Source organism: Pseudophryne corroboree, chromosome 3 (assembly GCF_028390025.1).
Source record: "Pseudophryne corroboree isolate aPseCor3 chromosome 3, aPseCor3.hap2, whole genome shotgun sequence".
In the NCBI taxonomy this organism is placed as follows: Eukaryota; Metazoa; Chordata; class Amphibia; order Anura; family Myobatrachidae; genus Pseudophryne; species Pseudophryne corroboree.
Window position 1 is genome coordinate 699,161,022 of NC_086446.1, and position 72,089 is coordinate 699,233,110.

A 72,089-nucleotide genomic window follows, 5' to 3' on the forward strand; every position below is an offset into this window, starting at 1 on the left:
ACTGCCGGGCACTGAGCCCCAACCCATGATGCCACCTATTAAAATATTTTGGCATAAGTTGTGCATTCATTTATTTAAGGCTATGGGGGGTATTCAATTGTAGTCGAAACTGCAGTCTTGTCGGAAAGATGGCAGTTGCCAACTTTTTTAGGTCGGAAACTGTTCCAACCAATTCAATTCCCCTGCCGTTTATCCGACAAAACGGCAATTCCAACTTCTCAGAAAACACGTGGACCGGCAGAATAGCCGCGGATCAACGTGTTTTGTCGGAAGCGCAGCCATATCCAACAGGTTTTAGCCCCGTTTCTGACAATATCAATCCAACTTTAAAAAAGGTCAGATTGGCATTGTTGGGAACAGAATACTGAGGTGTCAGATCCATTCCGTCGGGAAGGATCCGACATCAATTGAACATACCCCTATGCTTTTAATTCTTGTGACAGAGATGTCCCTACATTTGTCTGCACGTCTCATAATTTCCATTATTACTTTCCTGCAAGTTACCCACCTATTCAGCAATTGGGAACACAGAGGGGATTTAGGGGGTAATTCAGAGTTGATCGCAGCAGCAAATTTGTTAGCAGTTGGGCAAAACCATGTGCACTTCAGGTGTGGCAGATATAACATGTGCAGAGAGAGTTAGATTTGGGTGGGTTATATTGTTTCTCTGCAGGGTAAATACAGGCTGCTTTATTTTTACACTGCAATTTAGATTGCAGCTTTAACACATCCAACCCAAATCTAATTATCTCTGCAAATGTTATATCTGCCACACCTGCAGTGCACATAGGGGGTCATTCCGACCCGTTCGCACGCTGCAGTCTTCCGCAGTGGTGCAAATGGGTCGGTACTGCGCATGCGCAGCGGCCGCAATGCGCAGGCGCGTCATTACCCAGTGACGACCATCGCTGGGCAACGACAAAAAGAACAAAGAAAGCGATCGCTGCCACGATCGCAAGAAGATTGACAAGAGGAAGGCGTTCCGGGGCGTCAACTGACCATTTTCTGGGAGTGGTGCAGCGAAAGCAGGCGTGTCCAGGCATTTGCATGGCGGGTGTCTGACGTCAATTCCGGGACCTGAATATCGCTCATAGGTTCATAGTGAATATCTAATAATATAATCAGAGCCGGTAATTAGATAGAATAAGAAATTTATTGAATATTCTGCTAAAAATGACATCAATGGGTAATGTAACCAGTAGATAATTACTACATCCTATATATTAGGCTAAATAGTTACTTGCTGGCCAGCTGTTTTTAAATGGCAAGGAAAAATATTAAAAACTTCTCTTATGAGAAATCAGTGCACTGAATGAGTTCTGCTGTTCTTTGACAGTGTGTTGTTACTTAGTATCAGTCAATAAATTAACTGTAGCGCACTGAAGAATAAGGAGATGTAACGGCTCTAAGTACTTGTTACAAGTGTCCATTTACCTCCTAGATAGAGACAGCGGTGTGGTCCTGCCCCCCAGTACCGAGCGTCCTCGGATCAAAGTTGTATGTCCACAGGGGTTGCCTTTTCCGTCACCAGCTGTAGATATCAGATTATTCCACAGAAGGAAAGGTAGAGGAACACTTGGTGCTGACGCTTCATCCAGCGTGTGTAAATCAGCTTGCGGCGGGATGGACGAGTAGCAAAGTCCGATGGTACTCCTGCTCTGCCTAGCCGTACACCTCCGTCTTTGCCAATGACACTGCTGCAGCTACGGTTGAGTGCCCGGAGACTGACGCGTTTCGTCACGGAACCACGTGACTTTTTCAAGTCTGGATGAAGCGTCAGCACCAAGTGTTCCTCTACATTTCCTTCTGTGGAATAATCTGATATCTACAGCTGGTGACGGAAAAGGCAACCCCCGTGGACATACAACTTTGATCCGAGGACGCTCGGTACTGAGGGCAGGACCACACCGCTGTCTCTATCTAGGAGGTAAATGGACACTTGTAACAAGTACTTAGAGCCGTTACATCTCCATATTCTTCAGTGCACTACAGTTAATTTATTGACTGATACTAAGTAACAACACGCTGTCAAAGAACAGCAGAACTCATTCAGTGCACTGATTTCTCATAAGAGAAGTTTTTAATATTTTTCCTTGCCATTTAAAAACAGTTGGCCAGCAAGTAACTATTTAGCCTAATATATAGGATGTATTAATTACAGGGCCAGTGCAAGGATCCTCAGCTCCCTAGGCAAATCTTCGGGGACACCACCCCCCCCACCCCCCATCCTAAATACACAGTCCCTTAGGTGAAACAATGTGGGAGCGCCATCTTATAGGTTCCACAGCCACCGCCTGATAAAGAAGCAGCACTGCAAACTATCATTTTGCACCCTCCCTTAACTCATAAAGGGACAGCGTGCTGCAAAAAAGGGGGTGTGGTCTCACAAGGAAGGGGCAGAGCAGCGACGCTGAGGGGGAGTTAGAGGAAGGGTGAAGGCAGGGATGCTGAGGGGGAGTTAGAGGGAAGGTGAGGGCGGGGATGCTGAGGGGGGGGTTAGAGGGGGGGTGAGGGCAGGAGCGAGGACAGGGAGTTAGAGGGAGGGTGAGGATAGGAACGCTGAGGGGGATTAGAGGGAGGGTGACGGTAGGGAGGCTGAGGGGGGTTAAAGGGAGGGTGAGGTCAGGGAGGCTGAGGGGGAGTTAGTGGGAGGGTGAGGGCAGGGACGCTGAGGGGGGTTAGAGGGAGGGTGAGGGTAGGAACACTGAGGGGGTTAGATGGAAGGTGAGGGCAGGGACGCTGAGGGGAAGACAGTGGGAGGGTGAGGGTAGGGACACTGAGGGGGGTTAGAGGGACGGTGAGGGTAGGGACACTGAGGGGGGTTAGAGGGAGGGTGAGGGTAGGGACACTGAGGGGGGTTAGAGGGAGGGTGAGGGCAGGGACGCTGAGGGGGAGTTAGAGGGGGGGTGTGGGTAGGGACGCTAACGGGGGTTAGAGGGAGGGTGAGGAATGGGACGCTGAGGGGGATTAGAGGGAGGGTGAGGGCAGGGACACTGAGGGGGGTTAGAGGTCCGGTGAGGGTAGGGACACTGAGGGGGGTTAGAGGGAGGGTGGGGGTAGGGACACTGAGGGGGGTTAGAGGGAGTGTGAGGGCAGGGACGCTGAGGGGGAGTTAGAGGGGGTGTGTGGGTAGGGACGCTAACGGGGGTTAGAGAGAGGGTGAGGATAGGGACGCAGAGGGTGGTTAGAGGGAGGGTGATGATAGGGACGCTGAGGGGGATTAGAAGGAGGGTGAGGGTAGGGACGCTGAGGGGGGTTAGAGGGAGGGTGAGGGCACGGATGCTGAGGGGGAGACGGAGGGTGAGGGTAGGGACACTGAGGGGGGTTAGAGGGAAGGTGAGGGTAGGGATGCTGATGGGGGTTAGAGGGAGGGTGAGGGCAGGGACGCTGATGGTGGTTAGAGGGAGGGAGATGATAGGGACGCTGAGGGGGATTAGAAGGAGGGTGAGGGCAGGGACGCTGAGGGGGGTTAGAGGGAGGGTGAGGGTAGGGACGCTGAGGGGGGTTAGAGGGAGGGTGAGGGCACGGATGCTGAGGGGGAGACGGAGGGTGAGGGTAGGGACACTGAGGGGGGTTAGAGGGAAGGTGAGGGTAGGGGCGATGACAGGGAGTTAGAGGGAGGGTGAGGGTAGGGACGCTGATGGGGTTAGAGGGACGGTGAGGGTCGGGACGCTGACTGGGAGTCAATGGGAGGGTGGGGGCATGTGTACATAGGATGCAGTAATCTGTGTACCTAAGATATACTTTTCCTGACATATGCCTTCTGTGGAATTTTATTTAAAATTATGTGTATATAAATATATGTGTGTATGTGTAACATTAAAAAAATATAGCTCTATTAGAATAAACAAATGCTTTAAATCTATGTGTGGGATTTCTGAAAATGAAACTTAATATGTAGTCTATATGCTACGCAGAGAGCCCCCGACTGTCACTTACCTGATAAAGGCTGAAGCAGTGCCTCCTCTCCACTTAAGGGACAGGCAGCTGTCACACGTGGGTCTCTATTTCTGATGTCTCTCTTCTCCACCTCCTAGTTATTGCGTGCCGCTCTTCCACGGTTAGTCTTTGCAGGGGGAGGGTCAGGCTTTGCTCTTGGTGTGACATCATCATGTCACACCAAGCAGCTACCCGTGGACTTAAAGCAGCGCAATGGGGAGGCGGAGCTCGGGACGGGACTCAGAGCTGCTAGTCTCCTCCTGGATTTGACAGGGCGGGCGGTGACAGCGGAAATATATTTAAAATTTTTGTGATATGGCCAATGGGTGGTCCCAGCCCGGTGCACACCTGGACCCCCTTTAGTTTTGCCGGGCACTGTCATCGAGAGGGGGAGAGGCAGGACGCGCTCTTCATGCTGCTGGTGCCGCTACCCACTGCCTGACATTCAGTGAAGGGCGGAGGCTGCGGCAGCTACAGTGCACATCAGCAAGGTAGCAGAACAGGGAGAGCACCTCCCTGCTTTGCAGACCTTGCTGAGCGATCAGCCGGTGGTTGGAGAAGTACTGTCCGCTGCTGTAAATCTTGCCATCCCGGGTGAAGGTGCTGCCCCCGTCCTCTATCAGCTCTTCTCCTTACACAACTTGTCAGCAAGGGCGTCAGAACATTTATAGGTTTGGGGGGGGGGGGAGTCAGAGCCTGAGTTTGGTGCCCCTGGGGGCGGAGCCACCAGAAGAAGGAGGCAGAACTACGGGGACAAATTGAGGCGGCACCACGGTCGGGGAAGAGTGTCAAGGATAGAAATAGGGAGAAAGACATGTGTCAGGGAGAGAGGGAAACAGTATCAGGGAGAGAGAGAGGGAAACAGTGTCAGGGAGAAGAGAGAGAGGGAGACCGTGTCAGGGAGAGAGAAAGGAAGACAGTGTCAGGGAGAGAGAGAGAGGGAGACAGTGTCAGGGAGAGAGAGAGAGGGAAACAGTGCCAGGGGGAGAGAAAGGAAGACAGTGTCAGGGAGAGAGAGAGAGGGAGACAGTGTCAGGGAGAGAGAGAGAGAGGGAAACAGTGCCAGGGGGAGAGGGAGAGTGTCAGGGAGAGGAAGACTTTGTCAGGGAGAGAGAGACTTTGTCAGGGAGAGATAAAGAGTGTCAGGGAGAGGGAGAGGAGCAAGTGGGAGAGACAGAGACACTACCCGATTACACAGCACAGCCACACAGGTCTCCTATGGAGGCGGGCACTCCTTGGCATATAGATGGTGTCCCCAAAGAAAAGCAGTTTGTGGCGGGGATAGGTAGTAGGAGATGGAGTTGGATTGAGGGTGACAGCAGGGAAATGTAGAGGGTGACAGGCAGTGGGTGACACTGTGGAGAGGTAAAGGGGGACAGCCGTGAGTCAGTGGGAGACATGACGAGGGTGACGCTGCAGACAGGCAATGGGTGACAGTGAGAAGTGGAAGGTGACACTGAGAGGTAGAAGGTGACAAGGAGAGGGTAAAAAAAGAGAGAAAGGGTGATGGGGAGATGGTGATGGGTGAAAGTCAGTGGGTGACCGGGAGAGGGTAACTGGTAGAGGGCAAGAGTCACTGGGTAACAGGGAAAGGGTGACAGAAGAGAGGTGAGAATAGTGGAGATAGTGAGAGTCAGTAGGTGACAGGAGAGAGAGGTGACGGGGAGATGGTGCGAGTAAGTGGGTAACAGTGAGAGGGTAAGAGTCAGTGGGTGACAGGGAAAGGGTGAGAATCAGTGGGTGACAGAGGAGAAAGTGATGGGGAGATGGTGAGAGTCAGTGGGTGAAAGGGAGAGTGACAGGAGGAGGGTGACAGCCGGGGAGAGGCAGCAGGAGATGATGGCCAGAGGGTGGCACTGCGGAGAGGCTGTGAGTGAGAGGCTGTGGAAAACAATAAAGATATGTAAGCTTACCTCACAATCACTTGACTCCAACCGGACAACGAGTGAAGGTCCTCACCGTGATACAATACCTACAATGCACAACATAATATGTTTATGACTGGGAGAGGCAGTGGAAGACGGATAGAGGGTGATGCCAGAGAAAGGCAGTGGGTGGCATGGAGAGAGTGACAGGGACGAGAGGTGGTTTGGAGAGGGTGAGAGTCAGTGGGTGACAGGTAGAAGGTGATGGGGAGATGGTGAAAGTCAGTGGGTGACAGGAGAGAGAGGTGATGGCCACTAAAAGGGTGACAGGGACATAGTGAGAGTCAGCGGGTGACAGGTAGAGAGGGTGACGGTCTGTGGGTGACAGGAGAGAGAGGTGATGGGTAGAGGGGGAGAGTCAGTGGGTTACAGGGAAAGGGTGAGAGTCAGTGGGTGAAAGTAGAGAGGTGACGGGGAGAGGGTGATGGCTGGGGAGAGGCAGCGGGAGATGGCGGGCAGAGGGTGACGCTGCGGAGAAGCAGTGGGTGACAGACAGTGGGAAACAGCATTAAAAAATTTAAGTTTACCTCACTTGACTCCAATCGGACAGCCAGAGAAGGTCCTCACCGTGCGACAATACCTACAATGGACAAAATCATATGTTTATATTATAATTAATGATTGCAATAATCATAATTAATATAATATTATAATTCATATTTTAAATTAAATCTACACATATACAGATTTAGCCACACTCATCGTGGCTACATCCTGGCGGGACATGCACCCCTGGTGCGGCTAGGCGCGCCCACACCTAGCCGCGCCGGACTGCGACTTTTGCCGCCTCATTCACTGTGAATGGGGTGAGTGCACATCTAAATCTAAGATGCGCACGCGGTCGTGGCAAACGAGGCACAAATGCACCTAGATATAGCCACAACGTGCGTGATTACATCTGTACCCCACTTCACCTCACCTCACCCATTACGATTTTCTATAACCCAAATTGTTTTAAATATTCCCTTATTAAATAGCTACAAACATTTGCAATTAAAAAAAACTTACCTTTTTTCTGCAGCAGTGTGCTACTTCTGCCTTTTCCACTCCTGTTCTTGATGGCCCTCCTCTTTCTGCATAGGTTCCTCTTCTGCTGGATGCCATTACGCGCCACTCCTGTGAGGGGAGAGAAGAAAAAGAGGGGGGGGCAGTGCTGAAGACTGCAGTGGCTTTAGAGAGAAGGGAAGAAGAGGGGGTGGTGCTGCTGCTGCCTATCTGTCAACTAGTTTGACAGGGCAGGAGGGAGGAGAAATTAAGTAAGGAAAGGGAGGGGGTGTTTGGCCATGCGGGGCCCTGCCTGCGTCTGTCGCAGGGAGAGAAGGCCTGTTCATGCTGCCAGTGCCGCTGCCTGTAATACACTGTGACAGGCAGTGACTGAAAAAAGAAAGTGTTTCCTAACTGCGCTTCTGATTAATGCAGCTGATAACCTGATCGGGTTACACCTCTACCCGCAATCAAAGCAGCATGAACGAACAAATGGTTCAGGTTATCTGCGCTATAGTGTACTACTTAAAGTGTATTGTTACCACTTTTAGTGATAATAAACATTTATGGGAAATAAAGGAAAAAAGGAATATCGCCCTTCTTTTTAATATAGTGTGGTCTCCAATTTCTAGAGATACCATTCAATGTAGTAACACACTCCCGTTATAACACAGTAGCAATTTTGTGACCACACAGGTGTTACAATGTTTCTCCTTTCTGTCTAGGGCTGACTGCTAATGTTGAAAAACTGTTCTCCTTTAGCTTGGCTGATGGGCCGACACTTACTTTAGTGTTCTCACCCGCAGTCATCAAAAGGTATCTTTATCGTACATACACATATCACTGCAAGCTATGCTGAACAATGATTCTGACTTACATTAGAATTCGGTCTCGCGTGTCCCAAAAGGTATCTTTATGGTCCCTCACTTCGTGTCAGAGAAAGACGTGTAGTATAAATCCAAAAAGAAACGGTTTATTCAACCAAAACATCAGTTAAAATACAGGTATGCTGAAAAACGTCACTTGTGGGGAGATGCAATGCAAAGCGTCCTTCCCGGTCTCTGTTCGTGCTGCAGCTCACGATCAGTGCCGGGCGGAAAGATGTCAAGCAGCGGCTTTGCCTTCCCACGGGTGATATTGTCAGCTCCAGATATGTAGACGGCCTCAACGCGTTTCGGATAGTTCTCTATCCTTCCTCGAGATGCCGCCATGTCCTGTTCTCCGGGTATTTATTCCCTGAGGATTCTAGTCACGTGATTCAACGGATCCAATCCGCATCACCTATACCCGGCTTCACTCATTCAAAAATTAAAAACGGGCTATCATCACCTCCCTATTGTCGTCATTTCCATCTACATTCAATGTATTAAAATCTTACTTTTACATACGTTAAAACAATGCAGTTCATCTATTGAGCGTTATACATAAAAGATTTAAAACAGGATGATGGTCCTATCTAATATCTATACATTGTAATTTCTACAGTTGTAACGAGTTGGTTATACATTCTCAAGTTTATTAGAAGCCGGGTATATGAGTGAATGTCCGTGTAAATAAAAAAGAACAGAGAGGGGATACATGTTAGTTGTTATACAATAGTCCATGACATCATTCATTGTAGCATTTTTCATATATTATAGGAACCATTTTGATTCAAAATCGATGTTTAATCCATTCGGTGTCAGAGTTTTCATCTCATATATGGTGCGCATTTCCAGTCTAGCTAGTGCAGATTCCATATCTTTAGTGCGCCAATTACTTTTACCTAATTTGATCCCACAAAATTATTTTAGTTCTTTAATTTCACATTTATGGCTGTCTTTAAAGTGCATGGATACACTATGGTTCTCAAAACCTTTTTTAATATTTCGTACATGTTCTGATAGGCGCTCTTTCAGCATTCTGCTTGTTCTACCGATATACTGGATCCCACACATACATTCCAGGAGATATGTAACATTATTACTGTTGCAAGTGATGAAATCCCTGATCGAATATTCTACCTTGGTTATGTTAGATTCATATTTTTCTACCTTATTCGGAGTTCTACAATTTTTGCACATACTGCACTGGCCACATCTATAGAAGCCTTTTGAGATAATTCTAGTGGTCATTTTCTGTACAGGCAGAGCACTTCTAACCAATTTGGAGCCTAGGTTTTCAGCTTTTTTATATACAAATCTGGGATAATCCTTGATAGCATTTCTAAGAAGAGGGTCTCTTTTAAGAATGGGCCAGTGTTTTTTGATGATTTTTTCTACCTGTCGATATTGTGTAGTATAGGAGGTGATGAATAGAACCTCCTTATTGAAGTCCTGGGTATTATTTTTCTTATTTATGCCCTGTAGCATTATACGTCTATCCATCTTTCTACATTTCTGTCTTGCACCTTGAATTATCTCTGGTTTGAACCCTTTTTCTAAAAATCGTTTTTCCATAACAACTTCTTTTGGTATGAAAGAGACTTCTACATGCAGACGTCCGGGACAGCGATGGGCACTAGGCTGGCACCCAGTTACGCTAATTTATTCATGGCCCATTGGGAGGACCAACAGGTATGGGCAGAACATCCATGGAGTGCCAGCCTAGTGTCCTGGTTCCGTTATGTGGATGATATGTTTATATGGGGAGGCACGGAGGGGGCTCTACAAGATTTCTGTTCCTTCTTGAACTCAAATGATAAACATATACAATTAACCTTTGAGATAAGTAAGTCGGAGAGTAATTTTTTGGACTTGACAATATATCCGGAGGGCACTAAATTAATCACTCAAAATTACACTAAACCAACAGACTGCAATTCGTATGTTGATTTCAAAAGTAATCACCACGAAAATTGGATCAAAAGCATACCTAACAGTCAGTTCCAAAGACTTAGGAGGAACTGCTCTATGTTAGAAACATATGAAGAACAAGCAGATGTTATGGAAAAACGATTTTTAGATAAAGGGTTCAAACCAGAGATAATTCAAGGTGCAAGACAGAAATGTAGAAAGATGGATTGACGTATAATGCTACAGGGCATAAATAAGAAAAATAATACCCAGGACTTCAATAAGGAGGTTCTATTCATCACCTCCTATACTACATAATATCGACAGGTAGAAAAAATCATCAAAAAACACTGGCACATTCTTAAAAGAGACCCTCTTCTTAGAAATGCTATCAAGGATTATCCCAGATTTGTATATAAAAAAGCTGAAAACCTAGGCTCCAAATTGGTTAGAAGTGCTCTGCCTGTACAGAAAATGACCACTAGAATTATCTCAAAAGGCTTCTATAGATGTGGCCAGTGCAGTATGTGCAAAAATTGTAGAACTCCGAATAAGGTAGAAAAATATGAATCTAACATAACCAAGGTAGAATATTCGATCAGGGATTTCATCACTTGCAACAGTAAAAATGTTATATATCTCCTGGAATGTATGTGTGGGATCCAGTATATCGGTAGAACAAGCAGAATGCTGAAAGAGCGCCTATCAGAACATGTACGAAATATTAAAAAAGGTTTTGAGAACCATAGTGTATCCATAAACTTTAAAGACCGCCATAAATGTGAAATTAAAGAACTAAAATCATTTTGTGGGATCAAATTAGGTAAAAGTAATTGGCGCACTAAAGATATGGAATCTGCACTAGCTAGACTGGAAATGCGCACCATATATGAGATGAAAACTCTGACACCGAATGGATTAAACATCGATTTTGAATCAAAATGGTTCCTATAATATATGAAAAATGCTACATTGAATGATGTCATGGACTATTGTATAACAACTAACATGTATCCCCTCTCTGTTCTTTTTTATTTACACGGACATTCACTCATATACCCGGCTTCTAATAAACTTGAGAATGTATAACCAACTCGTTACAACTGTAGAAATTACAATGTATAGATATTAGATAGGACCATCATCCTGTTTTAAATCTTTTATGTATAACGCTCAATAGATGAACTGCATTGTTTTAACGTATGTAAAAGTAAGATTTTAATACATTGAATGTAGATGGAAATGACGACAATAGGGAGGTGATGATAGCCCGTTTTTAATTTTTGAATGAGTGAAGCCGGGTATAGGTGATGCGGATTGGATCCGTTGAATCACGTGACTAGAATCCTCAGGGGATAAATACCCGGAGAACTGGACATGGCGGCATCTCTTGAGGAAGGATAGAGAACTATCCGAAACGCGTTGAGGCCGTCTACATATCTGGAGCTGGCAATATCACCCGTGGGAAGGCAAAGCCGCTGCTTGACATCTTTCCGCCCGGCACCGATCGTGAACTGCAGCACGAACAGAGACCGGGAAGGACGCTTTGCATTGCATCTCCCCACAAGTGACGTTTTTCAGCATACCTGTATTTTAACTGATGTTTTGGTTGAATAAACCGTTTCTTTTTGGATTTATACTACACGTCTTTCTCTGACACGAAGTGAGGGACCATAAAGATACCTTTTGGGACACGCGAGACCGAATTCTAATGTAAGTCAGAATCATTGTTCAGCATAGTTTGCAGTGATATGTGGATGTACGATAAAGATACCTTTTGATGACTGCGGGTGAGAACACTAAAGTAAGTGTCGGCCCATCAGCCAAGCTAAAGGAGAACAGTTTTTCAACATTAGCAGTCAGCCCTAGACAGAAAGGAGAAACATTGTAACACCTGTGTGGTCACAAAATTGCTACTGTGTTATAACGGGAGTGTGTTACTACATTGAATGGTATCTCTAGAAATTGGAGACCACACTATATTAAAAAGAAGGGCGATATTCCTTTTTTCCTTTATTTCCCATAAATGTTTATTATCACTAAAAGTGGTAACAATACACTATAAGTAGTACACTATAGCGCAGATAACCTGAACCATTTGTTCGTTCAGGCAGTGACTGAGGCAGCCGGCAGCAGCAGTTAGGACAGGAGCCATAGACTAGAGGCAGGCAGGGCCGGTGCAAGGTTTCTCGGCACCATAGGCAAAACTTCTGCCTTCTGCCCCTTCCCCCTACCCACCCTTCAGATGAAAGGCATGCTGCTCTCACCCCCTCCCCCCTACTCTGTTAAATGTCTGCTGTTCTATCCCCCCCAAAATCTGTGTTCATGCTGCTGCTCATCCCCCCAGACTGTGCGCATGCCTGCTCCTTATGTCCCCCCCCCCACCCACCCACCCCCTCACCACACCGCTGCTCTCGCTTTCTTTCCTTATCAATGCAGAGAATGCACTGTGCAGTCACCTTACCTGCAGGCTGCAGTGCACAGTTGGAACTGAGTAGTCTGTGAAAGAGCCTGGAATGAAGAGCAGTGCTCCATGCCACCCCCAGCCAGGACTCCAGGAGCTGTCAAAGTTAATGCCTGTGCCGGGTGGAGGTGTAGCTGGAAGCTGCAATACGGGAGCTTAGCAGTCACGGCTACTGTAAAATACGCATTCTGGGGGATTGCAGTGGCTGGGAAAGGTAGGACTATGCTACCTTTTTAGGCAGCTGTAGCAGGCTGCCCCCTCAGGTCCCGGCGCCCCTAGGCAGCTGCCTAAAGCTGCCTAGTGGAAGCTCCGGCCCTGGGCCTGGGACTGACAACATAGGCAGGGCCTCCCTCACCACAAAAAAACACCCTGACACCATATTATGCTCTGACAGTTATGCCCCTGACACCAAAGGTGTGTGCACGGGGGGTGCCTGGTGCGCACAGGCACCCCCTAATGGCTGGCACCCCCCACACGCCACGCCTGCAGCACCGTGATCAGCGGTGGCCGCACTGGGTGCATTGAAAGAGAAATTTTCTTCTCTCTCCGCCTCACGATGTGACGCGCACCCGCCAGAGCTCTCTCTCCCTCCTACAGCCTTTGCTCTCCCGGACGCTAGCCTTGCTGCTGATTCCTGTGCCCTGGCTCCGAATGCTGCACCCGCCTCTTGGTCAGATAATACTTTACTAGCCGGCAGATGTTCACCATATTGTGCCCCCACAGTAATGCCCCAGTCACCATACTATGCCCCCACAGTTATGCCCCATCATCAAATTATGCCCCAGTACCTGTGTCACAACTGAGGGCCTGAGCTGATGGGAGGCAGCCTCAGTTGTAGGGGCTGAGATGTAACGGAACCTGGGAGGTTGTATCAGACCCCTAGACATGTAAGTAACATGTAGAATAACTGCCCGAAGGCGTGACCACGACAACCAGGATAAAAGTCAATGATGTTTATTATGACAAACTCCGTAACACAGCAGCAGTAAAAGGAAACATAAAAGTCAACAGAGGATAAATACAATTCCTGGGTACTACAGGGTGGCAAGGGCCACAGGCACTGGTAGTGTGAGACAGTTCTTATACTCTTCTAGTTGGAAAGTCCTTACCAGGCCTGACTGTAGCAATGGAGAGAACCCAGGATCGTACCAGCTGATGTTCCAGGAAAGGCTGGGCTGCTGAAGGTAAAACGGCTGCTGTGGATACTGGCTGGAACCAGACTGTTGTTGGTACGGAGTGGATACTGGCTGGAACCAGTTAAATAATAAACGAACTTGAGAGCGATGAAATAATAATGAAGTTTGGAGTTTGAGAGCGGTGAAATAATAATACCGGTGGAGAGTGGTAAACTGCAGAAAAGGACACCGGCCCTTTAAGAGAAGCTATACACTGCTGGAAGCTGGGCTGGAAGCAGGTGATTGTTTGAGAGCGGTGAAATAATAATACCGGTGGAGAGTGGTAAACTGCAGAAAAGGACACCGGCCCTTTAAGAGAAGCTATACACTGCTGGAAGCTGGGCTGGAAGCAGGTGATTGTTTGAGAGCGGTGAAATAGGTGAGTCCAGAATGGATCGGAGAGTCAGGCTACACCGCAGATGGAATGCTGGTGCGGGTCTCTATAGCAGAAGTCTGGAGACAGGAGCTGGAACCTGGAAGACAACCACAGGAGAGAGACAAACTGGAACTAGGTTAGACAACCAAAGCACTGACGACTTCCTTGCTCAGGCACAGCTTACTTATACCTGCAGCAAGGAAGGGGTTGGCTAGGCAATTATGCAAATCAACAATACAGACAGCAGATTGGTGGAAATGATCAGATGACAAAATCCAAGATGGCTGCGCCCATGCAGACACTTGGAGGGAAGTTTGGTTTGGAATCCATGTGAGAATTGAAACAGTAATGGCGACGCCGGCCACAGGAGACGCCAGACTGACAAGCGCACATTTAACCACGCGGGCACAGCGGAGGCAGCGGCTGATGAAATCACCACTCTGACATTCTGCATGTGGAAACTCAGGAACAGCGGGATCCGGTCCTGGAACGCTGAGCCAGCCTTAGGAGGCATCTGAAGGGTAAGTAATGGCGTCCAGATACCCGGATCGTGACAGCACCCCCCCCTTTAGGAGTGGCCCCAGGACACTTCTTAGGCTTTAAAGGAAACTTTGCGTGGAAATTTCGGACCAAGGCAGGAGCATGGACGTCTGAGGCATTGGTCCAAGAGCGTTCTTCAGGACCATAGCCCTTCCAGTCAATGAGGTATTGTAACTGACCGTAACGGAAACGTGAGTCCAAAATCTTGGCCACCTCGTACTCGACTCCCCGTTGAGTCTGAACTTTGGGAGCTGGAGGAAGTGCGGAATGAAACCGATTCAGGATCAGCGGTTTCAACAAAGAAACATGAAATGTCCTGGGTATTTTTAAGAAGGATGGTAACTGTAACCTGTAGGCAACAGGATTGATGACTTGTTCAATCTTGAAGGGTTCGATGTAGCGAGGTGCAAATTTCATGCTGGGAACTCTCAACCTCAAATTCTTCGTGGACAGCCACACACGATCACCCACCTTGAGAGCAGGAACCGCTCTACGCTTCCTATCGGCAAACTTCTTATACCTGAATGAGGCTTTAAGCAGGGCTGCGCGGACGTTCCTCCAGTTATTTGAAAACTGACGCAAGGTGACATCCACTGCTGGAACAGAAGTTGCGGGAAGCGGTTGGAATTCTGGGACTTTAGGGTGGAATCCATGATTAATGAAGAATGGTGTAGAAGAAGATGAGGAATGGTATTGATTGTTGTGGCTGAACTCGGCCCAAGGAAGAAGTTGAACCCAGTCATCTTGAGAGGAAGACACATATATACGGAGGAAGGCCTCCAAGTCCTGATTCACCCTCTCGGTTTGACCATTGGTCTGAGGATGGTAAGCCGTGGAAAACTTTAACTTGACTTGGAGGGCTTGACACAAACTTCGCCAAAATTTGGCTACAAATTGTACTCCACGATCCGAGATGATCTCTTCAGGAAGACCGTGAAGTCGGAAGATCTCTTGTATAAACACTTGAGCCAACTTGGAAGCTGACGGAAGACCGGTGAGAGGGATGAAATGTGCCATCTTGGTGAACCGGTCAACTACCACCCAGATGGTATTAAACTTGTTGCAGATAGGTAGATCGGAAACAAAGTCCATCGACAAATGGGTCCAAGGTCGACGGGGAACAGATAATGGAACCAGTTGCCCCGCAGGCGACTGGCGGGAGACTTTGTGTTGGGCACACTTTGGGCAGGAGGCAATAAATTCCATAACGTCCTTCTTCAGAGTTGGCCACCAGTAGGACCTAGAAATAAATTCAAGGGTTTTCTGAATGCCTGTATGTCCAGCAAAACGGGAAGCATGGGCCCAATGCATGAGCTTCTTCCTTAGAACTGGCTTAACAAAACTTTTCCCTGGTGGAGGCGTAGAGTCCATCCCTACCGTGGAGAATGCCAACGGATTAATAATAGGATGCTTGTCTGCAGACTCGGACTCATTTTCTTGCTCCCATGAGCGGGAAAGGGCATCGGCCTTACGATTCTGAGAACCCGGACAGAACTGGAGTTTAAAGTCAAACCTAGAGAAGAAAAGTGCCCATCTGGCCTGACGAGGATTCAGACATTGTGCGCCTTTGAGATATAAAAGATTTTTGTGGTCGGTAAGTATGGTGATTGAGTGGGAAGCTCCCTCCAACAGGTATCTCCACTCCTCCAGAGCGAGCTTGATGGCTAGCAACTCCTGATCGCCAATGGCATAGTTGCGCTCAGCTGGGGAGAACTTCCGGGAGAAGAAACTGCAAGGATGTAGATGTCCATCTTTGGCCCTCTGGGATAACATTGCTCCTACTCCAACGGAGGAGGCATCTACCTCTAAGATAAAAGGAGAGTCGGTGTCGGGCTGTTTCAGAACTGGTGCAGAGATGAACCGTTGCTTCAGAAGGTGAAAGGCTTGTGTAGCTTCCTCGGACCACTTGGACGGATTAGCACCTTTCTTGGTTAATGCAGTGATAGGCGCCACAATGGTGGAAAAGTCTCGTATAAATTTTCTATAATAATTGGCAAACCCTAAGAACCTCTGGACCCCTTTGAGGCTTAAGGGTATTGGCCAATTCTGGATTGCTTGGAGTTTCTCAGGATCCATCTCTAGTCCGGAACCGGACACAATGTAACCTAGAAACGGAATGGTTTTAACTTCAAACACACACTTCTCCAATTTACAATAGAGGTGATTGACACGGAGACGTGAAAGAACCTCTTTTACCCAGAAACGATGATCTTCGAGATTATTAGCAAAGATGAGGATGTCGTCTAGATAAACCACGACATGGCGGTACAAGATGTCCCTGAAAATCTCATTCACGAAGTGCTGGAAGACTGCTGGAGCGTTGCTCAATCCGAAGGGCATGACGAGGTACTCATAATGTCCGTCACGGGTGTTAAAGGCGGTCTTCCACTCGTCACCCTCACGGATTCGGATGAGATTGTAGGCACCCCTCAAGTCCAGCTTTGTGAAAATAGTTGCACCACTAACTCTATCAAAGAGCTCGGTAATCAGGGGTAAAGGGTATCGGTTCTTGACGGTAATGTCGTTCAGACCTCTGTAGTCGATGCACGGACGCAGACCACCGTCTTTCTTCTTAACGAAGAAGAAGCCTGCGCCGGCTGGAGAAGAAGATGGTCGGATGAAACCCTTCGCCAGGTTCTCTTTGATGTACTCTTCCATGGAGTGTGTCTCAGGCAGAGACAACGGATAAGTTCGGCCTCGCGGTGGAACCTTCCCTGGAATGAGGTCGATTGGGCAGTCCCATTCTCTATGAGGAGGAAGGATATCAGCAGAGGCTTTACTGAACACGTCCGTGAAGTCTTGATATGGAGGAGGCGGAACATCAGATGACCTGGGGAAGGAAGAACAAACAGGAAGAACTTTGGCTAAACAAGTCTCAGCACAGGAGGGACCCCATGCCAGTATTTGCGTAGTCGTCCAGTCAATTGATGGGTTGTGGAGACGGAGCCATGGAAGGCCTAAAACCACTGGATGTGTGGCTCTTGGAATCACTAAAAAAGAAATATACTCAGAATGAAGAACTCCCACTCTCAGACGAACTGGAAGAGTCCTTAAGGAAATTACTGCGTCAAAAATCTTGCTGCCATCCACGGCAGTCAAAGAGATGGACGAGGACAGTCTCTCGGTGGGTAGGGACCACCGTTTAACATAAGCTTCGGTTATGAAATTCCCAGCTGCTCCGGAATCAAGGAGGGCAATGACGTTCCTGTAACGTTGAGCAATTTGGAGCGACACTGGGAGGTTACAGTCATGAGGAGATGGAGAGGAGATCATTACTCCTAGCCGGCCCTCTCCTTGGCGAGCTAGGATCTGGAGTTTCCCGGACGTTTGGGACAGGCATTGATAGTGTGCGACGGAGCTGCACAGTAGAGACAGAGAGACTCAGAGAGACGTCTTCGGCGCTCAGCGGGAGATAGACGGGAACGACTAATTTGCATAGGCTCATCCTTGGATGGAGATGGTTGACGAGGAGGAGGAGCAGAAGATTTAGGAGTAGATGATCTTCCTCGCTCGGTTGCTCTCTCTCTGAAACGTAGATCAACCTTCGTGCAAAGAGAAATTAGCTCATCCAACTTAGAGGGCAAGTCTCTGGTAGCTAACTCATCCTTGATGCATTCTGATAAGCCATGCCAGAATGCAGCATACAGGGCCTCGTCGTTCCATGCCAGTTCGGATGCCAGGATTTTAAACTGTATAAGATACTGTCCCACAGTACGTGTTCCCTGGCGTAAACGGAGAATCTCAGATGAAGCAGATGTTATCCGGCCTGGCTCGTCGAAGATGCGCCTGAATGTAGCTACAAAGTCAGTATAGGAGGATAGCAGGGGATCAGACTTCTCCCATAAAGGTGATGCCCAGTCAAGGGCTGAGCCACTGAGAAGGGAGATGATATAGGCAATTTTGGTACGGTCACTGAAGAAATTGCCAGGAAGAAGCTCAAAGTGGATTTCACATTGATTGAGAAATCCCCTGCAGAACCTTGGAGATCCATCAAATTTTGCTGGCGTTGGAAGATGAAGATGTGGACTGGAAATGGGTAAGGAGGGTGGGGTTACAGCTGGTGTCACTGTAGTGGACGCACCGGACGTGCCAGGTCCACGGAGGGTCGTTTGAATCCCATCCAGCCGTGTAGAGAGATCCTGGAGACAGCGGATGATGTGGCCCTGTGCAGCCTCCTGATGTTCAAGTCGGGCTGCCAGTTCTTGCATCGGCCTGGCCGCTTGATCCTGGTCTCCGGCTGGATTCATTAGGTCAGTGCTTACTGTCACAACTGAGGGCCTGAGCTGACGGGAGGCAGCCTCAGTTGTAGGGGCTGAGATGTAACGGAACCTGGGAGGTTGTATCAGACCCCTAGACATGTAAGTAACATGTAGAATAACTGCCCGAAGGCGTGACCACGACAACCAGGATAAAAGTCAATGATGTTTATTATGACAAACTCCGTAACACAGCAGCAGTAAAAGGAAACATAAAAGTCAACAGAGGATAAATACAATTCCTGGGTACTACAGGGTGGCAAGGGCCACAGGCACTGGTAGTGTGAGACAGTTCTTATACTCTTCTAGTTGGAAAGTCCTTACCAGGCCTGACTGTAGCAATGGAGAGAACCCAGGATCGTACCAGTTGATGTTCCAGGAAAGGCTGGGCTGCTGAAGGTAAAACGGCTGCTGTGGATACTGGCTGGAACCAGACTGTTGTTGGTACGGAGTGGATACTGGCTGGAACCAGTTAAATAATAAACGAACTTGAGAGCGATGAAATAATAATGAAGTTTGGAGTTTGAGAGCGGTGAAATAATAATACCGGTGGAGAGTGGTAAACTGCAGAAAAGGACACCGGCCCTTTAAGAGAAGCTATACACTGCTGGAAGCTGGGCTGGAAGCAGGTGATTGTTTGAGAGCGGTGAAATAATAATACCGGTGGAGAGTGGTAAACTGCAGAAAAGGACACCGGCCCTTTAAGAGAAGCTATACACTGCTGGAAGCTGGGCTGGAAGCAGGTGATTGTTTGAGAGCGGTGAAATAGGTGAGTCCAGAATGGATCGGAGAGTCAGGCTACACCGCAGATGGAATGCTGGTGCGGGTCTCTATAGCAGAAGTCTGGAGACAGGAGCTGGAACCTGGAAGACAACCACAGGAGAGAGACAAACTGGAACTAGGTTAGACAACCAAAGCACTGACGACTTCCTTGCTCAGGCACAGCTTACTTATACCTGCAGCAAGGAAGGGGTTGGCTAGGCAATTATGCAAATCAACAATACAGACAGCAGATTGGTGGAAATGATCAGATGACAAAATCCAAGATGGCTGCGCCCATGCAGACACTTGGAGGGAAGTTTGGTTTGTAATCCATGTGAGAATTGAAACAGTAATGGCGACGCCGGCCACAGGAGACAGGAGACGCCAGACTGACAAGCGCACATTTAACCACGCGGGCACAGCGGAGGCCGCGGCTGATGAAATCACCACTCTGACATTCTGCATGTGGAAACTCAGGAACAGCGGGATCCGGTCCTGGAACGCTGAACCAGCCTTAGGAGGCATCTGAAGGGTAAGTAATGGCGTCCAGATACCCGGATCGTGACAACCTGCTCTCAGGGGTTCTGCTCATTGCCAGGGGTTTTGCTCGTTGTCAGGGGAAATCCCCCGGTGGCCACTGCTGCCACCACATTGGGTCTGCAGTCCCAGCGGGGACCACTGTTTGCAACTGCCCTTTCAACTGTTTTAAAAATGTCCCTCCCAAAATGGGCACCGCTTCCTCTAGCATTTAAAATAACTGTCTCCTCTGAGGCGGTGCCCATTTTACGAGTGACATTTTCAATAGAGTAGGGGCCCTCTCAGTAACTCCTTCTGCAGCAACATGACAACCATATTCATCATAATTAAACCCTTTATAATCATTAATGCCCTCATTCACATCATTAATTATCCACCACGTCGTCAATTAATTCCATTCATGTTCATTAACCCCCTAACTTCCTATATCAGTCATATTAAATGAACCCCTTCATATTAATTAACTCCATTAAGATCAATAAACTCTTCACCCTTATAATCAAACCCTAAACATGGGAAAGTGTTAATTACTGTATATGGACAGCCGCAGCAAGTTCTGGTATTTCTGCCCTTGGTGGTTCTGCCAAGTCCCGCCGCCCTAAGTGGCAGCCTCATAAGCAAAATAAAAAAAATGGGGATACGGTCGTTAGGTCGACACACCTTAAACAGTCATTAGGTCGACATGGTCATTAGGTCAACAGGTCAAAAGGCCAACATGAGTTTTTCAAATTTTTTTCATTTTTTGGATATTTTCATACTTAAAGATCCACGTGGACTACGATTGAAATGGTAACCTGTGCTGAGTGAAGCGGTAGCGGAGCGAGGCACCTTTCCTGAAGCATGGCGAGCAAAGTGAGCTAACACGGTGCACTAATTGGGGTTCCCTGTCACTTTACGAAGAAAACAACGCCAAAAACAGTCAAAAACCCATGTCGATCTTTTGACCTGTCGACCTAGTACATGTCGACCTAATGACCACATCAACCTATTATCCCTGTCGACCTAATGCATGTCGACCTTCCATGGTCGACCTAATGACTGTCGACCTAAGTTGTGTCTATCCAACGACCCATACCCAAAACATTGTAACCTTCAAAATGTAAACTAAGCGAAACAAATGTATATTTTGGAGAGACTACAATAATAACATATTTTTCCACTTACTTGATATTTTAAACAGTTGACTTTAATGACTTAACTTTGTGTAATTGTCTTTGAACCACATTTTTGGAATGATGCTGGAATGTGATTAATATAACTTTTCATAAAAATTGATTTTGTATCACAGATTTTGATAGTGTATACCTTTTTAGATTATATTAATGTCTACAGTAAAATATTGAAATTCCAAGATCAAAAAGACATTTTGGTATTCTGCCTGGTATTCTGCCTGGCTCTATTATACTAATTAATGTAAGAAAGTCAGAAAATAAAACAAATAACACTTGTTTATTGTTTCCTATTACTTACTAGCCAAGGCCGTCTTAACAGCAGTGTAGGCCCCTGGGCACAGAAATGCACTGGGCCCCCTACCCATCCTTCAGCGGTAGGGGTGGGGGTGCTATCAGCGGCAGATTTGATGTCCCGCAGGCAGTAGGGGGTGTTCTATCTTCCGCTCAGCATGTAGGACCTGGAGCAGTAATTTCTGCTAATTACTCCTTTACTGTACAGATGGGGCTAAACTGTAGAAGGGGGCATTGGGCTGAATGAAGAAGCCCTGGTACATGACTTCCAGGGTGGTATGGGGTGTTTAATACGTATGGGAGGGGTGGATAGTGGAGTGGGATTAATATTCATCATTTTTCAGTGTGGGGGGGGGCAGCTAACTTGACTGAAGATATCTCAAGTTTCTGAAAATATATTTCTTAGCTTTGAATGGGATACAAAACTATAAAGTCCCACCTTTCAGGAGGTGCTGGGGACTTGGGGATCAGAGTTCAGAAGCCAGAGCAATTTACCAACGAAAATATAAAACTGCATATTAGGCGTGTGGAGCTGGAGCAGGGACTAGCAACTTGAAGGCTGATATCTCTGGTTCTGGGCATAGTAGAGACAAGCTGCCAGTGTCCACCGAAAGAAGAGAGTCCCAACTTTTGGATTATACACTCAGAAAAACAAAACCCGAGATATCTGACTGGGAATAGCAATTAACAGGCTAGGATGGGGACCACTGCTTTCAAGTCGGATATCTCCGGTTCCCCAGGGCCGATTTTCAAAAATTTGGTACCCCTGGAAAGAGGGGACCCTCAGCTATCAGCATAGGGCCCTTATACTCTTGGGGCCCTTGGGCAAGAGCCCATTGAGCCCATACGAAAAGACGGCCCTGTTACTAGCACTGTTACATTAGAGAATATTTCCTGATGTCTATTTAAATGTAGATAATATTGTCCAGAATGACCGATTACATTGCGTTACATGTTATTGTCAGTGTGGAGAACATTTGTACCCTTTCTTCTCCACTTACATTGCAGTTGTGAGTATTGTAAAACTAGAGTAGCCTGAATGTGGCTTGTTTGCCAGACAAATGCAATTTGTTGGCCGCTGTGAGGATCTCTTTCCATATAAATCTCAATTTCTGTTAAAACCGAATCTCTGTTTTTATGTCATTCTCAATCACAAACATGTGGGGACGGCACTGTTTATAACCGTATATAAAACCTAAGCACCTTAATGTAAACATTGGTTTGATTAAAATCATAAACAGTATAGTATGAAACAAACCACCTATTTTATGGCAATAAGGACCACGCTGTTTTAACAGAGCAAATAAAAGCTGCCTCAGCTGGAAGCTTTGGTATAGATCTTGGTCTTTGGTCATTCTGATCCTGTAGTATGAGGGCTGGAGTTGCTGGCTGCAGAGTATGTGCACTTTAATAATAATAATAATTTTAAAAAGAGTGAATAAAATATATATTTAGCCCTGTGCATGTGTGTTCACATTTTAGTGTGTCTTCACACTTTATACAAGTTTGTTATACATATTTATCAAGCCCTGGAGTGTGATAAATTGCATGGTGATAAAGTACCAGCCAACCAGCTACTAACTGCCTGTTACAGGCTGTGTTTTAAAAAAATGACAGTTAGGAGCTGATTGTTTGGTACTTTATCACCGTGCAAATTATCACTGTCCAAGGCTTGATAAATCTGGGCCATTATTTCATCATGGAAGGTACAGTAAAACACTGATCAACACTGCAATAAAACTTATGTAAAAGACTGGCACTTCTCCAATGCCATCGGTCATACCTTAGGTACCAATAGGAATACATTTATAGTAAGTGCCAGTGCATTCTTAGATGTTCATTGTCAGCAGCACTTGTTTTGTGCTGTTTTTCTGTGCACACAGTTTTTAAGTGTACCTCATTGTGGGGGGATTTTTCAGTTTTTACGCAATAAGCACTTGAACTGTACATGTATGTTGCGTTTAAAAAAAAAAAAAGACGCAATTTGCAAGCCATGGTACGTTGGCAAAATGACCAGAGGCGGACAGCTTTTCATGGGTAATATATGTGCCTTTACGACGTCATCATAACTTGCACCAGAGGTCTCCGGACGGTGAACTTCAAACGTGGTGGGTAATCACAAACAGTCATAGAGGTACAAAGGCCCTGCTCGCAAGCTTACAATCTATAGGGAAACTGGCATGGATACACAAGGATAGGTGCTATCTATTGCATAGTTGTGCACCAGATTGCAATGGTTCTTGGTGGGCTGCATGATATTACATCACTGCAATGATGAACCAGGGTCAGGAGGAAGGTAAAGTGAAGAAAGAGAAAATATGTGAGGATATGTGCGGACTGTACAGTTGGGATATAAGTGGATAGGAAAGCTTATGAAGGTTATGTGAACGGTTCTGGAATTTAATAAGCTTGTCTGAATAGGTGAGTTTTCAGGGAACGCTTGAAGGTTTGGAGACTAGAGGAGAGTCTTATTGCACGTGCTAGGGCATTCCACAGAGTGGGAGCAGCCCGAAAAAAGTCTTGCAGTCGTGCATGGGAGTAATGAGTGTGGATGAGAGACACAATCTTGTGAAGCATGAAGAGGCTGGGTTGGGAGATATTTTGAGATAAGAGATGTATGTTGGTTTAGTATGGTCAAAAGCCTTGTGTGTGAGTAAAAGTATTTTATTTTGACCAGTGGAGGGACTGACATAGTGGGTCTGCAGACGATGAACATCTTGCTAGGAAGATTAGCATTGCAGCTGCATTCAGAATGGATTGTAATGGCGAGAGTCTCTTCTTAGTAAGACCAGTAAGAAGACTATTGCAATAATCAATGTGGGAGATAATGAGAGCATGGATTAGAGTTTGTGCAGCGTCTTGTGTAAGGTGTAGTCGTATTTTGGACATGTTTTTTAGATACATGTAACATGATTTTGAGACAGTTTAAATATGGGGAACAAAGGACCGTTCAGAGTCAAGGTTATCACCTAGTCAGCGAGCTTGTGGTGTAGGGTTGATTGTCGAGTTCTCAACAGTGATAGAAATATCAGATTGGTAACTACCATTGGCCAGCGGAAATATAATTACCTCTGTTTTGTAAATATTAAGTTTGAGGTGGCGAGATGACATCCAAGATGAAACAGCAGAGAGGTATTCAGTGAAACGGCCCAATACGGATAGAGACAAATCAGGGGCGGATAGGTACATTTTAGTATCATCTGCGTACGGATATACTGAAATCTAAAAGAGCTGATTAGTTTACCAAGAGATGTGGTATAGATTGAGAAAAGCAGAGGATCTAAGACTGAGCCTTGCAGTACTCCAACTGAAAGAGGTAGCAAAGAGGAGGTGGATTCAGAGAAATGGACACTGAAAGAGCGATTAGATAGGTAGATAGGAACCAAGAAAGGGCTGTGTCCTAAAGACCTAGGGATTGTAGTGTTTGTATGAGAAGAGAGTGGTCAACAGTGTCAAAAGCAGCAGAAAGATCTAGAAGAATAAGAAGTGAGTAATAACCTTTAGACCAGATCAATCACTACTTTAGTTAGTGCTGTCTCTGTGGAGTGTTGGGAACAAAAGCCTGACTGATTTGGGTCCAATAAGTTGTATGAGTTAAGAAGGCGTGTGAGGCGAGTGTAGGAAAGTTTCCCAAGTAGCTTGGAGAGGCAAGGGAGCTAAGAGATGGGACAGTAGTTTGAGAGAGAGTTAGGGTCAGAATTTAGTTTTTTTCAGAATGGGAGTGATCACTGCATGCTTGAACAGTGAAGGAAAGATACCAGTAGAGAGAGAGATTACAAATGTTAGTTAAGGTTGGGATGAGCAGAGGAGACAGAGATTTACGTATTTGTGAGGGTATAGGATCAAGAGGAGAGGTAGTAGAGTAGCAGGATGAGAAAAGTGTTGATACTTTATCTTCATTTGTGTGATCAAATGAAGAGAAAGTACCAGAGGGTTCAGGTAGTGAATTGAATATGTCATTGGTTGAGGAAGAGCATACTGTTTCATCTTGGATCTTATCAATCTTGTCCTTGAAGTAGGAAGCAAGATCTTGAGCCTTGATAGTGTCTGGTGGGTTGGCTGAAGGAGGGTTGAGAAGTGATTTAAATGTATTAAAAAATCGTTTGGGGTTAAAAGCTTGAACAGAGATGAGAGTTTGGAAATATGTTTGTTTGGCAGTGTCCAGGACATTACAATAAGAGTGGTAGACAGTCTTATATGTGAGGAATTCCCTTGGAATATGAGATTTACGCCACTGGCGCTCAACTTTACGTGACAGTTTTTGTAGGTGTCTTGTTAATTTAGAGTGCCACGGTTGACATCTAGGCCTATGTGGAGTGTGATGGGTAGCTGGTGCCACTTCATCAAGGGCTATCTCTAGAGTCTGGTTCAGATGGGATAGAGTTATCTCAGGAGAAGTGAAAGCAGAAATAGGTGAAAGCAGTCGGAGTGAGGTGGGAAGTTCTTGAAGATTAAATGCATTAATATTTCTGCGGGTTTGAGGAGGACTGGAAGACTTCAGTGACACTGAGTTTGAAGTAATGGAGTAGAGCATGCAGGTGATAGGGTTATGATCTGAGAGAGGGAATGGGGTGTTAGTTAATTCAGAAACTGAGCAGGTAAACACTAGATCAAGGCAGTGGCCCTCCTGATGAGTAGAGGAGTCAGTCTATTGGGGAAAGGCCGAGAGAGTAGTTTGGAGGCATGAGCAGCAGATTTTGGACTGTCAATAGCAATATTGAAAGTCAGAGGATGGGAAGTGAGGGAACCAGGCAGAAAAATCTTCTAGAAATTGTTTGGGTTGCCCAGATGGGTGATAGATAGCTGCAACACCAGAGAGAAAGGAGTGTAAATTCTGATAGAATGTACTTCAAATTATGTAAATATGAGTGATGGAACCTGTTGTAGAACTGTGTATGCGAAAGATTGGGATAGTAAAAATCCAACCCCACCACCTTTACTTTTACCAGGCCTGATGGAAGTGTGAAGTGGAGACCACCGTGTGACAGTGCAGGGAATGAGGGAGTCCATTGATTCAGTGAGTTTACTGCCACTGGGGAATCTGTTACCACTGGGGAGGGGGTAATGTGAGTAGAAGTTGCCACTGGGAAGGTGAGGAATAATACTACAATGTGAAATATCGACACTGGGGAAGGGTCTGCTAGATACCCCTAGGGTTACTTTCTTTTTACTAAAATAATTAAATATGTTTATTAAAGTACTACACACCCAAGTCAGCATGTTCACTTCCTTCACAAATTTTTTTATGGAGCTCAACAGCAGCCAATGGAGATCCAGGTCTGCGACAGCATAAGGAAGGTCTGCAACAGCATATGAATTTTGACTGACTGCGAGCTGCTTTTGTGGAGGAAGCACCATTCCGAACCACTGTGTTTAAGTGGTTTGCAGAATTTCAGCATGGGAGATGGTATCTGGAAGATTAATAGTGCTGCAGCCGACCTGTGTCCGCCATCCCTGAGGTCATTACTGCCATGTTGGCCTTAGTGTAGGTGGACGCCAAGGTGACTGTGTCCCAGTTAGAGATGGAGAAAGGCATCTCATTGGGATCCATCTGCTTGATATTCCACAAAAAGCTTGGCCTGAGCAAGGTTTCTGCATGCTGGGTGCACCATCAGCTGACTCAAGAGCAGAAGAGGCTCGGGTGACTTGGTGCTAAAACATGCTGGCCAGGTTTGATGGTGGGCACACAAACTCTGCGAAATCAGTGGCGTGGACTCCTGGATCTACAGTTTCAACCCCGATACTAAACAACAGTAGGCCCAGTGGACCCTAGTTGGAGGTGCGCTACCACAGAAGTACTGAGATGAGCACAGATGGTGGCTGTTTTTGTGGCCAAGATTGGTCACGTAGCTATAGTATCACTTGTGCAGCAGTCACTCTGGACTGGTATGCCAACCAGTGTCTGACGCAAGTGCTGGAAGCCATTTCTAGGCACTCGCACTCGTGATGCCCTTCTTCATCACAACAATGCACCTGTCCACAAGTCCATGAAAGTGGTGGATTTTCTGGCCCCATGAACGCATCCATGAGCTTGGTCCACCATCCAGTCCCGTCTTGGTCCCCTGTGACTTCTTTGTATTCCCAGAAATCAACCACAAGATGTGTGGGATTTGTTTTGAGTCTCCGGAAGCTGCATCCAGCATGTAGAACATAAACCTGTTTTGGACTGGTCTAGCTGCTTCACCATGTGGTAGGAGCGCATGCAACTTTGCATAGATTTCTCTAGCAAATACTTTGAAAAAATTTAATGTTCACTGTGTAAATATAATACTTTTTGTGCATCTGGAAACTTATTGCACACCCCTCGTATGTTGCAGCAGGGCTGCAGTGCATCCTGTACCAGCCCCACCCCCCTGAGCATGATGTTGCACAGAAGGGGAGGGGCCACCAGCACTGGGAAGTGCAGCACTGCCCAAATTACTACATATGAACAGATGCTGTACTTGTCAGTGCTGTCATTACAAGCCTGTATGGTAGATGCAGGGTAGGTGTGTGCAGCTATAAAGTACTATATAAATACATGAACCTTATAATAAGCAGTCCAATATGTTTTGGCAAAATAAGAGCACAAAGACCAATAAAAGTGCTACATTGGCTGTTGCCAACCCAATTATTATTTGCAGCTTTTCCTCGTTTTATTGGAAGCTTTTGATTGCTTTTCTGTTTACAGGAGATATTCATTGCTTTATAAAACAGTGCATTATTCACTATGATAAGGATAATTAAATTGAGATAGCTTCTATAAACCCCAAACAAACACATGTACTGCCAATGGGTGATCTATTAAGTTAATTTAGTGGAAGATTTTATTTGTGGTGTGGAAATCAATATCCTGTTGTTTTTAAACAGGAAATGCAATGGAAATCCTATGAACGTTTTGTCCCCTGCGTGGAGTCAGACCTGATAGTGTGTATGTGTGTTGGTGGATATAATAAAGAGATAGAATTGTTTCCAAGGATCCAGCTCAGTTTGTATCACAGGGGCTCAGATAAACCTGCAGACAGTAAGATAAGTGACAAGTTATTCATATTGATCTGAATGTTCGGGAGCAGAAATGTGGACGCCACTTAGAAGTGGGTAATCGATGCATTGTAACAAGCTAGTGATTGTACAAACTAGTGACTCTGTATTATCTGTCTACATGATGTCTATATAACACTGCCCTCGTCTGGCGTCTGCAGTAATTACAGCCTTATCTCCCCACTTACTGCATTTATCTGCAAGGAGCAATAAGAAATCCATTTACCTTGAGAGATTAAGTAGAAAACATTAGAGCTCCCCAGATATAGGGCACTAGTTAATCTTTAAGTCATTATTGTGTATATTCAAAACTATGTCCTAATTCATTATATTACATGATAAGAATGATATCTGTGTCAGCTTTCTAATAACATGTTTGCCTATAGCACGTCTCGTGGCTTATGTTAGATTGTATTTATTTATTTGGTATACTTGTATAAGGTGTCAGCAAATTACCTCTGATTTACTTTTTAAATGCTGTATGTTTTACGTATAAAACATTTGCAGAGAGAGTTAAATTTGGATGGGTTATATTGTTTCTGTGCAGGGTAAATATTGTCTGCTTTCGTTTTACACTGCAATTTAGATTTCAGTTTGAACACACCCCACCCAAATCTAACTCTCTCTGCACATGTTATCTCTGCCTCCCCTGCAGTGCAAATGGTTTTGCCCATTAGCTAACAATTTTGATACTGCGATTGGGTCTGAATTAGGCCCATTGTTAGTTATAAAAATCGGTACTGATCTGTGATTGAGAATTTAAAGTTGGCCCTGGAAAAATTTCCCAAAGTGTCCCTATGTAGGCATTGGGAAAAGCAAACGTTGGTAGCAGACCATTAGCTCTAGAGCTGACAGCATCCCAGTAAATGACATATAGCTTTCCTCCCAACTTTCTGCTAGTGGAGAGTGTGACTTTTGCACGTGGAAAAGGGGTGTGGACTCATGTGAAAGGCCATGCCCACCGTTTCTGTTCCATTGGGGGCATGTCCAGAACTCCAGGAGCTTCTGGGCATGCCCCCGAGTCCCTCTTTCCAATGAATTGACACTGAGTGCATGTGCATGACATATATACTCCATTTGCTCTGCTAGGTAGAGTAACGAGTGATAGGATACCTCCCAACCTCCCATCCACCACGGGAGGAGCTCTGTCTCGCAAGATAAGGATATACTCAGCTGGGAATTGCATTACTTCTGGCAGGGCTGGTTCTAGACCAAGTAGAGCCCAGGTTGAAAAGTCCAGTAATACATACAGGAGATTACATTTTGCTGGTAAATCCTGAAACATCCTGTCATGGACTTGGGATTCAGATGCGAGTCAGGACCCATGGGCTGGTCTGACGAGGAATGCAGGAAACAAGGTGCACATTCAAGGATTAGCCAATAGCATATGAAGTGACCTAGTGTCATCAGAGAGGACGGCAATAACTGAGAAACCCCAAGACTGCTCTTGAAAGCAGTTGAGGGGAGCTCAGCCCCAGGCCAGAACCTCAGGACTGTGAATCTGGAACCAGTACTTGAGAACACAGGAGCAGAACAGGTGGTAAAACATATAATCAATAGTCCACCTGTAATCCACTGGTAATGGCTCAACACCCAGGTACCAGAGCTGGGTGTCTGGAACCTAAACCCATAGATCCAGAACCCAAAATCAACCACTCCACTATAGACTCAGGACAACCACCAACACTTCAGAAGAGGACCTTCAGGACACAACCACCATCAAAGGTCACACCGAAGGTACAATGAGTAGAGAGTCCGAAATACAGTCTTGGAGATTTGGTGCTGAGAATATGATGTAGACTTTATTGAGCAGCAAACAGACTAAAGTGCAGATAACCATAGACAGTCCACTTGAACCTGCAATGGGTAGGTGAGTTGTCATTCAAAAGATTTGCTAGAAGTCACTCACTGAAATTAGACTGGAGACTTGGCACTTGAAAGCACTATAACAGTCAATGATATAATCAGGATACCTCAGGATAAAGGCAGTAATCAGGCTTGGACTGGACTGGAGCTGAAGTGTAGGTAGCAGGCTAGAATTGGACTGTAACCGGAATGTATGACGCAGGTTGAAGTTATGCAGGCTTGAAACAGACTGGAACCGGAGGAGATAGCAGGCTGGATCAGATAATGGGATAGGAGGAGTACAGTAGGCTTGACTAGGACTGGGACCGGAGGAGTACAAGAGGCTTGAATTGAAATGGGACCAGAGGAGTACAGTGGGCTTGAACCAGAATGGAACTGGAGGAGTACAGTAGGCTTGAACCGAAATGGGACCAGAGGAGTGTAGTGGGCTTGAACTAGTCTGGGACCGGAGGAGTACAGTAGGCTTGAACTGAAATGGGACCGGAGGAGTACAATGGGCTTGAACCAGACTGGGACCGGAGGAGTACAGTAGGCTTGAACCGAAATGGGACTGGAGGAGTACAATGGGACCGAAGGAGTGAAGGGTCAGGTAGTGGATCGGAGTCAGGAGATACACAGCGCAGAGAGAGCATACAAAGTGAGGACACAGAGGAACAATGGGGGTAATTCAGAGTTGATTGCAGCAGCAAATAAGTTAGCAGTTGAGCAAAACCATGTGCACTGCAGTTATATATATGCAGGCAGATATAACATTTGCAGAGAGAGTTAGATTTGGGTGGGTTATATTGTTTCTGTGCAGGTTAAACACTGGCTGCTTTATTTTTATACTGCAATGTAGATTTCAGTTTGAATACACCCCACCCAAATCTAACTCTCTCTGCATATTTTATATCTGCCCCCCCTGCAGTGCACATGGGCCCTCATTCCAAGTTGTTCGCTCGTTGCCGATTTTCTCTATATTGCGATTAGTCGCTTACTGCGCATGCGCAATGTTCGCAGAGCGCATGTGCTTAGTTATTTTACTCAACAGTTAGATATTTTACTCACGGCATTACGAGGATTTTTCTTCGTTCTGGTGATCGGAGTGTGATTGACAGGAAGTGGGTGTTTCTGGGCGGAAACTGGCCGTTTTATGGGTGTGTGTGAAAAAACGCTGCCGGTTCTGGGAAAAACGCGGGAGTGGCTGGAGAAATGGGGGAGTGTCTTGGCGAATGCTGGGTGTGTTTGTGACGTCAAACCAGGAACAAAACTGACTGAACTGATCGCAGTGGCAGAGTAAGTGTCGAGCTACTCAGAAACTGCTATGAAATTTCTATTCGCAATTTTGCGAATCTTTCGTTCGCAATTCTGCTAAGCTAAGATACACTCCCAGAGGGCGGCGGATTAGCGTGTGCAATGCTGCTAAAAGCAGCTACCGAGCGAACAACTCGGAATGAGGGCCATGGTTTTGCCCAACTGCTAACAAATTTGCTGCTGCGATCAACTCTGAATTACCCCCAATGTTCCATGTTGATCTCAAACTAATTGCAATACATATATTTTGTATTCTATATTGTTTCTAATGTATGGATTAGGTCCACAACAGGTTATGATGGGATTTGTAGTCCCACAGCTGCTGGAGACATACAGGCATAAATTGAATAATCCAAAACATGACTTTTGCCATTCTAGGCCTATGATTACTAGTGTTCTCCTCCAGCTCAGTGCTCTATGACTCAATCTTCTTTAGAACTTAAAATTTGGGATAGACAATATCAGTTAATCTACCTATTCCCAACATTCTATGGGGAAAATGTTTCAAACTTTTTCCAGAGTGGAAATGAGGACAAGTGGAGAGTTGCGAATTGCAAACAACTAGCTTCTAGCTATCATGTATCATGAACATTTTATAAAATGATAGGTAAAAGATGATTTTTTGCTAAAGCAACTTCTCCACTTGTCATCTTCTCCGCTCCTTACAAAGTTTGATACACCTCCCTCTAAGTCACACAATGCACCACATATACACCAGTCTGCCTGCCTCCAGGCCCCTGCTACAACCAGCTCCAGCTCCTACAGTGTGTGGCTATTTACTGTGGGCTGGCCCCTCCTCTGGGACCAGCCCTCCTCTGGCCCCTCCTCTGGGACCAGCCCTGTGCCCTCCTCACCTCCCACTTCATATGCTCCACCCCTCTTACCTCTCAGCTCCCCCTTTTTCCTTTCTCTCTCTCCCTCGCAGATAGAGATAATTATCTATATAAATCTGCTATGTAGGTGGTGTAGCGGGTAAGTTCAGCTGCCTCTGAGGTGGTGACATTCAGCAATTTAGGGGCACCAAAATGAAATTATATCTTGGCTTCCCCCAAACCTAAAAATGTGGCATGCACAGCAGATGAATAAGAAAACATACATCTAGTAGTAGTATCTTGGCTGCTCAATTTTCCTGTTACTGTGATAACTACATGCCAGAGTTGTAAGTAAATTTGGACTTTTTTTTAACCAAGATCACAATTACACTATTGTATGGTCAGGTATGATACTTTCAGGGGCTCATTCACATTTTCTGCTTCCATGAGGCTTGGTTCAATGTTCTGTGACATAATGGAAACAGCTGACCGTGCAGGTGACTGTACGTAACAGAAGGGGTCGCTTGGTAAATGACGACAAAAGTGGGATGTATTATATAATCCTTTAGAGACATACAGGATGCATGGAAAAGAAAGGAAATGTACGGTACAATAGGGAACACAACATACTGTACCTACCCGCTCCTCTGTGTTGCATATAATTATTGTCTTTTATTTATACTCTGGCACAAGGGTTGTGTAGCACTCTACACACTTTTTAAAAGACTTAAGAGGCTTTTTTTACTGTGTGTATATATACCAGGGGGTCCTAGATAAACATTCTTACATAGCGATCGTATTTGATGAACATTTACAGAGAAAGATTTATAGCGGGTTCTAGATAATTACTTTTGGGACAATAGGCAATTATTTATAGACTCACAGTAAACATATGCAGACATTAAGGGCTCATTTGGAGTTAGAGAATCAGTGCATGGAAGGAATATATGGAAGAAAAGACACTGGCAAGAAGCGAGCACATACTGTATCGACGGTGTGTGCGGAATTTAATTGTTAGTGTGGGTCCCTGTGCGTCGGCAGCTATTCAAATGTTTCTGCCGACGGGTGCAAGAACTTAATTTCAGTTTACTACTCCCAGGGGCACAAAATGGAACTTTTTGCGGATTCGTTTAGTCGGGTTTTGCTGCTTTACACGGCTAAACCCGACTCACATGGGCGCGGTCAGCGCGATAAGAGGGCTCAATTAAATCTCCCATCACTTTAGATGGGAGAGCGGGAGCGAGAAAACGTTGAATTCCCCCCCTACATGTCAGGAGGCATAGCACTGTGTATTCTTGCACCACACAATGGGGCTCATTCTGAGTTGATCGCAGCCAGCAACTTTTTGCTGCTGGTGTGATCAACCAATCTCCGCCTTAGCAGGGCTGCGATCGCTTGTGCAGCCCTGCTTAGCTAAAAAAGTTTTGTGCAGTGGAAGAGTAACCCTGGTGCTACTTACCCTGTGTGACGTATCCAGCGACATTCCTCCCGGCTTTGACGTCAGACACCCGCCCTCCATTTGCCTGGACATGTCTGCGTTGGGATAACCACTCCTCGAAAACGGCATCCAACTGTGAGTATCCACTCCGGAACGCCTCTCCGCTGTCAATCTTTTTGCGATCGGCTCTGTGTCTTCTTTTTTCGCTGTGCGCTTCGTTGCCTGGCGACGCACGCTACCAGGCAATGTCGCGCGTGCGCAATGTGCACACCGTGCATGCGCAGTTCCAACCCGTTCGCACTGCAGCAAAGAACCGCTGCGTGCGAACGGGTCCATTACAGTAAATGGAATGCAAACATTTGTTGACTTTCCTGCAGTATTCCAAATAGAATGTTAAGTAATATGAATAAATGGCAGGAGCATCAGATAATAAAGGTGCACTGTAACGTAATATGTACTATCAGCCAGAGAGGTGAGTACGCAATCAACCAGTCAGCCAGTTAAAAGCAGCCAGATAATCATCAATGTATCATCATTTTAATTTATCATTGCACCAGTCTAAAACACAAATCTGTGGATAATTCTGTTAAATTCACAAAAAATAAATAAATACAAAAGCCTTTCTACTTATTATTAGCCTCCTTTATGCCTCTCCTATTGTAAGTAAAAAACGTGCAGAATGTATATTGGCTCCTATGCAAACTCATGTTTAGGGGGACATTCACTAAGCAGTGATAAGAGCGGAGAAGTGAGCCAGTGGAGAAGTTGCCCCATCAACCAATCAGCAGCTCTGTATAATTTTATAGTATGCAAATTATAGATGTTACTTCAGTGCTAATTGGTTGCTTAGTAAATGTCCCCCTTAGTGTACATGTGCAGTACAGAAATATGCAGGGCTGTCGAGGGCAGTTATGGGCCTGGGTGCTAAGGGCCTGGCCAAGTTGGGGGAGGCGTGGCCATGCCCCTTCTTAAAAGCAATGTAAAAAAATTTAGTGGCACCATTTTTACACAATTACCGGACTGCTTGTGATGGCAAGCTGGGAGCCGCCCAGCATGCAAATGCCCGGCAGCAATGCGATCGCAATTCAATTGCGATCGCACCGCTGAGTTGTGGATGCCCCTCTGCCTCCGCAGCCTGGCGTCGCCACCACCCACATTCACCTCTGCCTGTCAAGCAGGCAGAGGCGTTTGCCTAAGTGAGATGTGATCTTAGAACCTCATTCAGCAAGGATTGCAAAATTTGCAAATCACAATCCGGCCGATTATCAAACAACTACACATGTGCAGCATTTGCATTGCGCATGCTGTTTGACTGACAGAAAGCTGGCGTTTCTGGGCGGAAACCTGCCGTTTTCTGTGTGTGTCTGAAAAAACGCAGGCGTACCCAGGCGTTTTTAAGGAGAGCCTCTGACATCACCGATGACCACTTCCAGCCTCCTGTGTCACAAGAATTGTGGACAACCTTGCCTGGTGCAGATAGGAAAAATCTTCGATGTTCCGGTAATTGTGTAATGCAATCCTTACTGATTAAGGTCCTTAGGGCCTAATACAGACCTGATCGCTATGGTGCATTTTTTGCATCCCTGCGATCAGGTAGTCGCCACCTACAGGGGGAGGGTATTACCTTTTTGCAGTTGTGCGATCGCATTCGTGCAGTCTCTGCACAGCCCAGGACTTACTCAGCGATGATTGGGGCCGGAGCGGATGTCAGACCCCTCCTTCAAAACGCTGGGTCCCACCTGCGTTTTTCCAGACACTCCCTGGAAACGGTCAGTTGCCATCCACAAATGGCCTCTTTCTGTCAGTCACCTTGTGAACGCCAGGCGTTCATAATTTTCGCACCACCCTGTCGCTGCCTGGCGTTCCCCATTGCTGCAGTCCGTCACGCCTGAACATTGTGGTGCATACGCATGTGCAGTTCAGACCTGATCGCCCGCTGTGCGAAAACGCACAGCAGCGATCAGGTCTGAATTACCCCTTGAGATTTTAGATGGCCCTAAAAAGTGAATATTCAAACTGTTTTACATACTTGTATAAAAACATTAAAAAGTCAATTTACAGACACTTTACTATACCCTAAATGTTGGAAAGACATTATGTTAATGAAAACCACTTTCTGGCTATCATCCCCCCCAACCCCACACACATTAATAAAAAAAGTGCAGAATTCAGCTATTTTAAGAAGAACCTTTTAAGAAACACCAGCAATTTCCTGCTACTGTATCTCGGTTACCACTTTTTAGTGGTCCAGAATGGTTTCGTTTTTTCACGACATTCTCCCAGGCCGCTTTTTGTAGAAAGGTCACACACAATTTCACTGTGACTACCGTAAATCACCATTTCTAATTGAATCTTGCATTTATTGAGTGTGCGCCGTCATGAGATGTATATGCTTTTCATGTTGTAAACTAACTTTCACACTCACTCACATCTAAATGATGGCTGCAATCCATATATATATATAGAAGTCTTATGAGACGAAACGCGTTGGAGACCTGTACCTACCTCATCTTAAGATAAGAAAAATGTATTTTACTTGTTCTTACTGTAGTTTTTATACGTTCATTTAAGTGCTTTTAGTTCAGCTGTGTATGTATTATTGTCCCATTTTTTTTATATTTGTCTCTTTTATGTTTAACTTTTAATTTTTGTGGTAATAAATAGTTTTTACTGTATTGTAATTGGCAATCTTTACTTTATTGACACTGTGGTCACTACATATCCCTCATCCCCCCTTTCTCATATATATATATATATATACACACACACACACACACACACACACACACACACATATATATATATTTATATACACATATATATATATATATATATATATATATATACACACACACACACACACACACATATATATATATATATATATATATATATATATATATATATATATAAAAGCATGTGACTGGCCGCACATACTTTCATTGTATTCAATATGTGGAATTTGCATGGCTCAAAAATGTTAAAGCATGAAATAAATTACAGCCAGCAGCTTCCATTTCAATACAGGTTGAGTATCCCATATCCAAATATTCCGAAATACGGAATATTCCGAAATACGGACTTTTTTGAGTGAGAGTGAGATAGTGAAACCTTTGTTTTTTGATGACTCAATGTACACAAACTTTGTTTAATACACAAAGTTATTAAAAATATTGTATTAAATGACCTTCAGGCTGTGTGTATAAGGTGTATATGACACATAAATGCATTCTGTGCTTAGATTTAGGTCCCATCGCCATGATATCTCACTATGGTATGCAATTATTCCAAAATACGGAAAAATCCGATATCCAAATTACTTCCGGTCCCAAGCATTTTGGATAAGAGATACTCAACCTGTAGTTCATAATTTTATCACCATGTTATAAAAAGGATCCAAGACAACAACACCATAAAGTGCAAAAAAATAGGATTTTAATTACCTGCCGGTAAATCCTTTTCTTGTAGTCCGTAGAGGATGCTGGGGTCCATTTTAGTACCATGGGGTATAGACGGTTCCACAGGAGCCTTCGGCACTTTAAGACTTTTTAACAGTGTGAATTGGCTCCTTCCTCTATGCCCCTACTCCAAACCTCAGTATAGGAACTGTGCCCGAGGAGACGGACATTTTCGAGAGAGGAATAACTATTAAACTTGTGGCGAGATTCACACCAGCTCACACCATACACAAAAAACATGTTGGCTAATATGGCCTTAAACATAACTCATGCTAACCAGCATGTATAACACAACAGCAACAGCTGTTAACCTCTGAACACATGAAACTGTGCAAAAAAGAGAAAACGTAATCAGCAGGAAAAATGAGCACTAGGCCTAGAAAAGGATTTACTGGCAGGTAATTAAAATCCTATTTTCTCTTACGTCCTAGAGGATGCTGGGGTCCATTTTAGTACCATGGGGATGTACCAAAGCTCCCAGTACGGGCGGGAAAGTGCTAATGTTCCTGCAGAACTGACTGACCAAATTTAAGGCCGTCAGCAGCCAAGTTGTCAAACTTATAAAAGTTAGCAAATGTGTTTGCACCTAACCAGGTAGCTGCTCGGCAAATTTGCAATGCCGAGACACCCCGAGCAACTGCCCAGGACGAACCCACTTTCCTTGTAGAGTGGGCTTTTACCAAAGTCGGTAACAGCAATCCTGCCGTGGAATGAGCGTGCTGAATGGTACCCCTAATCCAGCGCGCAATAGTCTGCTTAGAAGCAGGACACCCAATCTTGTTGGGGTCTTAAAGGACAAACAAAGATTCTGTTTTCCTTATCCAAGCCGTTCTAGCAACATAAGTCCTCAACGCTCTGACGACATCCAAGGACTTTGAAACGGCTGAGGTGTCAGAAGCCACCGGCACCACCACTGGTTGGTTGGTTGATATGAAAAGAAGACACAACCTTTGGAAGAAAGTGCTGACGAGTTCTCAGTTCAGCCCTATCTTCATGAAATAGTAAATAAGGACTCTTGTGTGACAGAGCTCCTAACTCAGACAGTCGTCTGCCTGAAGCCAAGGCCAACAGCATGACCACTCTCCAAGTGAGAAACTTCAACTCCACCTCTTGCAGAGGCTCAAATCAGTCCGATTTAAGGAACTGTAGCACCACATTAAGATTCCATGGCGCCGCAGGAGGCACAGAGGGAGGTTGGAGGCGCAGAACCCCCTTCACGAACATCTGGACCTCAGGAAGGGAAGCCAACTGTTTCTCAAAGAAAACGGACAAGGCCGAAATTTGGACCTTGATAGACCCTAACCTCAATCCAGCATCCACACCCGCCTGTAGAAAAGACATCCTAATTGAAACTCCACCGCAGGAGATTTCTTGGATTCACACCAAGATACATATTTTCTCCAAATCCGATGGTAATGTTTGGACGTTACCCCTTTCCTGGCCAGAATAAGTGTGGGAATGACTTCATTGGGAATACCCTTGCAGGCTAGGATCTGGTGCTCAACAGCCATGCTGTCAAACGCAGCCAGAGTAAGTCCTGATAAACTAACGGCCCCTGCTGAAGCAGGTCCTTGCAAAGAGGAAGAGGCCGAGGATCTTCCAGTAATAACTCTTGAAGATCTGGATACCAAGCCCTCCTTTGCCAGTCTGGAGCAACGAGGATTGCTCGAACTCCTGTTCTTCTGATGATCTTGAGAACTTTTGGAATAAGTGGAAGTGGAGGGAATAGATACACCAACCAAAACACCCACTGGGTCACCAGTGCATCTACTGCTATTGCTTGTGGGTCTCTCGACCTGGAACAATATTTCTGAAGCTTCTCGTGATGCCATCATATCCACTTGAGGAACGCCCCAACGACTTGCCACCTCCGCAAAGACTTCTGGGTGGAGGCCCCATTCTCCTGGATGGAGATCGTGTCTGCTGAGGAAGTCTGCTTTCCAGTTGTCCACTCCCGGAATGAAAATTGCCGACAGAGCTTTTGCATGCCTTTCTACCCAGATGAGTATCTTTGTCACCTCTGCCATTGCAGCTCTGCTTTTTGTTCTGCCTTGACGATTTATGTAAGCTACTGCCATCACATTTTCTGACTGGATCTGTATGGGACGACCTTGAAGAAGGTGTGCCGCTTGATGAAGACTGTTGTACACAGCTCTCAATTCCAGAATGTTTATGTGAAGGAGAGTTTCTTGACTTGACCATCTTCCTTGGAAGCTTTCACCTTGCGTGACTGTTGCCCATCCTCAGAGATTTGCATCCGTGGTCACTAGGATCCAGGCCTGAATCCCGAACCTGCGTCCCTCCAGTAGGTGAGAAATTTGTAGCCACCACAGGAGCGAAATTCTGGCTTTCGCTGACAAGATTATCCTTTGATACATGTGGAGATGCGACCCTGACCACTTGTCCAGTAAGTCCCACTGGAAGACCCTGGCATGGAATCGGCCATATTGCGCCTCGTAAGCTGCTACCATTTTCCCCAGCAGGCGAATGCACTGATGAACTGATACTTTTCGTGGTCTCAAAATTTATTTGACCATGCTCTGGATCTCCTGAGCCTTTTCCACTGGTAGAAATACTCTCTGTTCCTCGGTGTCCAGTCTCATTCCCAAAAATTATAATCTCATCGTCGGTTCCAACTGAGATTTTGGAAAGTTGATGATCCAACCGTGCTGTTGAAGCACCGTCAATGATAACACTATGTTCTGAAGTAGCTTGTCCCTGGATCTCGCTTTTATGAGGAGATCGTCCAAGTATGGAATTATGTTGACTCCTTGCTTGCGAAGGAGAACCATCATCTCCGCCATCACCTTGGTGAATATTCTCGGAGCCGTGGAGAGCCTGAATGGTAATGTTTGGAATTGGTAATGGCAATCTTGAACCGCAAACCTCAGGTATGCTTGATGTGGCGGGTAAATGGGGACATGCAAGTAAGCATCCTTGATGTCCACTGACACCAGAAATTCCTTTTCTTCCAAGCTGGAGATCACCGCTCTCAGGGACTCCATCTTGAATTTGAACCTTTTCACATAAAGATTCAGAGATTTTAGGTTTAAAATCGGTCTGACCGAGTCATCCGGCTTCGGCACCACAAACAGGCTTGAATAAAAGCCTTGGTTCTTCTGTTCGGCAGGAACCAAGGAAATTACTTTGTCTTGACATAATTTGTGTATTGCGTTCAGGGCATTTGCGCTGTCTTGAACAGAAACTGGCAAGGCTGATTTGAAAAATCGGCATGGGGAAGGTCTTGAAATTCCAATCTGTAACCTTAGGATACTATCTGTGATATCCAAGGATCCAGATCTGAGTGAATCCAGACCTGGCTGAAAAATAGTAGACGTGCTCCCACCCGATCGCACTCCCGCAGAGGAGCCCCAGCGTCATGCTGTGGCTTTTGCAGAAGTAGTTGCTGACTTCTGATCCTGGGAGCCTGATGGTGTTGTAGGTTTTCTACCTCTTCCTCTCCCTTTTCCTGTGAAAAAAGGGGTACTCTTAGCCTTTTTGTACTTGTTGGGCCAAAAGGACTGCATAGTATGAGAATGATATACTTTCTTAGCTGGTGCAGCTGCCGACGGCAGAAATGCTGACTTGCCAGATGTAGTTGATATCATGGCCAGGGCCGGCTCCAGGCCTAATAGCACCCTGAGCAAGAAAATGTAAAAGTGCCCCCCCCCCCATGCGCGCGCCGAAGGCGCGCGCGCCCTTGGAAAAGTGGGCGTGGCCTCCTGAAAAAGTGGGCGTGGTCTCGTCTCCCAGCAGTGCCAGCTACACATGACATGCCCTCCAGCAGTGCCAGCTACACGTGCTAGTGTTCACTTTTTAGGGCAGGTTGCTGATCACAGGGAGGGCACATTTTTAAGTTAGGTGGGCAAAATGATGTACATACTGTAATGCTTGTTGTTCCCATTTCCACACGCTAAAGCATGGACAGTGCGCGCCGAAGGCGCGCAGCAAAAATTTAGGGGAGTTACTTCGTGGGGAAGGTGCGTAGCCACATTATAGTGGCAATTCACATTACACCACACAGTAGTGCAGCTAATACACATTGCACCAGGTAGAACCTCCTATAAGAGCACGTTAGACACATTGCGCCAGGTAGAGCACTGAGACACACTGCCCAGCCACAGACGCCTAGCGGGAACACTACATGATATGCCCCCCAGCAGTGCCAGCTACACATGACATGCCCCCCAGCAGTGCCAGCTACACATGACATGCCCCCCAGCAGTGCCAGCTACATAAATGGCCACACAGTTCCAGATGGATAAATGCCCCCACAGCGCAGATATGCCCCCACAGTGCCACATACATTAATGCCCTCACAGTGCAAGATATGCCCCCACAGTGCAAGAAATGTCCCCACAGTGCAAGAAATGCCCCCACAGTGCCAGATACATAAATGCCCCCACGGTGCCAGATACATAAATGCCCCCACGGTGCCAGATACATAAATGCCCCCACGGTGCCAGATACATAAATGCCCCCACGGTGCCAGATACATAAATGTCCCCACGGTGCCTGATACATAAATGCCCCCACGGTGCATGATACATAAATGCCCCCACGGTGCAGGATACATAAATGCCCCCACGGTGCAGGATACATAAATGCCCCCACGGTGCCAGATACATAAATGCCCCCACGGTGCCAGATACATAAATGTCCCCACGGTGCCTGATACATAAATGCCCCCACGGTGCCTGATACATAAATGCCCCCACGGTGCCTGATACATAAATGCCCCCACGGTGCCTGATACATAAATGCCCCCACGGTGCCTGATACATAAATGCCCCCACGGTGCCTGATACATAAATGCCCCCACGGTGCCTGATACATAAATGCCCCCACAGTGCCAGATAAATGCCCCCACAGTGCCAGATAAATGCCCCCACAGTGCCAGAAATGTCCCCACAGTGCCAGATATGTCCCCACAGTGCCAGATATGTCCCCACAGTGCCAGATATGCCCCCACAGTGCCAGATATGTCCCCACAGTGCCTGATATGCCCCCACAGTGCCAGATAAATGCCCCCACAGAGCCAGATAAATGCCCCCACAGTGCCAGAAATGCCCCCACAGTGCCAGATATGTCCCCACAGTGCCAGATATGCCCCCACAGTGCCAGATATGTCCCCACAGTGCCTGATATGCCTGCCCCCACAGGGCCAGATATGTCCCCACAGTGCCAAATATGCCCCCACAGAGCCAGATATGCAATGCCCCCACAGTGCCAGAAATGCCCCCCACAGAGCCAGAAATGCCCCCACATAACCAAAAATGCCCCCTGTGTGCCAGAAATGCCCCCACAGTGCGGATCTCCCCCCCCAAAAAAAAATACCTGCGGCGCTGGGGAGGAGTACTGCTGTCCGCCTGTGTGGGAGCGCTGGCGGGCGGGCGGGAGGCCGGGCGAGTGAGCCTGAGCCTGGGTCCGGGCTGGCGGGCGGCCACTTGTGCAGGCGGGCTATGCGCGGCGCCGGCGTCTGACGTTAGATACCGGCGCCGCGCAGCGCGCATACACAGCGCGACCGCCAAATGCTGCAGCAGCACACACACAGGGCCGGCTCCAGCATCGAATATGGCGGCGCCAGCGCGTGGCGCCCATTAAGGGTGGCGCCCTGCGCGGCCGCTCTATTCGAACATGCCTAGAGCCGGCCCTTCATGGCATCCAGCTTCTCACCAAAGAGGGCCTCATCATTGTAGGGGAGCACCTCAATATTTCTTTTGGATTCAGCGTCAGCATTCCATTGGCGGATCCATAGTGCCCTGCGGGCTGAAATCGCCAAAGCAGAGGCCCTTGAGCCCAGCAAGCCAACGTCCTTCATATCCTCAACTAAGTAACCTGCAGAATCTTTGATATGACCTAGAATTAGAAGCATATCAACTTTATCGACCGTGTCAATATTAACAATCAAGTTGTCTGCCCACTTTTCCACTGCGTTACCTACCCACGCAGAAGCAATTGTGGGCCTGAGTAATGTACCCGCAGCAATATAGATGGACTTTAAAGTAGTGATGTGCACCGGAAATTTTTCGGGTTTTGTGTTTTGGTTTTGGATTCGGTTCCGCGGCCGTGTTTTGGATCCGAACGCGTTTTGGCAAAACCTCCCTGAAATTTTATTGTCGGATTCGGGTGTGTTTTGGATTCGGGTGTTTTTTTACAAAAAAACCTCAAAAACAGCTTAAATCATAGAATTTGGGGGTCATTTTGATCCCATAGTATTATTAACCTCAATAACCATAATTTCCACTCATTTTCAGTCTATTCTGAACACCTCACAATATTATTTTTAGTCCTAAAATTTGCACCGAGGTCGCTGGATGACTAAGCTAAGCGACCCAAGTGGCCGACACAAACACCTGGCCCATCTAGGAGTGGCACTGCAGTGTCAGACAGGATGGCACTTCAAAAAAATAGTCCCCAAACAGCACATGATGCAAAGAAAAAAAGAGGCGCAATGAGGTAGCTGTGTGACTAAGCTAAGCGACCCAAGTGGCCAACCCAAACACCTGGCCCATCTAGGAGTGGCACTGCAGTGTCAGACAGGATGGCAGATTTAAAAAATAGTCCCCAAACAGCACATGATGCAAAGAAAAAAAGAGGTGCACCAAGGTCGCTGGATGGCTAAGCTAAGCGACCCAGTGGCCGACACAAACACCTGGCCCATCTAGGAGTGGCACTGCAGTGTCAGACAGGATGGCAGATTTAAAAAATAGTCCCCAAACAGCACATGATGCAAAGAAAAAAAGAGGTGCACCAAGGTTTGTGTCGGCCCAAGTGGCCGACACAAACACCTGGCCCATCTAGGAGTGGCACTGCAGTGTCAGACAGGATGGCAGATTTAAAAATAGTCCCCAAACAGCACATGATGCAAAGAAAAAAAGAGGTGCACCGAGGTCGCTGGATGGCTAAGCTAAGCGACCCAAGTGGCCGACACAAACCCCTGACCCATCTAGGAGTGGCACTGCAGTGTCAGACAGGATGGCAGATTAAAAAAATAGTCCCCAAACAGCACACGATGCAAAGAAAAAAAGAGGTGCAAGATGGAAGCTGTGTGACTAAGCTAAGCGACACAAGTGGCCGACACAAACACCTGGCCCATCTAGGAGTGGCACTGCAGTGTCAGACAGGATGGCACTTCCAAAAATAGTCCCCAAACAGCACATGATGCAAAGAAAAATGAAAGAAAAAAGAGGTGCAGGCATCGCAACCGACACAATTGGACTCTCCTTGGGGATTTGTGATTTAGAAGAACGCACAGTTCTTTGCTGTGCTTTTGCCATCTTAACTCTTTTAAGTTTTCTAGCAGGAGGATGAGTGCTTCCATCCTCATGTGAAGCTGAACCACTAGCCTTGAACATAGCCCAGGCCCTCAGCCGTTCCGTGCCACTCCGTGTCGTAAATGGCACATTGGCAAGTTTACGCTTCTCCTCAGACGATTTTGATTTAGATTTGTGGGTCATTTTACTGAGCTTTATTTTTTTTTGATTTTACATGCTCTCTACTATGACATTGGGCATCGGCCTTTGGCAGACGACGTTGATGGCATTTCATCGTCTCGGCCATGACTAGTGGCAGCAGCTTCAGCACGAGGTGGAAGTGGATCTTGATCTTTCCCTATTTTACCCTCCACATTTTTGTTCTCCATTTTTTAATGTGTGGAATTATATGCCAGTAATATATCAATAGCAATGGCCTACTACTATATATACTGCGCACAACTGAAATGCACCACAGGTATGGATGGATAGTATACCTGACGACACAGAGGTAGGTAGAGCAGTGGCCTACTGTACCGGCCTACTGTACCGTACTGCTATATATTATATACTGGTGGTCAGCAAACTGGGCAAAACTGAAATGCACCACAGGTATGGATGGATAGTATACTTGACGACACAGAGGTAGGTAGAGCAGTGGCCTACTGTACCGTACTGCTATATAGTATATACTGGTGGTCAAGAAACTGTGCGAGTCTGCCTCGGACCTGTGTAAAATGGGTGAAGTTCGGGGGGGTTCGGATCGCGAGGATACGAACCCGCTCATCACTACTTTAAAGTCATCTGTAATTTGCGGTCAGCAGGTTCTTTTAATGAAGCTGACCCTGGGGCAGGTAAAATGATTTTCTTCGACAACCTAGAGACCGAGGTGTCTACCATTGGGGGTGACTCCCACTTACGCCTGTCCTCCTCAGGGAAAGGGTACGCTACCCGCAACCTTCTAGGAATAGCAAACTTATTTTCAGGGTTAACCCAGGATTCCTCAAAGAATGCATTTAAGTCCTTAGACAGAGGAAAAGTCACCACCTGTTTTTTATTTAATAAAAAAAAAATTTTTTCCTCAGGTGCAGGTATTGTGTCAGTAAATTCTAACACCTCTTTTATAGCGACTATCATACATTGAATGCTCTTAGCCAGTTTGGGGTCTACCCCCCTCAAATCCCCAGTGTCGACCTCAGGGTCGGAATCTGTGTCGGTGTCTCTTTGCATAATTTGAGCCAGAGACCTTTTCTGGGAACTGGGGGGGTCCCGAGTGGATGACGTGGAGGAATCAGCAAACAGTGCATCCTCCACAGACTGTCTCCAATACTTTGTCTGCTGTTCAGACTCTGAGAATTTCTTTGCCAGTTTAGCCATATTACTCTGCAACTTTCTCACCCACACCGGCTCAGAACACTCTTGTGCCTCCAAAATGGGTTCCTCCGGGGAACAACTTTCTCTAGACATGGTACACGCGTGTACAGTCACACCATTCACACACAGGGGAGCTATTGGGGACAGATCTACCTAATGTCTGTCAGAGGGACACAGAGGGAATTGCCAGCCCACAGCACGTGCCATATATGTATTGCATACAATAATTATATATATATATATATATATATATATATAACCACAGTGCTTTTATCCAATATGAAGTCCGCAGACCTCCAACTATGTGCTCCCCTCCCTTTCTATAACACCCTGGTACTTGTATCAGCGATGTGTGAGGAGAAGCAGCGTCCAGGATCAGTGCTCCGGCATCTCTGTGAGGAGAAAATGGTGCCAATTGAGTATTACTAGCAAGTCTGAGGAGAAGCCCCTCCCCCTGTAATGGCGCGGTTCAGCCTCAGTAATTACAATATTTATACTGGCAGGGGTATGTACACCAGTGGCTCCCATGTGTGTACTGTTATGACAGTGAGAGTAATGATTTTTACATGTCCCACAGAATGCGCACCCTCCTCGCGTGCTCTGCACCCTGTGCTGAGAGACATGTTTGTGTGCAGCGTCCCGCGCTGCGCTGTTACCTTAATGCCGCCACAAAGACCGGAGGACCCCTCTCTGCAGGTCTCCGGTGAATACTCACCAGCCTTCTGACTTCTGGCTCTGTTAGGGGGTGGCGGCAGTGCTGTGGGAGTGAGCAGCAGCCAGGCAAGGGCTGTGTTCAGTACCATTCAGGAGCTAATGGTGTCCTGTCAGCAGAAGCAGAGCCATTGAACTAATGGAGAAGTTGGTTCCTACTTCCCCCCCTAAGTCCCACGAAGCAGGGAAGCTGTCGCCAGCAGCTTCCCTGTAAAATAAAAAACCTAACAAAGTCTTTTCCAGCAGAACTCTGTAGAGCTCCACTGGTGTGCATCCAGTCTCCCGGGCACATTTTCTAAACTGAGGTCTGGAGGAGGGGCATAGAGGGAGGAGCCAGTTCACACTGTTAAAAATTCTTAAAGTGCCGAAGGCTCCTGCGGAACCGTCTATACCCCATGGTACTAAAATGGACCCCAGCATCCTCTAGGACGTAAGAGAAATAGTGCATTATATGCAGGAGACCAATTGGTAAGTAACTATAGGAATATAGTAGCATATTAATACTCATCCACAACGTCACAGATGAAGAAACAAACTGGCCATCCTGTAAGTGTGTCCGGCTCAACTGCCGTTTCGGTGTGCTGCCCACACCTTAGTCATAAGCTATGGACACTATCCCAAGCAGATGACTAAATACCCCAGTGCTGATCACAAACACCACTTACCTGCAAAAATTCAAATCACCGCCACGGGGGCCGCACCCGGAAGTATCCTCTGTTGCCAGGGAACCACATGGGATGCGGACGTGTTGTAACAGATCAACATCCTGTCCTGCTGCATGAAACAGTCTTGCCAACCATACGTAAGGCAGCCATGCCAACCACCTCACTGCATGTGTCCGGAAAACATATCCGGTCACATGGGGCAGCTGACTAAATCCAAAAAATGTATTTACTGCCAGGACAGGAGCATAGATAGTAACCATATACTAAATAATAAATAAACAACATTGTACTGGCATATTCTAGTCATTATGCAAATGAGATCTGCAGTAACCAGTGCAGGGGCAGAAAGCCATCTGGTACAAACAAAAAAACATATACAAAACAAAAACAAAATCACGGAATACACACAGAGATACAACCACAAACAAATAATTGAAGTTAGAATTATAGTTATAATTGGAGAAGGAGATACATCATCAGATCCTATCTCTCCTATATGAAGCAATTAAGGGATTGGCCCTCATTTAAACCCAATGGGGCCACGGTATTTAGCTGATAAATCCAAAAACATTCTCTTTGCAGTAACAATTTACCATGATCACCACCCCTTCTGAGTGGTGGCATATGGTCTATTGGCATACAACGGAAGTCCGTAAATTTGTGCTTGCACACGGCAAAATGTCCACCGGTGGCGTATCAGAGTCCAATTTGATTAATGCTTTTTTAATCGATGAACGATGTATTGCTATCCGTTCTTTCAAAAGTCTGATAGTCTTAACGACGTATAATTTGTCACAAGGGCAGATTATGATGTAAACTACAAACCGACTATTAAAGTCCAGATGGTACCTGATATTATGCACTTTATTTTTAACAGGATCTTTGCATTTGTCTCCAAGAAGCAAAAACTTGGCAGTTCACACAACTATGACACTTGAACGAACCATTTCTTGACTGAAGCCAAGTGGCATTTTTGGTAGGGCCAATATCAGACTTTGCTACTATATACTTAACATTGCGGCTGCATTTATAGCAAAACAATGGGGCATTAAGGCAAAAACGGCCAATGGTCTCATCTGACTGTAGTATGTGCCAAAGCTTTAGAATAACCCCTTTAATATGTTTAGATGCAATGGTGAATGTAGAGGGAAATACCATTCTATCCCCATCAGCACTACGGTCCTTGCTCACAAGGGCCTTACTGCGTGTGATATTCAAACATTATGAGATGGCTTCTTCAATTTCAGGTTTTGCATAGCCTCTTGCAATGAAACGTTCGCCCATTTCTACTAATGCCGGTAGCAATTCATCTACTTCTGAAGTTATACGCACCACTCTTAGCAGTTGAGACAGAGGCAGACCACGATTCAGTGGTGTTGGATGAAAGCTATCTGCCACAAGCAACGTATTTTTATCCGTTGGTTTAAGAAAATGCAAAAATGGGGAGATGTTTAAGTGATTCATTGGCAGACTGGAGGAACTTGGAAGGAGTGCAGGAGAGGTGGAAAAAACTGAAAAGTGCAATGCTAAGTGCAACAGACCTTTGTATCAAAATGGTTAGGAAAAGCACCAGGAAAAGGAAGCCAGTGTGGTCCACAAAAGAAGTATCAACTAGTGTGAAAGCAAAAAAGATGGCTTTTAGGAAATACAAACAGACTCAAAATAATAACGACAAAGAGGTGTATCTGGACAGACGGAAGGATGCTAAAAAAAAAGTGATCAGACGTGCAAAGGCAGAAGCTGAGGAGAAAATGGCCCAGTCAGTAGATAAAGGGAGCAAAACTTTTTTTAAGTATATAAGTGAAAGGAGAAAATCAAATGGAGGAATAATAAGACTTAAGACAGAGAGTGGGCATTTGGTGGAGGGAGACAAGGCAATAGCAGATCACCTAAATAATTATTTTTGCTCAGTATTTACTACAGAAGAAGGGATGGGGCCACAGTTAAGTTGCAAGGACATTCATAAAAATAAGGTAGATGAAAATACATTTACAGAGGAGAAGGTCCTAACAGAACTTTCAAAACTAAAAGTGGATAAATCAATGGGACCAGATGGGATACACCCAAGGATACTCAAAGAGCTAAAAGATGTGCTGGTTACACCTTTAACAGAATTATTTAACCAGTCACTAAATACAGGTGCTATTCCAGAGGACTGGAAAAGAGCAAATGTAGTTCCACTGCACAAAAGTGGAAGCAAGGAAGAAGCAAGTAACTACAGACCAGTAAGCCTTACATCAGTAGTAGGGAAAGTAATGGAAAAACTATTAAAAGAAAGAGTAGTGGAATATCTTAAATCAAACAACTTACAGGATCCAAAACAGCATGGATTTACTGGTGGAAGATCATGCCAAACAAATCTTATTGACTTCTTTGACTCTGTGATGAAAATAATAGATCAAGGGGGAGCTGTAGATGTAGCATATCTAGACTTTAGTAAGGCATTTGACACTGTCCCACATCGCAGACTGCTAAATAAACTTGAAAGCCTGGGGGTGGATTATAAATCAGTTAAATGGATAAGAACCTGGTTGCAGGATAGGAAACAGACAGTCGTAGTTAATGGAGTGCAATCTATGGAGGGAAATGTTACCAGTGGAGTACCCCAGGGATCTGTACTTGGTCCAGTTCTCTTTAATATCTTTGTTGGTGACATTGCAGATGGTATTGAAGGGAAGATATGCCTTTTTGCAGATGATACAAAGATATGCAACAGGGTAGACACACCGGGAGGGGTCAAACAAATGATTAATGACCTAGGTAGGCTTGAAAAATGGTCAAGAACGTGGCAACTACAGTTTAATGCTAAAAAATGCAAAATCATGCACTTGGGTCTCAAAAACCCAAAGGCTAAGTATAGTATCAAGGGTACTATAATGGAAACTACTGAGGAGGAAAGAGATTTAGGAGTCACTATTTCAAGTGACTTGAAGGCAGGAAAGCAATGCAACAAAGCAATGAGAAAGGCAAGTCAGATGCTTGGTTGCATAAGGAGAGGAATCAGTAGCAGGAAAAAGAAGTGATAATGCCACTGTATAGGTCATTGGTACGGCCCCATCTGGAATACTGTGTCAAGTTCTGGAGACCCTATCTCCAGAAGGATATAAATACATTAGAGAGTGTACAAAGAAGGGCAACTAAAATGGTGCATGGCCTACATCACAAAACTTACCCAGAAAGGCTAAAAGATCTTAACATGTATAGTTTGGAGGAGAGAAGGGAAAGGGGGGACATGATAGAAACTTTCAAATATATCAAGGGTCTTAACAAAGTTCAGGAGGGAAACATTCTTCAAAGGAAAAGAAGTATTAGAACTCGAGGGCATACATTTAGACTGGAGGGGGGGAGGTTCAGGGGAAATTTAAGGAAAAATTACTTCACTCTAAGGGTAGTGGATAAGTGGAATAGCCTCCCATCAGAGGTGGTAGAGGCTAAAACTGTAGGGCAATTTAAACATTCTTGGGACAGGCATATGAATATCCTTACAAAGAATTAAGGTTAAAAAAGGGTTGAGATTGCCTAAAGGATAAAATAAAAAAGAGGCAGACTAGATGGGCCAAGTGGTTCTTATCTGCCGTCAAATTCTATGTTTCTATGTTTCTATGAGAGAGATCCTCCTATATTCATAACACTTGCATCCAAAAAGTTAGCTATTGTCTCACTATAGGAGAGAGTAAATCTGATGGTGGTATTTAAAGTATTAAGGCCATCAACAAACTCGGTCAGGCGATCCCTCCCCCCAGTCCACACCATGAACAGGTCATCAATGTAACGTACATAAAAGTAAATAAAACTTGAAAAAGTAGGATGAGACATAATATGTTGTTTTTCATATATATGCATAAAGAGGTTGGCATATGATGGGGCCATGTTTGACCCCATCGCAGTCCCTCTGAGCTGCAGGAAAAAAAATTCAAAAAGAATTTTTTTGCGTAAAACAATCTCAATCAAAAGTAACAAAAATTCAACACTGGGACCCTCATAGTGTGGACTGGAGGAGACAAGCGCCCACACCGAGTCAAGGCCATCAATATGACCTATATTGGTCTACAAACTGGAAATATCCTATTTAACCAATAAGCTGTTTTCCGGTAAAGTGCCAAGTGCATTAAGTTTCAAAAGAAAATCAGTAGTATTCTTTTTTTTTTTTTTTTTTAAACATTTTATTGAAGAAATGCACAACATACAAAAAATATATGCATAAGTAATAAGTATATCTGCAACAGCAAATGAATTAAAGCAAACATGAACAATTTAGACACCACCTTTGTAGCATAACTACGTATCTGAAAATAAAGAAAAAGGGGGATATATAAATTAGGGAATTTTTCCACCAAGCAATCGTGGGAGAGCACTTTAAGGGAAGTTGGATCTATAATCTGGTGAATTAAGCGCAAACCTCCAAAATACCAGTCCCTAAGCACAGTAGATGTAGTAGTGTAAGGCATTTGAAAGTCCTTGTGTGATAGTGGAAGAAATAGTGTGGTATGGGTCGAGATGCCCATCCGGGAGCGAGATCGTCTCCATGCCATACAAGTACTAATTAATAATAGGTTACAGGCCACATGTGGAGGATATGTAGTGGGTTTCATATGTAGTAAACTAGGGAGGAGAATGTCTGGACAAAAGGCTTGTTCCAAATCAGTATTTGCAAAATCAGAGGATCCTTGATCAGTAGTATTCTTTAAAAAATAATCCATATTCTTGACAACTGGTTGTAACCAGAAATCAATGTATTGCGAAATTGGTTGGCAGAGGGAACCACATGAGGAGATAATGGGCCTTCCCGGTGGTTGCACCAATGTCTTGTGCACCTTGGAAAGAACATAGATCAAAGGTACCCTAGGATGGGTCTGAGTCAAGAAGTAAGCTGTAGACTCATCTATCCACCCATTGGCAAGGCCCAGACCAATCACAGCATCAAGCTCTCTTTTGTAAATATATGTAGGATCATAATCAAGCCTTTTATAACAATTTATGTCAGATAGCTGCCTGTGGATCTCACCTACATAATCATTTCTATTTAGAAGAACTATATCGCCCCCCTGGTCTGAGGGACGTATAAGGGCAGTGTTGTCACGCAAAGAGTTAATTGCCAAATTCTCATCCTCGGACAAGTTAGAAAGAAATTCTCTGTTTCTCTATAAATGAAGTTGTATCCCATCTAACAAGTCTAACAAAAGTCTATATAGAAGGATTAACACCAGGAGGGTCAAAGGTACTTTTAGGTTTCAATTTTTTTGCACAGGGAGTAGTCATTTCAAGACTATTTTATTTGGCAAAGAAATCTTTCAGTTTAAGTAACCTATGAAATTTATAGAGTTCAACCTCAAAATCAAAAGGGCATTGTCTATAAGTTCTAACAAACTTTTGATTAAGATTATTTTCTGAAAAAAATTCTGTTTGAAAATTATTTTTTTCTGCAGCTCAGAAGGACTGCGATGGGGTCAAACATGGCCCCATCGTATGCCAACCTCTTTATGCATATGTATGAAAAACAACATATTATGTCTCATTATATGTTTTCAAGTTTTATTTACTTTTATGTACGTTACATTGATGACCTGTTCATGGTGTAGATTGGGGGGAGGGATCCACAAAAACAACAAAGTAACAGCGCTTACAATAATAATTTGTATAAACGATACTGTATCAAGGTAATCTAGGAATACTATTTATTAAAAAATAAATGATTAAAAATACATAAGAAGTGTGGCTGACTTTCAAGCATTTACTGTATACAACCTGTTAAGAACATGGTTATTCATACAACCAGCAACAAACTTTGATAATACCGTGCAACTTTATGATATCGTCCTCCTTTTTAGATCATATAGCAGGGACTTTTTATGCAGTTCTGTGGGTTAAAGTCCAGTATAAAACGTTTTTTTATGGTCATGAACCAATGGCAAAAGTCCCAAACGTTATTGATATTTACCGGTCCTGAGGTAATTATGAAGGGAAAGATCCTATTTAGCGAAGACCCTCTTCATCCGATGTAACATCGATGTGGCACAGGATTGCAACGCATTTAATGGAGTCCCTCTAACCTCTATTTCTTGGACCAGATGTATCCAGATTCGTCCAGTGGGTAGCCAATATGAAAATCCACAGAGTTCCTTAGATCAAGGAGGAGCAGCCTGACGCGTTTCGCTGTCTAGGGACAGCTTTTTCAAAGGTGACACAATGTTGCACATAACCTCTTTATATAGGGTTAGTAATTAGATTACCACAAACACCTGATTGTATGTTAACTACAGGTCTTCACATTTATCAAATAATATATAGATACTATAATAATAATGTAGAGGAGGCAAACCTATATTAAATGTATATATTCATTTATTAAAACAAGTTTTCAAATCATTAAAAAACTTTTATATACCTTTTATTCTCATAAGTCATGTGACACACACTAGTTGTAACTCTCCATATAAGTGGTTGGATCTATTCGAGACTTCTATTGGTCTATCCATTGGTTAGAATTTATGACTAGGAAGACATTCCTGTTATCCACCAGTCGGAGGGAGCCTAGGTCCGGTCATGTAATCGGACTCCTCACATCACGTGATCCGGACCAACCAATTGCACAGAAGTGTATTTCTGATCAAGTCTACGTGTTTAGCGTCATAGCTAAGCAACCGGAGCCTTGACGTTGGACGCCGTATTTAGCATCGTCGCTAAGCAACCGGAGTCTTGACATTAGACGCCTCTCCCTTTCTACTGGCGTCATATACAAACGGGGCTACGTAGTTAGCATCGTAACCAGGCAACCAAAGAACCCGGACATGGGACGCCTGATCTCTTCCAGGAGATCCCGGAAAATAGTTCTCATTGTAGGTGACCCATGTTGGCATGGCAATACACATAAATATACATACACGTATCCCTCAGAACATCCTGGTTATCCATTAAAATCAAGATGACAAAGTACATCTCTTAAATAAACTATCTTTGTGTCAGTTTCTTTCCCCCATCCATCTCTATATCCAAAACTTGAAAGTCTATTTAGAGTATTGTATCAGGAAAATTTGACACTCCAACTAAAGCACCTTTAAATCACATTCCTCTTATTATATATAAATTAGTTTTTAGAAAGATATATATAAATGAGTATAGATAAATCATCCTTATTTTAAATACTTTAATATTTCTACTTTTACTAACTGATCATAGTATTCAAACACCCTCAGTTCTTATAGGGGAAGTGCATCTCCACAAAAAGAGCTGACAGAAAAAGGTGAAAAGAGGAGGGGGGGGGGGGGGGGGGGGGGGAAGGGGGGGGAAGAAAAGAATAATGAATGAGCTTCAAATTATTGTATTTAATTCCATTGATTCATTTAATCCGTAAGGATGCAGTGTGTTTAGTTTGAATATCCAGTAAATTTCTTGTTTACATAATTTATTATAACGAATCCGATCCCCTCCCCGCTTCGTAACTGGAATGTGCTCTATTGCTGTTAATTTCAGGGATCTTGGATCGCTTCCATGCATGTCACAAAAATGTCTGGAGACACTATGATTTTGGACCTTATTCACTATATTTCTTCGGTGTTCCATGAACCTAACCTTCAAATTTCGTGTAGTTCTTCCCACATATTTTGTATTACAACCACACTCCAATAAATATATAACCCATTTAGAGTCACAGTTCATGAAACTTTTCAAGGAATAGGTTGAACCATCTGTAGTTATATTAATATTCTGTATTCTATTTGCAACATGTGTGCACGTAGTGCATCTCCCCTTCCCACATCTGAAAAAACCATTCGGGAGTGGAGGTAACCAAGAATTTTTGGCCATATGGGTATTGATGGAGATCGTATCTGATGTTATTTTTTCTGTTCTCAATGCACTTGGTGCCAACAGGGTTTTCAGCGATCTGTTCTTTTTAAAGATCACACATGGTGTGGTGGGTAGAACGTTTCTATAAATGGGATCACATAAAAGAATGTTATAGTTTTGTTTAATAAGCTCTCTAACCTCTCCTGAACAGCTGTTATACTTAGAGATAAACGAAATATCCCCCAATTCTAGGGGGGGGGGGGGGGGGATCGCCTGACCGAGTTTGTTGATGGCCTTAATACTTTGAATACCACCATCAGATTTATTCTCTCCTATAGTGAGACAATAGCTAACTTTTTGGATGTAAGTGTTGTGAATACAGGAGGATCTCTCTCGACACACTTTTCGTAAGCCAACAGATAAAAATACATTGCTTGTGGCAGATAGCTTTCATCCAACACCACTGAATCATGGTCTGCCTCTGTCTCAACTGCTAAGAGTGGTGCGTATAACTTCAGAAGTAGATGAATTGCTACCGGCATTAGTGGAAATGGGCGAACGTTTCATTGCAAGAGGCTATGCAAAACCTGAAATTGAAGAAGCCATCTCATAATGTTTGAATATCACACGCAGTAAGGCCCTTGTGTTAGGGTCTCCTGCCCTGTGCTGCCACGTCGTCATGGCAACCGGGAGACAAGTGCTAGCGGAGTAACCTGAGTGCAGCTGATACTCCGGTTCGGGTCTTTTGCTGTGCAGTGGTTATAGGCTCTGTGCACGGCAGGGGATCCGGTGCTGGTTTTTGTGCTCACAGTCTGTGAGGTCTGAGTGGGGCGTGGACAGCACCTGCTTTATAAGGCCTCTTCTCAGGGTAAGCAGATGCTGCTGAATCTTTGTTGGTTAGTCAGTTCCTGAAAGTTAACCAGTACTGTGTAGCTTTGTATTTGTTTGTTGCTTACTGCAAATAGGCCTAGGGATTTGGTATTACACTCTGCCAATCCAGACCTAGCAGTAAGACTGGAGTCAGTCGTTTAGCTTGCTGGGGTTCTGTTACTACTCTGTGAACTTAGCAAGTTTGCGGCTGTATTCTAAGACTTGCCTGTCTAATCCTGTCTCACTGTGCTAGGTGTCAGGGGTCAGTTTAGTGGCAGTAAGCTGAACCTGTGCACTGCAAGTGAGAATTAGGATTGTGGAGACTCTCCTTGTGTCTATCATTCCATCTCTGACCAAGGAGTTTACTGCCACACCCGTTGGTAACCCTTTAGGGTTTTGCTGTTGCCCTTAGCAACAGCATTTCGGGTTCTCTACGTATTAAAACACAACATCTTGCTTTTCCCATCTGAGCATTTCTAATACAAGGGAGATACCCAGTTCCTTAGCCTCTGGGCTTCTCTGTTCACTTTGTGTGTATTTTGTTACCCTATCACCTTCTGTGTACGTTATGTCATATTCCCCAGTCTGTCTGTGAGTCCATTTGTTTTGCATAACAGTTCAAACACCAGTACATTCCTGCAGGCACTGGAGTGCATAACAGTTCTGACACCAGTACTTTCCTGCAGGCACTGGTGTGCATAACATATTCAGCAGCCTAATACTCCTGTTGAAATTTTGTGGGAATATGGAGCATACCCCTCAAAATACGTTGCAACAGGTGGTCGATCAGGTGCAGGTCCTGACTCAACAATTTAATGATTTGTCCATTAAAATGCACACCTCCCAGGCTGCTGGCGGAGCTCCCGCAGCAGCAGCACCTGCAGGGGTTAAGGAGCCGAAAGTAAATCTCCCAGATCGTTTTTCTGGAGATCGCTCGCAGTTCTTTTGTTTCAAGGAGAGCTGCAAGCTATACTTCCGGCTTAGGCCTCAGTCTTCTGGTTCGGAGATTCAGCGGGTGGGCATAGTGATTTCCTTGCTACAAGGAGACCCACAGGTCTGGGCATATGGGTTGCAGCCTGACTGTCCGTCGCTTAAAAGTGTTGATGCTTTTTTTACGGCACTGGGCATGTTGTATGATGACCCTGACAAGACGGCCTCAGCCGAGGCTCAGATTTCGATCCTTAAGCAAGGGCGAAGGCCAGTTGAGGTTTACTGTACGGAGTTTCGGAGGTTGGCCCATGATACCCAGTGGAATGACCCAGCCCTGAGACACCAGTACCGAAGAGGTCTTTCTAACCAGATAAAGGACCAACTGGTACAATATCCCTTGCCTGATAGCTTGGATCAGTTATCCATCCGGGTGGATAGACGGCTGAGAGAGCGTAGGCTTGAAAGGGAGACTGAGATTTCCTTCCTTCCCAAGGGAACCTCAGACTCTGAGGAATTTTCCGAGGAGCCTATGCAGATTGGTGCTACCCGCCTCTCCTCGCGTGAGAAGACGCGGAGGAGACAGCAGGGGTTGTGTTTGTACTGTGGGAATAAAGGTCATGTGGTAGTATCATGCCCAGAAAAGCCGGAAAACTTCAGGGCCTGAGGGTGATGGGAAATATCCTGTCAGGCCAGAAGTCAGAATTTCCCAAGAAGACTTTTATCATTCCGGTGACCTTGAAGATCCTCGGTCAAACTGTCAAGACTGAGGCCTTTGTGGACAGTGGGGCCGACGGGGTTTTTATGGACCGCCAATTCGCCCTGAAACACTCTGTTCCCTTAGTACCCTTGGCATCGGAAATTGAGATTTGTGGGTTAAACGGGGAACCATTATCCCAAGGTAAAATTACCTCTTGCACTAGCCAGATTTCTTTGTTTATTGGAGCCACACACTCTGAAAAATTGTCCTTTTATGTGACTGTCTGTACTTTTGCCCCATTGGTGTTGGGGTTACCCTGGTTAAGGGCCCACAATCCTCAATTTGACTGGGTCTCTGGGGAGATTCTTAGTTGGGGTACTGATTGTTTCAGGAGTTGCTTGAGCCTTCCAGTCAGGCTCTCGCAGCTAAGTTTGCCAGGATTGCCAGGGTGTTATGCAGATTTTGCGGACGTGTTCTCCAAAAAAGTTGCAGAGGTACTACCTCCCCATCGCCCCTATGACTGTGCCATTGATTTGTTGCCAAATGCTAAGCTTCCCAAGAGCAGGTTGTACTCCCTGTCACGTCCTGAGACTCAGGCTATGGCAGAGTACATTCAGGAGAACTTGGCTAAGGGATTTATCAGACCTTCACAGTCTCCAGTTGGGTCGGGGTTCTTCTTCGTGGGTAAAAAGGACGGTTCGTTGCGACCCTGCATCGACTTCAGGGAATTGAACCGTATCACGATTAAAAACTCATACCCACTGCCTCTCATTTCGGTCTTGTTTGACCAGCTTCGTACTGCCACCATTTTTTCTAAGATTGACCTACGCGGTGCGTACAATCTAATCCGAATAAGAGAGGGGGATGAATGGAAGACTGCCTTTAATACCCACTCAGGGCATTATGAATATTTGGTGATGCCTTTTGGGCTCTGTAATGCCCCGGCAGTCTTACAGGATTTCATGAATGATGTGCTCAGGGAATATTTGGATAGATTCTTAGTTGTATACTTAGATGACATCCTAATCTTCTCCCATTCCCTGGAGGAACATCGGAAGCATGTACGCTTAGTCCTCCAGAAACTCAGAGACCACCGGCTTGGGGCGAAGCTGGAGAAGTGCGAATTTGAAGTTCAGCAAATCGCATTTCTAGGATATATTATCTCCCCAGAAGGTTTCCAAATGGAGGGTTCCAAGGTACAGGCAGTCCTGGATTGGGTGCAGCCCACTAGTTTGAAGGCGCTTCAGCGTTTCCTGGGCTTTGCGAATTTTTATAGACGATTTATCGCTGGATTTTCGTCTATAGTGGCGCCCTTGGTGGCACTCACTAAGAAAGGGGCGGATGTTGCTCACTGGTCTTGTGAGGCTAAAGCGGCTTTTGCCCGTCTCAAAAGGGCATTTGTTTCGGCCAAGGTGCTGCGACACCCAGATCCAGAGCGTCCTTTTGTGGTGGAGGTGGATGCCTCTGAGATGGGTATTGGGGCAGTGCTTTCTCAGATGGGAGTGTCTGATAATCGCCTTCATCCCTGTGCTTACTTTTCCCGTAAATTTTCGCCTGCCGAGATGAATTATGACGTGGGTAACCGGGAATTGTTGGCTATTAAGGATGCACTCGAGGAGTGGAGACACTGGCTTGAGGGGGCTAAGTTTGTGGTCTCAATTCTCACCAACCATAAGAATCTGGCATATCTAGAGTCAGCGAAGCGTCTCAATGCCAGGCAGGCACGATGGGCTTTGTTTTTTGCTCGCTTTAATTTTTTGATAACATATCGCCCTGGGTCAAAAAACATCAAGGCTGATGCGCTCTCGCGGAGTTTTGCTCCAATCCAGGAGACCACCGAGGAGCCGTTGCCCATTGTTTCCCCATCATGTATTAAAGTGGGCATTACCCAGGACCTCTTATCATTAGTCCTTAGAGCACAGGAGCAGGCTCCTCCAGACCTTCCGGTAGGTCTTTTGTTTGTGCCTCCTAGGTTAAGACAGCGAGTGTTCCTGGAATTCCATGCCAAGAAGTTGGCAGGTCACCCGGGTATTGCCAGAACTCGGGAGTTGCTATCTAGGGCGGTGTGGTGGCCCTCGGTGGCTAAGGATGTGGATCAGTGGGTTCGGGCATGTGACATCTGTGCCCGAAATAAGACTCCTAGAGGGGTTCCTGTTGGCCCATTACATCCACTCTCTATCCCATCTAAGCCATGGACCCACATTTCAATGGATTTTGTGGTGGACTTGCCCAAATCCTCGGGGATGACAGCCATCTGGGTTGTCGTTGACAGGTTTTCGAAGATGGCGCACTTCGTTCCACTGGTTGGGCTGCCATCGGCCAGACGCCTGTCTGAATTATTTATGCTGCATGTTGTGCGTCTCCACGGGTTGCCACTTGATGTGGTCTCTGACCGCGGATCCCAGTTTGTGGCCAAATTCTGGAGGGCATTTTGTTCCGATCTCCAGATTTCTGTCAGCTTGTCGTCAGGCTACCATCCGCAGTCTAATGGGCAGACTGAAAGGGTGAACCAGTCCTTGGAGCAGTTCCTCAGGTGTTATGTCTCCAAGTGTCAGACTGACTGGGTTGCTCATCTGTCAATGGCGGAGTTTGCCTATAACAACGCGGCTCACTCTGCTACAGGGATCTCTCCCTTCCTTTGTGTGTATGGGCATCATCCTAAGGCCAATTCTTTTGACCCCCTGGACTCCACGCCTGGTGGTTCCTCTGTGGTTTCGGTCCTTAGAGGTATTTGGCGGAAAGTGAAGAAAGCCCTTGTGTCTGTGTCATTAGTGACCAAAAGGGTTTTTGATAAGCGGAAAAGACCCTGCAGCTTCAAATTAGGAGACTTCGTCTGGTTGTCTACCAAGAATTTGAAGTTGAGACAGCCATCTCATAAGTTAGGCCCCCGGTTCATCGGCCCTTATAAGATCACCAGGATTATCAATCCGGTGGCATTTCAGTTAGATCTGCCCCGTTCTTTGGGTATCAATAAAACATTTCATTGTTCCCTTTTAAAACGGGCGATTAGTAATCCTTCTTCCAGTGGAAGACATTCCCCTCTTCTGATACGTGGCCAGAGGGAGTTTGTTGTTGAAAGGATTCTTGACTCCAAGGTGGTTCGGGGTCGGCTGTCATTTTTGGTGCACTGGAAGGGGTATGGCCCGGAGGAGCGGTCGTGGGTGCGCAGTTGTGATCTTCATGCCCCCAGACTGATACGCTCTTTCTTCTCGCAGTTCCCCGATAAACCCGGTGGTAGGGGTTCTTTGACCCCTCGTCAGAGGGGGGGTACTGTTAGGGTCTCCTGCCCTGTGCTGCCACGTCGTCATGGCAACCGGGAGACAAGTGCTAGCGGAGTAACCTGAGTGCAGCTGATACTCCGGTTCGGGTCTTTTGCTGTGCAGTGGTTATAGGCTCTGTGCACGGCAGGGGATCCGGTGCTGGTTTTTGTGCTCACAGTCTGTGAGGTCTGAGTGGGGCGTGGACAGCGCCTGCTTTATAAGGCCTCTTCTCAGGGTAAGCAGATGCTGCTGAATCTTTGTTGGTTAGTCAGTTCCTGAAAGTTAACCAGTACTGTGTAGCTTTGTATTTGTTTGTTGCTTACTGCAAATAGGCCTGGGGATTTGGTATTACACTCTGCCAATCCAGACCTAGCAGTAAGACTGGAGTCAGTCGTTTAGCTTGCTGGGGTTCTGTTACTACTCTGTGAACTTAGCAAGTTTGCGGCTGTATTCTAAGACTTGCCTGTCTAATCCTGTCTCACTGTGCTAGGTGTCAGGGGTCAGTTTAGTGGCAGTAAGCTGAACCTGTGCACTGCAAGTGAGAATTAGGATTGTGGAGACTCTCCTTGTGTCTATCATTCCATCTCTGACCAAGGAGTTTACTGCCACACCCGTTGGTAACCCTTTAGGGTTTTGCTGTTGCCCTTAGCAACAGCATTTCGGGTTCTCTACGTATTAAAACACAACATCTTGCTTTTCCCATCTGAGCATTTCTAATACAAGGGAGATACCCAGTTCCTTAGCCTCTGGGCTTCTCTGTTCACTTTGTGTGTATTTTGTTACCCTATCACCTTCTGTGTACGTTATGTCATATTCCCCAGTCTGTCTGTGAGTCCATTTGTTTTGCATAACAGTTCAAACACCAGTACATTCCTGCAGGCACTGGAGTGCATAACAGTTCTGACACCAGTACTTTCCTGCAGGCACTGGTGTGCATAACACCTTGTGAGCAAGCACCTTAGTGCTGATGGGGATAGAATGGTATTTCCCTCTACATTCTCCATTGCATCTAAACATATTAAAGGGGTTATTCTGAAGCATTGGCACATACTACAGTCAGATGAGACCATTGGACGTTTTTGCCTTAATGCCCCATTGTTTTGCTATAAACGCAGCCGCAATGTTAAGGATATAGTAGCGAAGTCTGATATTGGACCTATCAAAAATGCCACTTGGCTTCGGTCAAGAAATGGTTTGTTCAAGTGTCATGGTTGTGTGAACTGCCAAGTTTTTGCTTCTTGGAGACAAATGCAAAGATCCTGTTAAAAATGAAGTGCATAATATCAGGTACCATCTGGACTTTAATAGTCACTTTGTAGTTTACATCATAATCTGCCCTTGTGACAAATTATACGTCGGTAAGACTATCAGACTTTTGAAAGAACGGATAGCAATTCATTGTTCATCGATTAAAAAAGCATTAATCAAATTGGACTCTGATACGCCACAAGTGGCGAGACATTTTGCCGTGTGCAAACACAAATTTACGGACTTCCGTTGTATGCCAATAGACCATATGCCACCACTCAGAAGGGGTGGTGATCGTGGTAAATTGTTACTGCAAAGAGAATGTTTTTGGATTTATCAGCTAAATACCGTGGCCCCATTGGGTTTAAATGAGGGCCAATCCCTTAATTGCTTCATATAGGAGAGATATGATCTGATGGTGTATCTCCTTCTCCAATTATAACTATAATTCTAACTTCAATTATTTGTTTGTGGCTTGTGGTTGTACCTCTGTGTGTATTCTGTGATTTTGTTTTTGTTTTGTATATATTTTTGTTTGTTTGTACCAGATGGCTTTCTGCGCTGGTTACTGCAGATCTCATTTGCATAATGACTAGAATATGCCAGTATAATGTTGTTTATTTATTATTTAGTATATGGTTACTATCTATGCTCCTGTCCTGGCAGTAAATAAATTTTTTGGATTTAGTCAGCTGCCCCATGTGACCGGATATGTTTTCCGGACACATGCAGTGAGGTGGTTGGCATGGCTGCCTTACGTATGGTTGGCAAGACTGTTTCATGCAGCAGGGCAGGATGTTGATCTGTTACATCACTTCCGCATCCCGTGTGGTTCCCTGGCAACAGAGGATACTTCCGGGTGCGGCGCCCGCGGAGGCGGCGGTGATTTGAATTTTTACAGGTGAGTTGCGTTTGTGATCAGCGCTGGGATAGTGTCCATAGCTCATGACTAAGGTGTGGGCAGCACACCGAAACGGCCGTTGAGCCGGACACACTTACAGGATGGCCAGTTTGTTTCTTCATCTGTGACATCGTGGATGAGTATTAATATGCTACTATATTCCTACAGTTACTTACCAATTGGTCTCCTGCATATTATGCACTATTTTTTGCACTTTATGGTGTTGTTGACTTGGATCCTTTTTATAACATGGTGATAAAATGATGAACTATTGAAATGGAAGTTGCTGGTTGTAATTTTTTTCATTTTATATATATAAAATAGGATTTTAATTACCTACTGGTAAATCCTTTTCTCGTAGTCCGTAGATGATACTGGGGTCCATTTAGTAACATGGGATTTAGACGGGTCCACTAGGAGCCATGGGCACGTTAAAAATTTGATAGTGTGGGCTGGCTCCTCCCTCTATGCCCCTCCTACCAGACTCAGTCTAGGAAACTGTGCCCGAGGAGACAGACATAATTTGAGAAAAGGATAGATAAGGATAGTGGTGAGATTCCGAACTAGCACACACAACAAGAGGAAAGCCAAGCTAACCAAACTTGAAACAGGAACAGCAACGGCTGAACCAACATTACTTAACCAAGTAACAATGAAGGAAGAATGAAGCACAGGGCAGGCGCTCAGTATCCTCTATGGACTACTAGAAAAGGATTTACTGGTAGGTAATTAAAATCCTATTTTCTCTTATGTCCTAGAGGATACTGGGGTCCATTTATTACCATGGGGATGTACCAAAGCTCCCAAACCAGGTGGGAGAGTGCTGAGGTTCCTGCAGAGCTGATTGACCAAACTGAAGGTTCTCAGAGGCCAAAGTATCGAACTTGTAGAACTTAGCAAATGTGTTCGAACCTGATCAAGTAGCTGCTCGGCAGAGCTGTAAAGCCGAGACACCCCGGGCAGCCACCCAGGAAGAACCCACTGACCTAGTAGAGTGGGCCTGTACAGATTTTGGACATTGCAAACTTGCCGTGGAAAAGCATGCTGGATAGTAAGTCTGATCCAGTGTGCAATTGTCTGCTTTGAAGCAGGACACACAATCTTATTGGGATCATAAAGAACAAACAGCGAGTCTGTCTTTCTGTGACAAGCTGTTCTTTTCACATACACCTTCAAAAGCCCTCACAAAATCCAAAGACTTTGAAGTAGAAGAGGTGTCGGTGACAACCGGAACCACAATAAGTTGGTTGATGTGAAATGTGGACACCACTTTAGGAAGAAATTGCCGGCGAGTTCTGAGTTCAGCTCTGTCCTCATGGAAAATTAAATAGGGACTTTTGTGAGACAAAGACCCCAGCTCCGGCACATGTCTTACTGAAGACAAGGCCAGCAGTGTGACGGTCTTCCACGTAAGATATTTTCCGTCGACATCCTGTAACGGTTCAAACCAGTCCGATTGGAGGAAATGCAGCACCACATTTAGATCCCAAGGTACTGTGGGAGGCACAAAGGTAGGTTGGATGTGCAGAACACCTTTCAAGAATGTCTGGACCTCTGGGAGAGAAGCCAATTGTTTCTGAAAGTAAATGGACAAGGCCGAAATCAATACTTTTATGGAGCCCAGGCCCACATCCACGCCTGCCTGCAGAAAAAGCAGGTAACGTCCCAGATGAAATTCCACCGCGGAATAATTTCTGCTCTCACACAAAGAGATGTATTTCTTCCAAATGTGATGGTGATGCTTAGACGTTACCCCCTTCCTGGCTTAGATCATAGTCGGGATAACCTTGTTAGGGATCCCTCTCCTGGCTAGAATCAGCTGTTCAACTTCCATGCTGCCAAACATAGCCGCGGTAAGTCCTGATAGATAAATTGGCCCTGTTGCAGAAGATCCTTGCGAAGAGGTAGAGGCCACGGATCTAAGAGGAGCATCTCCAGAAGGTCCGCGTACCAGGCTCTTCTTGGCCAGTTCGGAGCAATGAGTATTGCTTGAACCTTTTCCATTTTTATTCGTATTAGAATACTTGGGATCAGAGGAAGTGGAGGAAACACATACACCATCTGATAGACCCATGGAGGACGTCTATTGCCACTGCCTGTGGGTCTCTTGACCTGGAACAATACCGCCTGAGCTTCTTGCTGAGACGAGAGGCCATCATGTTGATCTGTGGATATCCCCATCAACTTGTCAAGCACCTGAACACTTCCGGGTGAAGGCCCCACTCCCCCAGGTGCAGGTCGTGTCTGCTGAGGAAGTCTGCTTCCCAGTTGTCTTCTCCCAGAATGAAGACCACTGACAAAGCCACAGCATTTCTTTCTGCACAGAGTAGAATTCTTGACACCTCTGACATTGCTGCTCTGCTTTTCATTCCGCCCTGTTGGTTTATGTATGTTAATGCCACCACATTGTCCGACTGGACCTGAATTGCCCGATATTGAAGAAGATGTGAGGCCTGCAGAATGGTGTTGTATATGGCCCTGAGTTCCAGAATGTTGCTTGGAAGGATGACTTTCTGACTTGACCATCTTCCCTGAAACTGCACTCCCTGAGTGACTGCTTCCCAACCTCTGAGGCTTGCGTCTATGGTTAACAGAAAACAGTTCTGAATTCCGAACCTCCGTCCTGCGACAAGGTGAGAAGACTCTAGCCACCACAGAAGGGAGATCCTGGCCTTTGGTGACAGACGGATCCTCTGGTGCATGTGAAGATGCGATCCGGACCATTTGTCCAACAGATCGAGCTGTAAGGGTCTTGCGTGAAACCTTCCGGATTGAAGTGCCTCGTAAGAGGCCATCATTTTCCCCAGAAGGTGAATGCACAGATGCACCGACACCCGGGTTGGCTTCAGGACATCCCAAACCATCGACTGGATTACCAATGCCTTTTCCAATGGAAGGAACACCTTTTGTGACTCTGTGTCCAGTATCATTCCCAGGAATGGGAGCCTCCGTGTTGGCTCTAGGTAAGATTTCGGAAGGTTCAGAGTCCACCCGTGATCCCGGAGGAGTTTGGTAGAGAGAGCAATGCTGTCCAGAAACTTCTCCCTGGACGGTGCTTTTATCAGGAGATCGTCCAGGTACGGAATTATGTTCACTCCCTGTTTGCGGAGTAGAAACATCATCTCTGCCATCACCTTGGTGCCGTGGAGAGACCAAATGGCAGGGCCTGGAACTGGTAGTGACAGTACTGCAGTGCAAACCGGAGATAAGCCTGATGAGGCGGCCAGATCGGAATATGAAGGTACACATCGTTGATATCCAGAGACACTAGGAATTCCCCCTTCTCCAGACCTGAGATCACCGCTCTCAGAGACTCCATCTTGAATTTGAACACTCGTAAGTACGGGTTCAAAGACTTGAGGTTCAGAATTGGTCTTACCGAACCGTCTGGCTTCGGTACTACAAACCAGTTGGAATAGTACCCCTTGTTTAGTAGATGAGGTGGAACTGGAACAATGACCTGAGTCTGTACCAGTTTTTAGATGGCATGCTGTAAAGTTATACTTGCCTCTTGTGAAACTGACAAGCCTCATTTGAAGAATCTGTGAGGTGGGAGCTTTTGGAACTCCAGTCTGTAGCCCTGGGAAATAAGATCTATGACCCAGGGATCCTGGCACGAATTTGACCAGATCTGACTGAAGAATTGTAGTTGGGCTCCCACCTGACAGCCTTCCAGGCATTGCGGTCCACCGTCATGCTGAAGTATTTGAAGAAGCAGAGCCTGAGCTCTGTTCCTGAGCATCTGCTGTTGCTGGTTTGCGCTGTTTACCTCTTGGGCCGCTGGAGGATGTAGAAGCACCTCTGGATTTGCCCTTGAATTTGGCCGTCCGAAAAGACTGTAACTTAGAAGCTGAATAAGTCTTCTTGGTTGGGGGGCTGCGGAAGGAAGATAAGTAGACTTACCCACAGTAGCTGTGGAGATCCATTTGTCTAATTCATCTCCAAACAAGGCCTCTTCTTTGAATGGTAAGCCTTCCACGCCTTTCCTGGAGTCTGCGTCAGCAGTCCACTGGCATAGCCACAAGCCCCTGCGTGCCGACACTGCCATAATGGTGGTGCGTGCGTTAAGTACACCTATTTCCTTTATGGCTTTCACCATAAAGTTCGCAGAGTCCAGTATATGCTGCAGGATTAAGTCAACATCCCCCCTAGATAAGGAATCTAACCCCTCAATTAGGTTACCTGACCATTTAGCAATGGCTTTAGTGATCCACGCACATGCAATAGTGGGTATTTGGGCCACCTCAGCAGCTGTGTACAATGATTTGAGTGTAGTCTCAATTTTATGATCAGCCGTGTCTTTCAGGAAGGCTGCACCAGGATACAATTTTACGTGACAGCCTAGAGACTGATGCGTCCACTATCGGTGGATTTTCCCATTTTTTCCTATCCTCCAGAGGAAAAGGAAAGAATGAGAGCAACCTTTTAGGGATCTGAAACTTCTTATCAGGATTAACCCATGGTTCTTCAAACAGGGTATTCAATTCCTTTGACACAGGAAAAGTAACTGAGGACTTATTTTTTACATTAAAATAAGATTCCCCACACCCCTCTGACACCTTATCAGGAATATGCAGAACATCTCTGATAGCCTCTATAAGAGGCTCTATTCCCTGTGACAGAGCTGCACCCCTCCCCCTCCTCCATGTTTGACCTGTCAGCGTCAGAGTCAGACTGCAGGATATTGGACAGAGATCCCTTTGTGGACAAATGTGAGGGAATTGAGATGCTGTTTTGGGGACTGAGTCTCTTTTCATAAACTCATCCATAGTCTGTTTTAAGTATTGCGTCTCTATCTCATTGCTGGACAATTTCGTAGAAACAGTGGAGATCATTCCTTTAAGAGAATTAACCCACTCCGGTTCAGCCCCGCTATTCTGTGAACCCTGAGTATCCAGTAGTGAGCCCCCTGGTGAAGAGGAACACTCCGCTGTACAAGAAACACACTCTTTGCTTGACATAATGTAAGTGTGACAGGACACACACACACACACACACACACACACACACACACACACACACACACACACACACACACACACACAGGAAAAGGTTAAACACAAGTAACCCACAAAGAGCCCTTCAGGGAGACACAGAGTTGTTTGGAGCCAGCCCCCACCAGGTGGGCCACCTCGCCCTTGCCACTAATGCCAAGCTTAGCCGGGTCGCAGATGGGGACATAGTACACTAATAATCGCTCCCCCCTGCTATGACCCCCTGGTACCGCTGAGGTAATTTGGAGTCACACTGGAGGAGCTGTGCGTCCCTGTCAGTCAGCGCCTGTGTCCACTGCAGAGGGAAAATTGCGCTGGTGAGCTGCTAGATCCTCTCATAGTGAAGCCCCGCCCCTTCAATGGCGCGCGGTCGTCCCGTTTTTTTATACTGGCTGAGGTCATTTTTGTGCTTAAAATGGAGCAGAACCGTTTCAAGGCTGTGTTTGCCAGTTTGGGTACTGTGTACAGTGTACTGAGACGCAGTTGTGTATTGTGTCTGGAGACGCATTCCGCCCCATTTAGAAGCCGTGCATCTCCGTACCCTCGTCCCACCATAATGACCGACTTCCGGCTAACCGGGACGCTGGCTCAGTCTCACCACTCTTCATTCTTCTGGCTCTGTTAGGGGTGGCGGCATGCTGCGGGAATGTACGCTTGCCGTGGTGGGGCTTGCGAATAGTTCACTCAGCAGCTCAGTCTCCTGTCAGCAGGGAACGGGACCATTAACCCTTCAGGAAGACACACACTTATCCATATAGCAGCATGTAGAGTGCCAGGTCCAATAAAAATTAGATAATCTCATCTTCAGCAGCCTTGCAGCAAACAAGAGACCAGCGCATCCTTTATATATATATATATATATATATATACATATACATACAGTGGGGATTGAAAGTTTGGGCACCCCAGGCAAAAATTCATTTTAATGTGCAAAAAGAGGGCAAGGAAAGATGGAAAAATCTCCAAAAGGCATCAAATTACAGATTAGACATTCTTATAACATGTCAAAAAATGTTTGATTTTAGTTCCATCATTTACACTTTCAAAAGAACAGAAAACAAAAAATGGCGTCTGCAAAAGTTTGGGCACCCTGCAGAGTTAATACCTTGTACTGCCCCCTTTGGCAAGTATCACAGCTTGTAAACGCTTTTTGTAGCCAGCCAAGAGTCTTTCAGTTCTTGTTTGAGGTATCTTCGCCCATTCTTCCTTACAAAAGTCTTCCAGTTCTATGAGATTCCTGGGCTGTCTGTGACGTACTGCTCTTTTAAGGTCTATCCATAGATTTTCAATTATGTTGAGGTCAGGAGATTGTGAAGGCCATGGCAAAATCTTCAGTTTACGCCTCTTGATGTAATCCACCGTGGATTTTGAGGTGTGTTTAGGATCATTATCCATTTGTAGAAGCCAGCCTCTCTTTAACTTCAGCTTTTTCACAGATGGCATCAAGTTAGCATCCAAAATTTGCTGGAATCTTATTGAATCCATTTTTCCTTCTACTCGTGAAATGTTCCCTGTGTCACTGGCTGCAATACAACCCCAAAGCATGATTGATCCACCCCCATTCTTAACAGTTGGACAGAGGTTCTTTTCATTAAATTCTGTGCCCTTCCTTCTCCAAACGTACCTTTGCTCATTCCGACCAAAAAGTTCTATTTTAACCTTATCGGTCCACAGAACTTTATTCCAAAATGCATCAGGCTTGTCTATATGTTCATTTGCAAACTTCAAACGCTGATTTTTGTGGTGAGGATGTAGAAGAGGTTTTCTTCTGATGACTCTTCCATGAAGACCATATTTGTACAAGTATCTCTTTATAGTGGAATAGTGTACCACAACTCCAGTGTCTGTCAGATCTTCCTGGAGGGATCGTGCAGTCAAACGTGGATTTTGACTTGCTTTTCTCACAATCCTGCAAGCTGTTCTGTCTGATATTTTTCTTGGTCTTCCAGATCTTGCTTTAACTTCCACTGTTCCTGATGACTGCCATTCCGAACAGAGGATCTGATAATGCTTTGCTATCTTCTTATAGCCTTCTTCTGCTTTGTGAGCGTCAACTATTCTCAGTTTCATTGTTCTACACAACTGCTTAGAGGAACCCATGGTTTTGTTTTTTGGAGCAAGGTCAGATGAGTCTGGGCTTTTAAAACCTTCGAGATTGACATCACCTGGTCTTTCCAGATGATGATTGAGAACAATCCATGACACTGCCAGGTCTCAGCTGTCCAAAGGGGGCAGTACAAGGTATTAACTCTGCAGGGTGCCCAAACTTTTGCAGACGCCATTTTTTGTTTTCTGTTCTATTGAAAGTGTAAATGATGGAAATAAAATCAAACTTTATTTGACATGTTATAAGAATGTCTAATCTGTAATTTTGTAATTTGATGCCTTTTGGAGATTTTTCCATCTTTCCTTGGCTTCTTTTTGCACATTTAAATGAATTTTTGCCTGGGGTGCCCAAACTTTCAATCCCTACTGTATATATATATATATATATATATATATATATACGTTCACAACATAACCGGCACTCACATTATCTCCACAACTGCCCGGTGCCTTCCCTTGCTGCATGCAAACGTATCCAATATGTATGGGTGGCACTCCACGAGGACTTGTCAAATGAAAAGAAACTCAGAGACTGCGCTCTAGTTGCGGTAACGTTTCAGTTATGTATTAACTTTCGTCAGACCAACATACATAATACATTTACATACCTTTATACCCCACCAAACCCTCGTGTGCCGCATCTCCTCGGTCTGGTCTGCTGGCGGGGATAGATGACGTCATTGCACAGTGCCTGTGTAACGCGCTCACGTCCCACGCTGCGTACCAGGTTACCATGGAGATAAATAAACAGTGCTAACATTAATTAACCATACAGCACATGAAATGTATATATCGATTTCATCAAACGGTGCAATCCATACATAGATATTAAGCATGTTTCCATAATAATACCCTCTAGAGATATATATACACCTGTTAATACATAATAACAAAATATAAATTAGGAAAACCACTTACAGAGGGATCAGGAGAAGCAATTCAATAACAATTGTTCATTAAGACCGCCTGGAGCTATTGTGTTGAGGCGGTGAATCCATCTTGCCTCCCGTTGTAACAGCAATTTATTTATGTCACCCCCACGGATGTTTTCAGGTTGCTGATCTATAATTTTATATTTTAAACTTGACAAGTTATGTTTAAGTCTAGCAAAATGGCGTGCCACTGGTTGCGCTTGGCTCTCTCCTCCCAATGCCGCCCTAATTGAAGACCTATGCATGGCCATTCTTTCACAAAACTGTCGTGTCGTCTTTCCGACGTAAAACAAACCACAGGGACAACGTATATAATAAATGACATGAGTGCTCGTACATGTCAATATTTTATCTATTTTCATGAATTTTCGCGAATGTGGAAATTTCACTTGACAAGTCCTCGTGGAGTGCCACCCATACATATTGTATATATGTATGTATATATATATATATATATATATATATATATATAGTCTGGTTTTTAATCCAGAGGAAAGGATTTATCCATAATACAAATGCTTCAGTTATAGTAATCCAACATACATTGCATGCATCAAGTCAGCATACGAGACCGCATGGGAGAGATTCCTCCTGTAAGCCTGTGCCATATATATATATATATATATATATATATATATATATAGCGTATGAAGACAGCCCGGCACTCCTCTATATGTCCAAAATGCCCCGGTGCCCTCGGTTGGAGATCAGACAGCAAGCAAAAAAAATCCGCGGCACTCAGGGTCTTGTGAAAGCGTAATGTGTGTGCACACATCTTGACAAAGGGGTTGAAGTCCCCGAAACGTAGATGGACACTATGTTGATGTTTTAATACAAATTACGCTTCCACAAGACCCTGAGTGCCGCGGATTTTTTTTGCTTGCTATATATATATATATATATATATATATATATATATATATGTGTGTGTATATATATATATATATATATATCAAACAGTGAAGTGAATCGATCAACGAATCCCTTTAAAGCTCCTAGCAAGTTTGACCCGCCTTCATCTAATCCTGCTATTGAGGTTTTTATGCGTTTGGTCAAAAAAGATGTCTTACCTAGTGTCCAGAACACTAGGATTAAAAATTACAACATGACAAAAGCTGAGTGAATGGCCATTAAAACTTTACGGGATAACATTGATATCATCATACGCCCCGCCGATAAGGGCGGGGGGGGGGGGTAGTGTTATTAAACAGGATTGGTTATGTAAATGAAATCAATAGACAATTAGCTGATGGTCAATGTTATAAACAACTTCGCTTT

At 45.4% G+C, this 72,089-nt stretch overlaps 1 long non-coding RNA gene across 1 annotated transcript; it reads right to left on the bottom strand.

Annotated features, from left to right (window-relative positions):
• Positions 1 to 1,005: 1,005 nt before the first annotated feature.
• On the bottom strand, positions 1,006 to 47,147 carry LOC135058183 (uncharacterized). Its single transcript, XR_010244661.1, has 5 exons — positions 47,089 to 47,147; positions 6,873 to 6,980; positions 6,392 to 6,444; positions 5,853 to 5,911; positions 1,006 to 1,109 (listed from the first exon to the last, which is right to left on the bottom strand). It is a non-coding gene; the product is annotated as an uncharacterized LOC135058183 (long non-coding RNA).
• Between the last annotated feature and the right edge of the window lie 24,942 nt (positions 47,148 to 72,089).